Source organism: Euphorbia lathyris, chromosome 7 (assembly GCF_963576675.1).
Source record: "Euphorbia lathyris chromosome 7, ddEupLath1.1, whole genome shotgun sequence".
Classification (NCBI taxonomy): Eukaryota; Viridiplantae; Streptophyta; class Magnoliopsida; order Malpighiales; family Euphorbiaceae; genus Euphorbia; species Euphorbia lathyris.
In genome coordinates this window covers 15,705,879-15,777,967 of record NC_088916.1, presented here as the reverse complement: position 1 = coordinate 15,777,967, position 72,089 = coordinate 15,705,879, and the positions used below count along the sequence as shown (strand labels likewise).

At 36.4% G+C, this 72,089-nt stretch overlaps 3 protein-coding genes and 1 long non-coding RNA gene across 6 annotated transcripts; 2 read left to right on the top strand and 2 right to left on the bottom strand.

The window, feature by feature from the left end:
• The first annotated feature begins 23,290 nt into the window (after positions 1-23,290).
• LOC136235954 (pentatricopeptide repeat-containing protein At1g71420) lies at positions 23,291-27,578 on the top strand. Of its 3 annotated transcripts, XM_066026074.1 has the most exons (3): positions 23,291-25,840; positions 26,173-26,211; positions 26,684-27,578. In XM_066026074.1, exon 1 carries the CDS (start codon positions 23,464-23,466, stop codon positions 25,696-25,698), a length of 2,235 nt encoding a protein of 744 aa, XP_065882146.1. In that variant the 5' UTR covers positions 23,291-23,463; the 3' UTR covers positions 25,699-25,840; positions 26,173-26,211; positions 26,684-27,578. The 3 variants fall into 3 exon arrangements, with proteins under 3 accessions (XP_065882146.1, XP_065882147.1, XP_065882145.1); XM_066026075.1 differs by lacking the exon at positions 26,173-26,211; XM_066026073.1 differs by having other exon boundaries at positions 26,173-27,578.
• Positions 27,579-33,244: 5,666 nt separating this feature from the next.
• LOC136235897 (uncharacterized) lies at positions 33,245-34,454 on the top strand. Its single transcript, XR_010691973.1, has 3 exons — positions 33,245-33,503; positions 33,609-33,654; positions 33,848-34,454. It is a non-coding gene; the product is annotated as an uncharacterized lncRNA (long non-coding RNA).
• A 19,797-nt stretch (positions 34,455-54,251) lies between these two features.
• LOC136236023 (uncharacterized) lies at positions 54,252-59,587 on the bottom strand. The gene is made up of 7 exons (XM_066026141.1): positions 59,480-59,587; positions 58,082-59,239; positions 57,394-57,655; positions 56,330-56,946; positions 55,425-56,197; positions 55,144-55,271; positions 54,252-55,086 (listed from the first exon to the last, which is right to left on the bottom strand). Exons 1-7 carry the CDS (start codon positions 59,585-59,587, stop codon positions 54,794-54,796), a joined length of 3,339 nt encoding a protein of 1,112 aa, XP_065882213.1. The 3' UTR covers positions 54,252-54,793.
• A 3,555-nt stretch (positions 59,588-63,142) lies between these two features.
• Positions 63,143-67,210, bottom strand: LOC136235041 (protein NUCLEAR FUSION DEFECTIVE 4). Its single transcript, XM_066024556.1, has 2 exons — positions 66,056-67,210; positions 63,143-63,744 (listed from the first exon to the last, which is right to left on the bottom strand). Exons 1-2 carry the CDS (start codon positions 67,162-67,164, stop codon positions 63,324-63,326), a joined length of 1,530 nt encoding a protein of 509 aa, XP_065880628.1. The 5' UTR covers positions 67,165-67,210; the 3' UTR covers positions 63,143-63,323.
• Positions 67,211-72,089: the final 4,879 nt, after the last annotated feature.

Sequence of the window (72,089 nt, the reverse complement as noted above, 5' to 3'; positions counted from 1 at the left end):
GAGTGATCTTTGGCTTGTTTGACTTGGGCCTTGATTTCCATATAGGGCTTGAGCCTTATGATCTTTATGTCTTATGATAAATTATAAACTCAACATTGAACAAACACATTAGTAACACTAAATCAAAGCATTTAAACTTAGTGTGTTATAGAATATTTACTTTCACTTAATTAATTTTGTCAAATCAAAATCCTGTGGAAAGGTGTTTCAACAAACTCCCCCATTTTGATGTTGGCAAAACTAATCAGCAAGGAACTCAGTATGAGCTCCCCCATGATAGTTGACCTTTTTAATTAAGTGAACTCCCCCGTAAGGATAGAACTACTGACTTAGTTTTATTCTAAACATTCTAAGGTTTGGCTGAATAAGCCTAAGATCAGTTTTCAGTTATAGGTCAGCTTATGGGTCATATTCTATTTTACTCAGTATTCAGCGGAAGTGATGTATAGTGACAGAGCGCGCTGAGCAAATTATTGTTCAATGGTTTATATTTGACAAGTTCAAACATCTATATGCAGCATGCATTTATATAATACTTGGCATTTAAAGGATGAATAATCAACAGTTAAAATATGAATGCAAGTATTTCAAGAGTAACAGAAGTTAGGCATAAAATAAAACAACACAAAAACAAACATTACAAAACAAAACAAGAGATAAAGTTCGTCTTCCTAACTTCTAACACTTAACACTCTAGTTTCTCTAACACTCTAGAGTTCCTTCTCCTTAGTTGCCACTTTTCTCCCCCGTTTTGCCAGCATCAGCAGTAGGCAAATTAATCGGTAGGGGCAGGAGATTTGGCCTGATCCTGCAGCACACGTATTTGACCCTCCAAAGAATTCATATGACTGACCATAGCCAGCATGAGTTTAGTCATTCTGGTCATGTGAGCGTGTGTGGGTTGCTGCGTCTGGACAGAGGAGAAGTGATTGATTAATTCATGGATTTCACGCAGAATATGGTGAGTGACAGGTGGATGAGAGGACTGAGCAGGAGTCGATGGAGTAGGTGCTTGTTCTTGAAGCAGAGTGCTTGCTGAGGCGATGACACGCCGACCTGACTCAGTGGCACCAAGGTGTGCATATTTGGCAGAAGTGGGTTTGCACTGAGGGCCTTGTGTAGTGACAGGACTATGAGGCGTGTTGACCTCAGGTGCTGAATTGCTTTGAGTTTGAGGTAGGAGTGGAGCTTCCTTTGGACTTACAGGGGTCTTGGCTTGTTTCTCTACGGGAGGAACAGAGGCTTGATTTTGTGGAGACCCCTCTTGAGCAACATGGCCCTCAAGAACAGGTTCTTCAGCGGTTCGCAGCTTCTTCTCAGCTGACTCAGCTAGGTCTTGATCAGCTTTCCTCTTGTTGCTTTCTATGAGCCTTATCTTTCTCGGGACAGTATGAATATCCTTCGAGCATGCTCCCTTTTTCTTCTTCTTCTCAGCTTTAGCAACTTCAGATGGCACAGTGGACGGATTCTCAGTTGGAGGTTCATTGATTGGTTCTGTACCCTCAGCAGTGTGAGCGGCTTCAGCCATAACATCATCTATAATGGCATCCAGGTTAGCCGGATTTTCCATTTCTCCAATGGGTTGCTCATCCTCAGCCATAAGATTCTCCTCCTCAGGAGTGACATTTTCATCATATCCTCTAAGAGGTTGGCTATGTGAGAGTCCATTCAGCAGACGTGCAGTGATAGCAGTTCCCGTTGAACTTATTTCACCAACAGTCTCTATGTTCTTGTCTTGTATTATCCTGGTGATGAGAGAACCTAAACGGAGCTTCCTTCCGCTTCTTTGGAAAGCTCCGACCAAAAATACAGGCATGTTGAAAGGAGTACTGGTCAGCATATGCCAGATGAAACATTGTTCAAAATTAGAGGCAGATGAGGGAGAGCTGAGTTTAGGGAAGATAAAGTTGGTCAGCAAGAAGTGGGCCATCTTCTGATTTTTGCCCATGCAGGTGCTGGGTACTTCTCCCTTGTAGTTTCTGGGTTTACAGAATCCCTTCATCTTCTCTGCGATGGCTTTCGGTATCGGCTTCTTTGTGGTTCTGAACTGGATCCCTGTATTTGGTATCTCTAGCAATGTAGCTAGATATTCAGGGGTTATCACTATCTTTTGACCCTTGACTGTGGTCTCCAGATAGTCAGAGTAATCTGCATCAACATGCAGGTTGGAGTAGAACTCTCTTACTATTGTAGGATAGGTTTGCCCGGACAGAGAGAAGAGACCTGTCCATTTGTTGTTTTTGGTCCATTCACAGAATGGAGTCTCTGAAGAGATGAAGTCAGGGTGGAAGAATCGACTTCTCAATACCTCTTGATTCTTAGCCCAAGAGTGTACTTTAATCATTTTTCTCATTAGGCTAGTTGAAGGACCAGCCTGGTCAGAGGATTTGAGAGTTGGAGAGAAATAACTTTCGTTGTAAGACATTTTTGAAATTTTGAAGCTCTTTGGAAAATTTTGAAGCTTTCTTAGAGTTCAGTGTATATGTGACGAGGGTAGTGGGTTAGTATTTACTATTTATAGATTTTATGGTTTAGGGTTCCGTTTGAATTTTAAACCAGTTTTGCTCTGGGTTGTCCAATCGCCAGAAACCCTGACACTTATGACACTATTAAGACGTTATTCGGCGCATGCGCAGTACAGGTGTCACCTCGCGTGTAGTGACATTAAATGCTAATAAGTGCTTCTACTTAGCGTTTGTTGATATAAACGTTTCATATTCTGAGTAGTCAGTACATTCTTTAGGAATGGCTTTAAGTTAAAGTTCGAAGCTAATTTACTCAGTGTGCAAGATTACTCAGTATTGTATATTTAGTCAGTTTCAAGAGATACTCAGCAAACAATAAATCATTCAGCATGTAATTCACTCAGCATTCAATATTCATTTAGCACAGGAATTTACTGAAGAGGATTAAACATACCAATTGCTTCTCTCAGTATGCTAAATTGCTCTCGTGCTAGAGGCTTTGTAAAGATATCAGTAAGCTGCTCGTCTGTTGGTACATACGTCAGCTTGATTTCTTTCTTGAGTACATGATCTCTGATGAAGTGATGTCGTATACTGACATGTTTCATCCTGCTGTGTTGAATTGGGTTCTTTGAGAGGTCAATTGCACTTTTGTTGTCGCATTTGACTTCAATTGTCTTTGTTTGAACACCATAATCTTCAAGCTGTTGCTTAATCCAAAGGACCTGAGCAACACAACCTCCAGCAGTAATGTACTCAGCTTCAGTTATGGACAGGGCTACTGACGCCTGCTTCTTGCTGAACCAAGATACAAGACAGCTTCCTAGGAATTGGCATCCTCCAGATGTGCTTTTTCTTTCCAGCTTGTCTCGTCCATAGTCAGCGTCAGTGTATCTGATGAGTGTAAAGTCATGAGTGTTTGGATACCACAGACCTGCATTTACTGAGCTTTGCAAATATCTAAGAATCCTTTTTACGGCTATGTAATGGGATTCCTTAGGGTTAGCTTGATATCTAGCACAATAACATACTGAGAACTGAATGTCCGGTCTACTTACTGTTAAGTAAAGTAAAGAGCCAATCATACCTCAGTATAACTTGCTGTCTACTGACTTACCATTCTCATCGGCACAAAGGACAGTGTCAGTGGCCATAGGAGTGGATATTGGCTTACAATGTTCTAGTTCATATTTCTTCAATATCTCCTTGGCATATTTAGCTTGACTTATGAATATGCCATTCTTTCCTTGCTTGATTTGAAGTCCGAGGAAGAAGTTGAGTTCTCCCATCATTGACATTTCGAATTCAGTCTGCATTTGTTTGCTAAATTCCTTGCACATAGATTCATTAGTAGCACCAAATATAATATCATCTACATATATTTGAGCCAGCAGGGTATCTTTACCCTTTCTCTTAATGAATAAGGTTGTATCAGCTTGACCCCTGACGTAACCTCTAGTCAGTAAAAAGTTGGTCAGCCTCTCATACCAAGCACGTGGTGCTTGCTTGAGTCCATACAGAGCCTTTTTGAGTTTGTAAACGTGGTTTGGGAACTTAGAATCCTCAAACCTGGAGGCTGATTTACATAGACCTCCTCGTCTATTATTCCATTAAGAAAGGCACTTTTGACATCCATTTGAAACAGTTTAAAGTTCATGTAAGATGCATATGCACATAAAATCCTAATAGCTTCTAGCCTTGCCACTGGGGCAAAGGTCTCACCGTAGTCAATACCTTCTTGCTGACTGTAGCCCTGAGCTACAAGTCTTGCCTTGTTTCTGACTATGTTTCCTTGCTCATTTACTTGTTCCTGAAGACCCATCTCGTTCCAATGGTCTTTTGGCTCCTAGGATGTGGCACTAGCTCCCATACATTATTCCTCCTGAACTGATTGAGTTCCTCTTGCATGGCATTCATCCAGAATTCGTCATCCTCAGCTTCGGCAAAGTTATTCGGCTCAAGTACTGAGACAAAAGCTACATTGCCGAGATACTTCCTTAGTTGATTTCTTGTCATCAGCGTATTTCCAGCTGAGTCAAGAATTGCATTTTCTGAATGCCCTCTTGGGACTCTTATCTCCTTTGGTAGACTTGTGTCTTGTTCTATCTGTGTTTCAACATTCTCTGCAGAAGTAGATAGGTCAGTGAAAGTAATTTTAGGTTCACTCTTACTCTTGGTCAGCCGTTTTATGAAGGACTCAGTAGCTGGTTCTTGATCAGCAGATGCTGAGTTTGGTTCATCTTCTGTCAGCGGCTGGTATCTTCCTGCAGGGTTAGTTTCATCGAATTGCACATGTATAGATTCTTCTAATACTTGAGTTCTCTTATTAAAAACTCTGTATGCTTTACTGTTTGTTGAGTAGCCTAGAAAGATAGCCTCATCAGCTTTTGAATCAAATTTGGCTAAGCTATCTTTGGTATTTAAAATAAAACACCTACAGCCAAAGGCACGAAAGTATCCAATGTTGGGCTTTCGTCCTTTCCAAAGTTCATATGGGGTTTTCTTAAGTATAGGTCTAACTAAAGCCCTATTCAGAATATAGCATGCTGTGTTGACAGCTTCTCCCCAAAAATACTTTGGAAGCCTATGCTCATCCAGCATTGTCCTAGCAATCTCAACCAGAGTTCTGTTCTTCCTTTCAACAACCCCATTTTGCTGAGGCGTTCTAGGAGCAGAGAAATTGTGGTCAATGCCGCTGGCTTCACAGAATTCAACAAACTTTTGGTTCTTGAATTCTCCACCATTATCACTACGGATATGAGCTAATTTTAGGTCTTTCTCATTTTCAATTTTTCTAACCAAGTTTGAAAATGTCTCAAAAGTCTCATCCTTACTGGTCAGTAGGATAACCCATGTGTACCGAGAGAAATCATCTACAATAACCAAGGAAAACCTTCTTCCACCCAGACTCAGCGGCTGGACTGGACCAAAGAGATCCAAGTGTAGCATTTCTAACGGACGCTTAGTTGAGACAATGTTTTTACTTTGAAAAGATTGCTTGGTTTGTTTTCCAGCTTGGCAGGCATGGCATAATTGATCTTTTTGAAATTTAAGTTCAGGCAGTCCCTCAACCAATTGCTTTCTTGCTAATTTGGCCAGGAGGTCCATGCTTACATGACCAAGTCTCCTGTGCCATAGCCAGGAATTTTCTTCCTTTGTGACTAAGCATACATTTTTTGAAAACTTCTTTTCGAGGTTTAGCATAAAGACATTGTCTATCCGAGGGGCAGTTAAGATTAACTCATTAGTTTTACCCTCGTATATTTTACATCCAGTAGCATCAAATATAACTTTTCTCCCATTGTCACATAGCTGAGCTACGCTGAGTAAGTTATATTTGAGTCCGCTGACTAGGGAGACAGATTCAATAGTAGGGTTACCTCCGACGGTTCCTGAGCCTACTATCTTACCCTTCTTGTTGTCTCCAAAACTTACACTCCCTCCTCGTTTACGTTCAAACGTGATGAACTGAGTTTCATCACCCGTCATATGCCTTGAGCATGCGCTGTCAATATACCACATCTTTGACTTCTCGGCACATCTCAGGCTTACCTGCATTGTAACTAGTTGCTTTTAGTTACCCAACTCTTTTTGGGTCCTGACTTGTTAGGTGCAACAGGTATAGCATCATATTTTATTTTATGGCGGCATACATGGACAGTATGGCCATTCTTTCCACAGAAGTCACAACTGACCTTCTGTTTAGGATTTTTTACTGACTTGTCAGCACCCCAGTGCTGAGCGTGCCAGCACACTTTAGTAGTGTGTCCTAACTTCCCACAAAAATCACATTGGACTTTTCGCTGGGGATTTCTTCTCTGCTGAGTACCTTGGTACTGTGTACCTTGATACTGAGTTCTCAGCGGAAAATTGTTTTTGTTTGGAACCTTTAATTGGTTCTGAATGGTTGTGACATCCTTCCTCAGTTTCTTTGAAACTGACTGGACTTCAGAGACAGACTCATGAATGATTTTCATATTTTCATGCAAAACTGAGTTGTCTTGAAGAAGGTATCTGAGGTCACTCAGTTTGACCTCTTCTACTTCATCACAGCGCCAGCTGAGTGCTTTAATCTTCCTATTACACTTTTTAACAAGTGTATAGAGATCACTCAGAGCGTTACCCATTTCATTTCTGAGTTGAGAGAGTGAGATTACCTCATTAGATTGCTCTTCATTATCTGACTCATCAGATTGGTCAGCATGCTCAGAAATGCATGGCTCAGCAAGTTCGTCAGCCATAAAGCATATCTTCGCTGACTCGGTGGCCTCAGTTTCTGTTGATGAAGATTCATCACTGTCACTCCAAGTAGCCACCATTGCCTTCTTCCCACTTTTCTTGTCTTTCCTCAGCGTGGGGCAGTTTGACTTAATATGGCCATCTTGGTGGCACTCAAAGCATGTAATGGGCTTTAAGCTGTCCTTTCTGTATTTGCTGTCGCTTGAGTCAGCCTTATACTTATCAAACTTTTTGTAAGGCTTTTTGGAATATTTGTCGTTCTTCCTGAACAGCCTCTTCATCTTTCTTGTAAACATAGCCATCTCCTCATCATCAGTTGAACTCCCGTCAGTGGAGTCAGCCTTCATGACAAGTGACTTCTGCTTCTTGTCATCAGATTTTTCCTTCACCTCAAAGTTCTTCATTGATATCTCATGGGTCAGCAATGAACCGATGAGTTCGTCATATTTGTAGGTGGTTAAATCCTGAGCTTCCTCAACTGCTGTCTTCTTTGCTTGCCAGTCTTTTGGAAGACTCCTGAGTATCTTTTTGACTTGTTCTTCCTCAGTGAAGATTTTCCCAAGTCTCTTGAGCTCATTAATGATGTTGGTGAACCTTGCGTTCATGTCTGAAATGCCCTCATCATTGTTCATCTCGAACAGCTCGTACAGTCTCATCTGCTGATTCACCTTGGATTCTTTTACTTTGTTTGTTCCCTCGTAGGTGACTTCCAGCTTTTTCCAGATCTCTTGTGCCGACTCACAACCTGAGATTTTGTTATATTCTGCAGCATCGAGCGCACAGTGAAGCATATTGATAGCCGAAGCATGGTTTTGAAGCTTCTTTAGATCATCCTCTGTCCATTCAACCTCAGCTTTAACAACTGACTGGCCAGCAACAACTTTCACAGGTACAAACGGGCCTTGGACTATAGACAGCCAGGCACTCATGTTTGTAGCTTGAATGAAGTTTTTCATCCTATTCTTCCAAAAGGTATAGTTTGACCCGAAGAATAGGGGAGGCCTGGTAATGGACAGTCCCTCAGGTAATATCTGAGTTGTCTGGTTTCCAGGGAGAAACCGAGTGCTGTTTTCGCCCATGGTATGGATCAACTCAAGGTTGTTAGACCTTTAGTAGTGAGCTTTTAGGCTCTGATACCACTTGTTAGTCCCTTGTAAGGTTGCAAATATAGTTCCAAGGGGGGGGGGGGGGGTAGGAACTACTTTACCTTTTTTTTAAGATAAGTTGGGCAGATTTCTTTTCTTCAAGAAAAGTTTATCTAACAGCGGCGCTTACCACTCAGCAAGACACTGGCTTAGTCAACTAGTGACTAGGACAGCTTCGTTGCTTAGTTCAGGAAATAGCACTTAGAGTCTATTCCTGAACCTTCTCGTTGGTAGCGCACAACTCAGCTTGACCTCTTTTACTTGCTCAGTTTTAGTTTGTTTTAAGCAAGCAATATGAATAAGGAGTTAAGGTTTAGAAATACTTCACTCAGCAGATTTATCCAGGTTCGGCTTCTTCTAAGCCTACGTCCTGTCCCCGGAACACCTCCGAGATTTCAAATCCTCTACTGAGCTCTTTAAAGGTAGACCCTCAAACCTTTTACAATATCAGCAATTGAGTATGACAAGAGTACCTTTCTCTATACTTCTACTCAATCCTAATCTCTCCGCTGAGTACTTAAAACCGAGTACCCATCCTCTCCTTTCTACTTCTAGAAATGATAAAGATTTTGTCCTAAACAACAATTGCTAGAACACCTTAGATGATTGAAAAACAATCACTCTAGACTTTTACACAAATGAATAGACTTTGTAGTGTAAGAACTTTGCTTTGCTTTTGATGGAGAACTTTTGTATACGTTTGGTCAGCGTAGCGGCTCTTGCTCAAAGTTCTCTGCAGAATGTGGATTCTGAATGGACTATTTATAGAGAGCTGTGAGAGCTTCTGGTTATTTCGAATTTCGAAATAACCGTTGGAGAGAAACGGCTACAGGTCGCTTTCACTGAGTCTGCCAGCAGTTCTCGTTAGCCAATCAGATTCCAGCGTCTTCTGTTCTTCGGTCAATGAGTCAGTATGTTCCACCATTTTGGGTAATGTCAACCAGACAGCTTGTTGTGTCTTCTGACCTTTACCTAATGAGGAAATACTTTATCTGGAAGCTGTCTTATGGTCAGTAGCTGTCCTGCACGTTTTGTCGAGACAGCTCAGCAGCTTCATACCGAAGTTGTCTACGTGGATCTTCTCGATCCTTCTTTACTCAGCATGCGTTTCATCACTTTAACGGCAACGTTTTGGAGATACGCGGGCTGAGTGATCTTTGGCTTGTTTGACTTGGGCCTTGATTTCCATATAGGGCTTGAGCCTTATGATCTTTATGTCTTCTGATAAATTATAAACTCAACATTGAACAAACACATTAGTAACACTAAATCAAAGCATTTAAACTTAGTGTGTTATAGAATATTTACTTTCACTTAATTAATTTTGTCAAATCAAAATCCTGTGGAAAGGTGTTTCAACATCCCTCTCCTCTCTCTTATGTTCTCCCTCCTCCTCACTCTTCAATTCTATCTATCTCCTTCCATACTTCCAATTTAGGCCATTCTGCACCTTCCTTTTTTCGTAGCTTAAATCGTAAATCCCCTTCTCTATATCTCCGCTCCCGGTTGTCTGATTGCCACCGATTAGATTCCACTTTGTTTGTTTTCAATTTTCAGAATTTTTTTCCTTTTTTTCAACTCAATTTCTTTTTTATCGGACAAATAAATTAAGGGCGGAGAGGGTGGAGCTGCTTCTTTACCGTTGAATCGGGCATGTCCTGTATTTATATGCATTTCCGATGATATATGCATGTCCTCTTCTTCGCCCTCATTTTTCAATGGAAAAATTAATTTGACTGTTGTTGAAGATCTTTTTGATCCAAGAAATAGATGAGATATAGATGAGAAAGAGAGAAAAAGAATGGAAGAGAGAGAAAGAGAGAGATTCAAAGGGCAGAAATACCCATGGCAATCAAAGAAGAACTGAATTTGTGTTTGAAGCCAAGCAATCACTGAGATCAGATCTATCAGCTTGGGTTTCTCTCTTTCTTTTTAGATCTCATCTTTAAAAATGGGTAATGATATTGTAGCAGGCCAGAGACGTTAAAAAAATTGCAGCAGGCCAGAGATAAAAATAAACCAGAGGGTAATGAGTCGCCGACCGTAATGCTAGTTCTCCGACCGTAACGAGTCACCGGGTCTACAGAAAAGGAAAGTGAGACAACGGTCATGGCTTCCAAAATTTCAATCTCTAAAAATCGAAAGGAAAAGGAAGACGAAGGATGAAGATGGAGGAAGTTAATTGAAAAGGATGAACTACCCACAACAATTAAATCCATTAAGCATCTCAGAGAATATAAATTTGAGATTATATTAATAAGATAAAACACCAAATTATTAAATCCATTCAGAAGGTATGTGGTTAGGGTTTATTATTTTTTAGCATTAGTATTTGAAATTCTGAACGAAATTGGAGAGAAGTTTTTTCTTTTTTATAAAAGATGTTGTAGAGAATTAATAGATAGAGATAGAGAGAGTAGGGTGGGTCCAAATCATTATAAAAATGGTTAAATTCGCGTTGACTAGTAAGTGACTTGCTAAACGTATTAAATTGTTCGGTCACCCTTACTTAGGGTATATTTTTGTGACAAAATGTAATTTAGGTACCAAAGTGTGAATTAGAGTATAATTCAGGTACCTTTGATGTAATTTACTCTTAATATATATATATATTGCTTGCTTAAACAAAACTGACCAAGTAAAGAGGTCAAGATGAGTTGTGCGCATTGAATATCTGAGCTTAGGAATAGACCCTAAGTGCTATCTCCTGACTCAAGTAAAGAAACTGACCTAGTCACCAGTTGACTAAGCCAGTGTCTTGCTATTCACTCAGCGCCGCTGTTAAAACCTTTTTCCTGAAGAAAAAGAAGTCTGCCCTAAAGAAAAATTTTAAATAGTTCTTAACCCCCCCTTGGAACTATACTTGTAACGTTATAAGGGACCAACAAGTGGTATCAGAGCCTGAAAGCTCACTGTAAAAGGTTTAACCACCTTGAGCTGATCCCCACTATGGGCGAAAACAGCACTCGGTTTCTCCCAGGAAACCAAACACTCAGATCTTACCTGAGGGGCTGTCCATTACTCGACCTCCCCTATTCTTCGGGTCTAACTATACCTTCTGGAAGAATAAGATGAAAAATTTCATTCAGGTTACAAATATGAGTGCCTGGCTGTCCATAGTCCAAGGCCCATTTGTACCTGTCGAAGTTGTGGCTGGCCAAACAGTTGTTAAAGCTGAGGCCAAATGGACAAAGGATGATCTTAAGAAGCTACAAAATCACGCTTCGGCTATAAACATGCTTCACTGTGCGCTCGATGCTGCAGAATATAATAAAATTTCAGGTTGTGAGTCAGCGCAAGAGATCTGGAAGAAGCTGGAGGTCACCTACGAAGGAACCAATAAAGTAAAGGAGTCCAAGGTGAACCAGCAGATGAGACTGTACGAGCTGTTCGAAATGAACGATGATGAGGGAATATCTGACATGAATGCAAGGTTTACAAACATCATCAATGAGCTCAAGAGACTTGGGAAGATCTTCACTGAGGATGAACAAGTCAAGAAGATTCTCAGGAGCCTTCCCAAAGACTGGCAAGCAAAGAAGACCGTTGTTGAGGAAGCTCAGGACTTAAACACCTACAAATATGATGAGCTCATCGGGTCGCTGCTGACCCATGAGATATCAATGAAAAACTTCGAGGTGAAGGAAAAGTCTGAAGACAAGAAGCAAAAATCTCTTGTCAAGAAAGCTGACTCCACTGATAGGAGCTCAACAGATGATGAAGAGATGGCTATGTTCACAAGAAAGATGAAAAGGCTGTTCAGAAAGAATGATAAATATTCTAAGAAGCCCTACAAAAAGTTTGATAAGTATAAAGCTGAGTCCAGCGACAGCAAATACAAGAAGGACAACTCAAAGCCCATTACATGCTTTGAATGTCATCAAACTGGCCATATCAAGTCAAGCTGCCCCACGCTGAGGAAAGAAAGGAAGAACGGCAAAAAGGCAATGGTGGCAACATGGAGCGACAGTGATGAGTCTTCATCATCAGAAGCTGATGCCACTGAGTCAGCAAAGATCTGTTTTATGGCTGACGAACTTGCTGAGCCGTGCGTCTCTGAGCATACTGACCCTTCCATTACATCTGACGATGAGGAGCAATCAAATGAGGTAATATCACTTCCCCAGCTCAGAAATGAAATGGTAAATGCCCTGAGTGACCTCTACACACTTGTCAAAAAGTGTAATAAGAAAGTTAGAGCACTCAGCAAGCGTTGTGACGAGGTTGAAGAGGTCAAGCTGAGTGACCTCAGATTCCTTCTTCAGGACAACTCAATTTTGCATGATAACATGGAGATCATACATAAGTCTGTCTCTGAAGTCCAATCAGATTCTAAGAAACTGAGAAAGGACGTCACAACTATCCAGAACCAACTAAAGGTTCCAAACAAAAGAAATATTCCTCTGAATACTCAGTACCGAGGTACTGGTCAGCAGAGATGGAATCCTCAGCGGAATGTCCAGTGTGACTTCTGTGGGAAGAAAGGACACACCACAAAGGTGTGCTGGCATGCTCAGCACTGGGGTGCTGACCAGTCAGTGAGAAATCCTAAACGGAAGGTCAGCTGTGACTTCTGTGGAAAGAATGGCCATACTGTCCAAGTATGCCGCCATAAAATTAAATATGATGCTTTATCTGTTGAACCTAACAAGCAAGGACCCAAAAAGAATTGGGTACCTAAGAGTAACTAGTTACATTGCAGGTAAGCCTGAGATGTGCTGAGAAGTCAAAGATGTGGTATATTGACAGCGCATGCTCGAGGCATATGACTGGTGATGAAACTCAGTTCATCACATTTGAGCGTAAGTTTTGGAGACAACAAAAAGGGTAAGATAGTAGGGTCAGGAACCGTTGGAGGTAATCCTACTATTGAGTCAGTCTCCCTAGTCAGCGGACTCAAATATAACTTACTCAGCATAGCTCAGCTATGTGATAATGGGAGAAAAGTTATATTTGATGACACTGGATGTAAAATATACGAGGGTAAAACTAATGAGTTAATTTTAACTGCCCCTCGCATTGATAATGTCTTCATGCTGAACTTGGAGAAAAAGTTTTCAAAAACTGTATGCTTAGTTTCAAAGGAAGAAAATTCCTGGCTATGGCACAGGAGACTTGGTCATGTAAGCATGGACCTCCTGGCCAAATTAGCAAGAAAGCAATTGGTTGAGGGACTGCCAGAACTTAAATTTGAAAAAGATCAACTATGCCACGCTTGCCAAGCTGGAAAACAAACCAAACAATCTTTTCATAGTAAAAATATTGTGTCAACTAAGCGTCCGTTAGAATTACTACACTTGGATCTCTTTGGTCCAGTCCAGCCGCTGAGTCTGGGTGGAAGAAGATTTTCCTTGGTCATTGTAGATGACTTCTCTCGGTACACTTGGGTCATCTTGCTGAGTAGCAAGGATGAGACCTTTGAGACATTTTCAAATTTGGTTAGAAAACTTGAAAATGATAAAGACCTAAAATTGGCTCACATCCGAAGTGATAATGGTGGAGAATTCAAAAACCAATAGTTTGTTGAATTCTGTGAAGCCAGCGGCATTGACCATAATTTCTCTGCTCCTAGGACGCGTCAATAAAATGGGGTTGTTGAAAGGAAGAACAGAACCTTGGTTGAAATAGCCAGGACAATGCTAAGTGAGCATAGGCTTCCAAAGTACTTTTGGGGAGAAGCTGTTGACACAGCGTGCTATATTCTTAATATGGCTCTTGTTAGACCTATACTAAAGAAAAACCCCTACGAACTTTGGAAATGACGAAATCCCAACATTGGATACTTTCGTGCCTTTGGCTGTAAATGTTTTATTTTAAACACCAAAGATAGCCTAGCTAAGTTTGACTCAAAAGCTGATGAAGCTATCTTTTTAGGCAACTCAACAAACAGCAAAGCATACAGAGTTTTCAATAAACGAACTCAAGTTTTAGAAGAGTCAGTACATGTTGAGTTCGACGAAACTAACCCTGCAGGTAGATACCAGCCGCTGACCGAGGATGATCCACACTCAGCATCCGCTGATCAAGATACAGCCGCCGAGTCATTCCCTCAAGGGCTGACCAAAGGTAAAAGTGAACCTAAGATTGTTTTCACTGACCAGTCTACTCCTGCAGAGATTGTTGAAACACAGACAGCACAAGACATAAATCTCCCAAAGGAGATAAGAATACCAAGAGGACACTCAGAGAGTGCTATTCTTGATGCCGCTGAGAATACCCTGATGACAAGAAACCAACTCAAGAGATACCTCAGCAACGTAGCCTTCATCTCAGTTCAGGAACCTAAGAACTTCGCTGATGCAGAGGAAGATGAATTCTGGATGAGCGTAATGCAAGAGGAACTTGACCAATTCAGAAGAAACAATGTATGGGAGCTAGTGCCACATCCAAGGAGTCAGAAGACCATTGGAACAAGATGGGTCTTCCGCAACAAGATGGATGAGCAAGGAAACATAGTCAGGAACAAAGCAAGGCTTGTAGCCCAGGGCTACAGTCAGCAAGAAGGTATTGACTACGGTGAGACCTTTGCCCCAGTGGCAAGGCTAGAGGCTATTAGAATTTTATGCGCGTATGCAAGCTATATGAACTTTAAACTATTTCAAATGGATGTTAAGAGTGCATTCCTTAATGGAGTTATAAACGAGGAAGTTTATGTTAATCAACCTCTAGGGTTTGAGGATCCTAAATTCCCAAACCACGTTTATAAACTCAAAAAGGCTCTGTACGGCCTCAAGCAAGCACCACGTGCTTGGTATGAGAGGCTGACCAGTTTCCTGCTGACTAGAAACTATGTCAGGGGCAAAGCTGATACAACCTTATTCATTAAGAGAAAGGGTAAAGATACCCTGCTGGCTCAAATATATGTTGATGATATTATTTTCGGTGCTACTAATGAGTCAATGTGCAAGGAATTTAGCAAGCAAATGCAAACTGAGTTTGAAATGTCAATGATGGGAGAACTCAACTTCTTCCTTGGACTTCAAATCAAACAAGGAAAAAATGGCATCTTCATCAGTCAAGCTAAATATGCCAAGGAGATATTGAAGAAATATGATCTTGAAAATTGCAAGCCAATATCCACTCCTATGGGCACTGACACTGTCCTCTGTGCTGACGAGAATGGTAAGTCGGTAGACAGCAAATTGTATCGAGGTATGACAGGCTCTCTACTTTACTTAACAGCAAGTAGACCGGACATTCAGTTCTCAGTATGCTACTGTGCTAGATATCAATCTAACCCTAAGGAATCTCATTACATAGCTGTAAAAGAATCCTTAGATATTTGCAAAGCTCAGTGAACGCAGGTTTATGGTATCCCAACACTCATGGTTTTACACTCGTTGGATACACTGACGCTGACTATGGACGAGACAAGCTAGAATGGAAAAGCACCTCTGGAGGATGTCATTTCTTAGGAAGCTGTCTGGTATCCTGGTTAAGCAAGAAGCAGGCATCAGTAGCCTTGTCTACCACTGAAGCTGAGTACATTGCTGCTGGACACTGTGTTGCTCAAGTCCTATGGATTAAGCAACAGCTTGAAGACTATGGTGTTCAAACAAAGACAATTGAGGTCAAATGTGACAACAAAAGTGCAATTGATCTGTCCAAGAACCCAATTCAACACAGCAGGATGAAGCATGTCAGCATAAGACATCACTTCATTAGAGACCATGTACTCAAGGGTGAGATAAAGTTGACCTACGTCCCAATGGATGAGCAGCTTGCGGATATCTTCACAAAGCCACTGGCTCGTGAATAGTTCAACATACTGAGAGAAGCCATTGGTATGTTTAATCCTCTTCAGTAAATTCCAGCTCTTAATATAGAATCATGCTGAGTGAATTAACATGCTGAATGATCCATTGTTTGCTGAGTGAATAAATGTATGCTGAGTGTTTAATGCTAAATGAATAAATATCACATACTGAGCAAACATTGACACCGAGTAGTATAAAACTGAGAAATCATCCGTATATATAAAACTGACCACTCAGAATATAAAACGCTTACTATTCTAAACGCTGAGTATAAGATCCGTTGCGTTTAATGCTAGAGCACGCGAATAGCCACCTAGGATGACGTATGCGCCGAATGTGTCATAAAAGCCAGGATTATTGTCGGTTCACAATCCCAAGGCAAAACTGACACATGGATACGATAAGATCCACTTTTCACCGCTATAAATAATAGGCAAATCCCCATTGTTATCTCTTTACACTTACCGAACTCTCTGGCAAAGCATTCTCTCTCTAAAAACTCTCAAAGCTTCCCAATCTTTTTCTGAAACTATGACTAAGGTTTCCGTTAACATCTCCGGTGTCGGTCATCCTAAGACCAGTTCTGACGAACCTTCCAGGCAAACTACTTCGCCTGAAGCTACAAAGGTCACTACGCCGAGCAAAGGCAAAGCTGGCCAAGCCACCTCATCTAAGGGAAAGCCGACCAAGGTCAGAACCTACACCAAAGTTTTCACGGACGTTAGAGAGTGGAAAATAGACTTCTCACGATGGTTCTCTGAGGCCTTCGTAACAACCGAGCAACCATTCTATGAATGGATATCGAAGAATGGCTGGACCGAGCTGTTCTCCATTAGACATCCCACTTACCCTGACCTAGTAAGGGAGTTTTACCACAATCTCCGAGTTGCTGATGATAACCAGGACTATCTGGTAACTGTGGTAAAGGAAAAGACCATTTTTATAAACCCTACCTATCGTGCTAACTTGCTGAAGTTAAAGAATGAGGGAACAAAACTGAGGCGGTCCGGGGATCATGAAGGAACTGGGTACGATGCCACCTTCTGCAAGCCCGCTGGCCATTCTGGAGAAATCTCAAGTTCATCAATGGGCCAGCACCAAAAGATGGCACACTATCTGCTGACCAATTACATCTACCCCAAGATCAACTGTACCAGCTCAGCGACAAATTTCGAGCAATGCTTCATATGGCATATGCTGACCTACAAGCCCATCAACATGCCAGTTTTCTTAATAGCCGGCTTCCAGAGGAGCACTGGAACTTTAAGGCTGGGCTCACTCATAACCAGAATTCTCAAAGATCATCAAATTGATCTCTTCGAGGAAACTGAGGCCCAAGGCTCTGAGATCACATCGGCTTCGCTGCGTGCCTTGAAGTATGACCAGCCAATTAAGAAAGGCAAAAATACTGATGAAGCTGATGAGGAGATAAATGTCCCAAAGAAAGGGAAAAGGACAAAGGTTCCAGCTGCCTGAAAGAGGAAAGCTGTTGGGACTCCTTCAAAGAAGGCTGAGCCTCAAGCCAAGAAGCCTAAGTCAGCTGCTCAAAAAGGTCAGGAGAGACCTAAGACAGCTGAGAAGAGAAGTAGGCAAGATGAGCCTGATACAGAGGAAAGACTGGGTGCTGAGCAACCTCTGAAGAAGAAAAAGTCTTCAGAGTTGATCCCAATTGATGCTATCCCCACTGACATCATCGTTCCTGGTGATTCTCACTACACTCAGTGTCAAGGAACTGAAGCTGAGCATCAAGAAGATGATGTGGAACTGGATGATCACTTCATCACTCAGGTGGAAGAAGAATTAGATAACTCAGATAAGGATGATAAGGAAGAAGAAGAAGAAGAAAGCGGTCAGGATGATGCTAAGGAGACAGCTAGTGAAGAGGAAACTGTTGACCCAACTAACACTGAGTTGGCTGCAGATAAAGAACAAGTACAAGCTAATCAGCTTAATGCTGATCAAGAAGAGACTTCTCCTTCTCACTCAGGAGAATCTATCCAAGCTGATCCCACTCCTCCTCGAAGAAGAAGATTGATAAAGGCAAGTCAGCAAACAATCATCGATCTCCCTGTTCCAAAGCCGACCAAAGATCCCTCTTCTTTGAAGCTGAAGTTTTTCAGTAAGCAAACCCCTTCTTCTCAACAAGCTTCTCTTGAAAAGCAAACCTCTGTTTCTTCACCAAAGGAACAAGCCGACTTGAATGCTTCCGCAAACTCAATGAGCCAAATCGAGCAAGTTCTCATCAATGCTGTTGCTCCAAGCACTGTGCTGACTCAAAATATTCCTGCCCCAGTCAGCACTGACAGCATTAGAATTGCTACTTCACCAACCATCACTACTGCTGATCAATCAACTCTTCCAGAACATCAAGTGCAGATTGACACCACACTTCCAGTCACTGACCCTATCATTACTCTGACTCCTCTACAAACTGGTCATACTGAAGAAACTAGGCAACATGATGATGAAGCTCTCAACTATCTCCATGCCACCGAGTCTGGTAGAAAACTCATCAACTCGGTGCAGTCATTAATTCAGGACATTCATCAATCTGCTCAACCTACTGCTGGGTCAAGTAACAATGCATCAACTCAGCTGTCCCAGGTCACTCAACTCTTAAATGAGGTTAAAGGACTGAAGGATCTGTTAAGTGATATGATCTCAATTCAATCACATCAGCCCAAGCAGGACTCAATCACTAAGCTAGCTGAGCTCCAACTAACAACTGTTCAACATCTTAACACTCTTCAAGGCCAAGTCCAGACCTTGTCAGCTGCGAATACTCAGTATGCCACTTCTGATGAAGTTAAGATGCTTTTTTCCCAGCTTCACACTGAGCAAATCAAGACCAACAATCAGCTGGCCTCTTACTCTCAATGCTCGGTGGAGCAAATAAGTGAAGCAGTTCATCTGCTTAACTTAAATAAACAAGAGATGGACACTGACCAGATGAAGCAGAATGAGATTCTGGTCACTACCCAAAGGACCTTTACACATGTGCGACATAGTAATATCCAGCGCCAATACTATGACTCAGCTCTGCTGAAGACCTTTCATCAAGTCTTTGCTGCCCTGACAGAGTCAATTACTTGGGTAGGTAAGTCTCAAGCTTACATACTGAGCTTACTCAGCGCTGCTGAAATCGGCATTCCAAAAGAGCTCTTGAATGAAGGCGTTATTGTCTTTGACGGCATTAACGAAAGTGCCGACAAACTTAAGGAGCTGTCCGCTGTGCTAACCGTCGCTGTCTTAATCGACTCTTTTAGAATTCCTGCTCCTCCCGATGCTGACAAAACGGGGGAGAAAGAACAAGCTAGAACTCAGCACGAGGCTCCTAGAAGCAGTCAGTCTAAGCAAAAGAAAAAGAAGTAGAAATAGGCTAGCTCAGCTTGGTTTAACTTAGTCTCTAGTCTATATGTTCTTTTATGCTCATCTTTTGCTATGTATGCTGACTACTTCACTTAAATACAATACTTGCATCTTTTATCCTAACTTGAGTTATTTCATATGATGCTGAGTATTATGTTATTATGTATCTTCAATTACATCAACTATGTTTACTGTCTAAATATTTGTTGATTGTATCCCATGCTGATCAAATGTTTGACATTAGCTTGTATGCTTACGAAACACTGTCTCATAAAAACCATTGAACAAAATGATTACTCAGCGCTCTCTGAATGATAAACCTTCCACTTAATACTGAGTAAAATAGAATATGTTCAATGAGCTGACCTATATCTGAAAAATAACCTTAGACCTACTCGAGTAAACCTTAGAATGTTTAGAGTTAAAACTAAGTCAGTAGCTCAACCCTGACGGGGGAGTTTGCTAAGCAATAATAGGTCAACTATCATGGGGGAGCTCAACACTGAGTTCCTCGCTGAATAGTTTTGCCAACATCAAAATGGGGGAGTTTGTTGAAACACCTTTCCACATAATTTTGATTTGACAAAATTGTTTAAGTGTAATTAAAAATATTCTAAACACACTAAGTTTAAATGCTTTGATTTATTCTACTAATGTGTTTGTTCAATGTTGAGTTAAATTGTTTATAAGACATAAAGATTAAAAGGCCCAAAGCCCAATACGGAAGTCAAAGCCCAAGTCAAACAGTTCAATGCAACTCGGCCCGCGTATGTCAAAACGCTATCGTTATGTACAAAACGCAGCTCAGCGGAAGAAGGATCTAGAAGACCTTCGTTGAACAACTTCGAGACGAAGCTGCTGAGTTGAATCGACAAAGAGTACAAGACAGCAGCTGAGCAAGAACAACTTCCAGACAAAGTATTTCCACTTTGGGTAAAGTTCAGAAGACACATAACGCTGTCTAGTTGACCTTACCATAAATGGAGAGACAATCTGCCGAGCTGACTAAAAGCTGCTCAACACTGACCGAGGACAGAAGATACTCAAATCTGATTGGCCGAGAGCTCTGAGCAAGACTGAGTGACAACGACAGGAAGCCGTTTCCCTCCAACGGTTATTTCGAAATTCGAAATGACCGATGTCTCAGACGTCTCTATAAATAGAGCCATTCAATTGCTTCATTCCACACAGAACTTGAACAAGCCATTACGCTGACCAAAATTCTACTCAAAGTTCTGCAAGAAAAAGCAAAGCAATCTTACACCAAATTTCATATCTTTCGTGTAAAAGTCTAGAGTGATTATTCAATCATCTAAGGTGTCTTAGCAATTGTTGTTTAGGACAAACACTTATCATTTCTAGAGATTAGAAAGGAGAAGCTGAGTACTCGGTTATAGTACTCAGCGAGAGATTAGGAGTGAGTAGAGGTATAGAGGAAGGTACTCTTGTTATACTCAGCTTCTAAGTTGTAAAAGGTTTGATGCTCTACCGTTAAAGAGCTCAGTAGAGAATTCGAAATCTCGGAACGTGTTCCGGGGACAGGACGTAGGCTTGGAGGCCGAACCTGGATAAATCTGCTGAGTAATATCTTTCTAACCTTAAACTCCTTAATATATATATATTGTTTGCTTAAATAAAACTGACCAAGTAAAGAGGTCAAGCTGAGTTGTGCGCATTGAATATCTGAGCTTAGGAATAGACCCTAAGTGCTATCTCCTGACTCAAGTAAAGAAACTGACCTAGTCACCAGTTGACTAAGCCAGTGTCTTGCTATTCACTCAGCGCCGCTGTTAAAACCTTTTTCCTGAAGAAAAAGAAGTCTGCCCTAAAGAAAAATTTTAAATAGTTCCTAACCCCCCCTTGGAACTATACTTGTAACGTTATAAGGGACCAACAATCAGTACCACGCCCTCTGTCCCAAGTGAAATTGCTGCCTTTTAGGGGGATCTCATGTAGAGAGTTTTGCAAAAGGACATCAGCAAACACTCTAATAAGAAAAGTAGGGAAAATTAAGCCACCTCTCTTCTCAGATTAGTCCAGAATGCAGTTGAAATCTCCCAGAATGACCCAAGGAAGAATAGAGGAAGACGCAATAGCATTAAGCAAACTCCATGATTTCCTATGTTCATTCCTGTTAGCAAAACCATAGAAGCCTACACACCTCTAATCCCCATGTACTAAGTCCTGAATCGTTACCTCAATATGATGATCGGAATACCCTGAAATACTGACATCCAGACTATTCCTCCAGAGCACAGCCAAGCCGCCGCTATGCCCATTACAATCAACAACAAACTTTCCATCAAAATTAAATTTTCTTCGTAACATTTCAATCTTCGAACCAAGAACCAGAGTTTCAATGAGAAAAACTAAATTGAGGTTGTGAGATTTGATTAAATCTCCAAGACATCGAACTGCCCGGGGATTCCCCAGACCCCGACAGTTCCAACTGATACAATTCATAATCCTTGGCGAGCCTGCTCCCCAAGCTGCGTCATTTCAGTTGTCAACAGAGCTACCTTATCCGCATCAGACTTGGAAAGGGTAGTACTGATAAAATTTTCCGAGGTATTTGCAGCATCAGTATTTAGGCCATGGTTCGCTGCAGTATTTTCCATGCCATCCCTCCTTTTTTTTTCTGTTCAATCAGGTCCAGGGACTTATCTTCCCCCATCTCCATGTCTGCTGGACTATCACTAGCCATAACATTTGTCACTCTCTGTGTTACATCAGCCAGGGGTCTATCTTTAAACTTTGGGAGTTGCGTAGGTTGGGTTAAGATCGACTTTCCTCGTTTATCAGCACTAACTTGAGGAGTTTTCAGAGGCTGAAGAGCTGTTACAACTTTCTTCGGGTTTCCAAAACTGCATTTCGTCTGCCCGCTTGAGCCCCCAGCCCCTCCTGCTTTCCGGAGCCACTTCGAACTTGGCTTATCCCCTCCTCTTCTTACCGGAGCTTTGATCCATTCCCCCCACTCTCTCGTGATATTGCTCGGATCAGAATTAAACGGCCTCCCACAGAAGCGCTCCGAGTGGCCGATCAGCCCACAAAAGTAGCAAAAAATAGCTAGCCGCTCGTATTTGAAGTGGATGTAGGCCTCTTCATTTTTAGACTTCTGAATAAGCTTCCATCGTTTCAATGGTTTGCGAATATCAACTAACACACGTATCCGCATATACAGACGTTTGTTCCCTGCATTATTCCCATCATATTCAATGAATTCACCAATAAAGTTGCCGATTTGCTTTCCGGCTATTTCGGACATGAGGCCTGTAGGCAGTTCGTAACCTGGATCCATAACGGAACATGGAAAAGAGGGATTTCTGCCGCTGCCGCATCAGCCGGCCATTCATCCCAAACCAACAAGTGATTGTCAAAAGACCAAGGCCCTCCGGCCACTACTCGATCTCTGTCAATTTTATGGAAGAACTCAAAGCTATATAGATTGGAATCAATTACCGTAATTGCGACTCCTTCCCTGGGTTGCCACACATCGGCCATTGTTTTCTGCATTGTACCCACGTTGATATTCTTTTCCGTGACAAAACGCCCAATCATACAGAGATTGCTGCGTTGGGTCTCCGTCGGCGGTAGATCTCCGAGGAAGTTTAGCACATCATCTTCTCCGGCTTCGATCGACATGTTCTCCATCCCACTCTCCATTGCACCCAGCCAAAGCGGAAATGAGAAGGAAATGAGGATCAGTGACCAAGGATCAGTTCAGGTCGTGGCTCTTACAAGGAAGAGAGAAAACCCTTACAGAGAAGGGGGCGACGAACTCTTATGGAGAAGAGAGACTATAATTCCTCTATCTAGTAAACCAAAAAATAATTATAATAAATAATAATAATAAATTATTAAATTAAAATTAATTGAAGTGAACTGAATTAAAAGCAATTAAACTTAAATTTACTATCAGTGTACTACTGAAACTAAGGTGTTGTTTGATAAAACTGAAAATTAAGTGCTGAAAAAATAAGTACTGAATTTTAAGTACTGAATATTATAAGTGCTGAAAATATTGAATGATTTAATTTTTAAAAAAGTATAAGTTGATAATGTTTAACTTAAAATGATAAGTTAAATATTTTGACTTATCAAAATAAGTGGTTTTTAACTTAATTAACTAATTTAAGTGGTGGAAAAACAACTGTTATCAAACGCACTTAAATTAAATAAGTGCTTAACATTTTAATTTAAGCAATTAAGTGCTTTATCAAGGCGTAGTAAAAAAAAAAAAAAAAAACAAGGAAATTCATTGATAAATTACAATACTCTCGCAGTTACTCTGAATTCTTTTCATAGTTTAGGAGACAAAACTCTTTGGCGATCGAGCGAAAATGAAAGCATCATGTATCAATTACTGTACGAATCTCCTTCTCCGAAAATGTAAATCAGACACTCTCAAAGCTTTAAACTTTCGTTCATGGCGCATCACAATATATAATACAATTTCTTTCTTCTTATAAAAACTGTAACGAGTTGAACATGCGCGTGTGCCATTTCTTTCTCCGAACCTTCGGCTCTAGCAATGCTATACGATCTCCCATATCAGCCCCAACCGCTAACCAGATTCTCAACGACGTACGCGTTCTTGCCAAGCGCGGCCGCATTAACGAAGCACTGTCCCTGTTCTACAATTTATCACCGCCGCCTCCTCTTCCCTACTCCGAGCAAACCTACGCTACACTCTTTCATGCTTGCGCCCGCCATGGGTGCCTTGGAGAAGGAATTTACATACACCAACATATGCTATTCCATAACTCCGGTAACCTAGCAGGCGTATTTGTTATGAACCATCTCATTAACATGTATGCGAAATGCGGGGAATTGGAAAATGCGCGGAAGCTGTTTGATGAAATGCCAGAGAGAAATGTTGTTTCGTGGACTGCTCTTATTTCTGGTTACTCGCAGCACGGGCAAGTCTATGAAAGCTCTTGTTTGTTTTCTGATATGTTAATTCATTGCCGCCCGAATGAGTTTGCGTTTTCAAGCATTCTTACTTCTTGTGACTATGAGTGCGGCGTGCAGCTTCATGGACTTGCTTTGAAAATGGGTTTAGATGATAGTGTTTATGTGGGAAATGTTCTTATTTCCATGTATAGCAAGTATAATGATTGCGGTCGTGGAGATGAAGCGTGGATTGTTTTTGAGAATATAAAAAGTCGTAATCTTGTTTCTTGGAATTCCATGATTGCAGGTTTTCAGATGCAGAAATTTGGGGGAAAAGCTGTTAGTCTTTTTAAGCAAATGCACAGTGATGGGATTGGATTTGATCGTGCAACGCTGCTTAGTGTCTTATCTTCCTTGAGTGAAATCTATATTGATAATCCTGATTTGGGTCTTAAGTTTTGTTTTCAATTGCACTGTCTTAGCATAAAAAGTGCATTGCTATTGCAAATCGAAGTTGCAACTGCATTGGTGAAAGCCTATTCGAATTTCGGTGAAGTTACTGATTGTTACAAGCTCTTCTCTGAGATGGGTTGTTCGCGTGATATAGTTTCATGGACTGGCATGATAACAGCATTTGCTGAAACTCAACCGGAAGAAGCTTTGTTCCTTTTCCGTCTGTTGAATAGGGAAGACTTGGCTCCGGATTTGTATACATTTTCGATTGTCTTCAAAGCTTGTGCAGGTATTGGGACTGAGAGACATGCCTTGGCTGTTCATTCACAAGCAATTAAATCTGGGTTTGATAATGATGTAGTTCTGGCGAACGCCTTGATCCATGCCTATGCAAGGTGTGGCTCCGTTTCCTTGCCCAAGCAAGTTTTTGATGAAATGAGCTTCACTGATTTAGTTTCTTGGAACTCCATGCTTAAGGCTTATGCTGTTCATGGCCAAGCTAAGGAGGCATTGCATCTCTTCTCTCAAATGAATGTCGATCCTGATTCCGCTACTATGGTTGCTCTTCTTTCGGCTTGCAGCCATGCTGGAATGGTGGAAGAAGGGATCAAAATCTTTGACTCGATGCTTGATAGTTACTGTATTTCTCCGAAACTGGATCACTATGCTTGCATGGTTGATATGCTTGGTCGAGCTGGGCGTGTTGTTGAAGCAAAGCAGCTTATAAGCAGAATGCCAATGGAGCCTGATTCTGTGATATGGAGTGCACTTCTTAGCTCATGTAGGAAGCATGGGGTTATACACTTAGCAAAGTTCGCAGCAGATAAGCTGAAGGAGTTGGAGCCCGGAAATTCCTTGGGCTATGTACAAATGTCAAACATTTATTGTTCGGGAGGTAGTTACAACGAAGCAGGCACAATTAGGAAAGAAATGACAGGCTCTAAAGTAAGAAAAGAACCTGGTTTGAGCTGGATTGAGATTGGGAATACGGTGCATGAGTTTGCCTCTGGAGGTAAGCGCCATCCTCAAAGAAAGGACATATGCACGAGGCTTGATGCACTGGTTCGACAATTAAAGGAAATAGGCTATGTTCCAGAGACAAGCTTGGCTTTGCATGACATAGAAGAGGAGCATAAAGAGGAGCAGTTGTACCATCACAGTGAGAAGCTAGCTCTGGCTTTCGCTATTATGAATGAAACTAGCCCGAATAGCGGAACAAGTGTCATAAAAATCATGAAGAATATAAGAATATGTGTGGATTGTCACAACTTCATGAAATTAGCATCACATCTTCTCCACAAAGAGATAGTTGTGAGAGATTCAAACCGCTTCCACCAATTTAAAAATGGATTATGCTCTTGCAATGACTATTGGTAAATTGAAAAGTAAGAGAAAGTGAATGTCAGATTTGGCTTAAAAAGCATTGTTCTGAATTTTGGCAGAAGAAGGCTATATATATCTCAGAAATATCTGCACAAGTGACAATATGCAGCTCATTTGCCTTTGGAGATCGAACCAGGTATGCATAGTTTTCTGTTTTATAGCACAAGATTACGAGTTTAATGTTTCCTATATGTCGTATATATGTTCCATATGGTTATATATGATATAAATGCTAGAAAAATGATTTTCGTGTCAATCGAATTATCTCTGTAAATCTTGTTTTTGTGTTAGAAATTGCCACCCCTAGATGCACACGTAACTGAGAAATGCTCGAAAAGGCACCACTGTTACTTTTAAAAAGAATACAAAAATCTTAAGCCTGTAAAAATTCAGTTTGTTCCTCTGCAAGTATATGATATTCTTCACAGTTTACACAATCAGTTAACTGGCTGATTTCATCAATCTCAGGAAACAGACACGAAACTCAACTGAAGAAGAGTTTCCGAGGTAGATGCAGCATGATCAGCTTCCTCTTTTAAACCAGCAATGGGTGGATTCGATTGAATTTTGTTGTTCGTCTCATCTCCTGAGATGCATTTCCATTTTCCTCGTTGCTTCTATGTTCTGAATATGCCACTCCATCTTCCTAATTTTACTTCAGCAAATCTATTTCTACATCAAATCCGAAAATGGATATCAACAATTGAGAAACTTATCACTAATCAATTGTATCATATAAAGTTAAGAAAATGGATCGGAAGATTTCGATAGAAACATGGTTTCTTCTTAAATTGATGATTTGAGTTTGGACTATAAATAGGAGGTAGAAAGTTCATTATGGGGAAAGCGGAAGGAGTTTCATGTGAGGGAAGATAACGGGGTTTTGAGGCTTGATATCAACAATCAAGAAAACTGAAGAATCTTGTGCCTATTCTTTTTCTTCTGTCAAATTCTGACTATCAACCTACCAATTTTGCAGATTTGGCTAATCCAGAAGTTATGGATTGTGGCTCGTCCTAAGGGTGACATGCCTTATGATCCTAAGAATTGGAGTGCCAACGCGATTGGCTTCTCGGACATCTTCTACGGTTGGATCTTTGACTGATGCTTCCACCGTCTCACTGCTGGTGGACATTCCCTTGGTGGCATATTACTTCATATTCATACACTGATATGCTCGCTCATGCCTGGCTGCGTACCCGTCTGTGCGCTGTAGGAGAGTTCCTTTTACATGTTGAGGAATCAGTAAACAAGATTTGCCCCACAATAGCTACCCTACTTTCCATTGTGCTTTATTCGATTCTCGGCTGGTTGACCATATTACTGCCCTGTGGCCTCACCATCACGTTCATTGGTTGTCCCCTCAGTCTATTTCTGATGCATAACAAGGATGACTTATCATGTTTCAGACTACCGATTCATATCATGACCGTGTGATGCGGACTCTCGAGATCTGTGATGAGCTTACTTGGCAGGCGCTACTATGGCGCAAATATTTTACGAGCACATCCCCTACTTTCAATGGCCTTCCGTGAGTCGAACCTTCTGATTGTAGACATCTGCTAGCCGTTGTTGACGACGCATATGGAGCTAGTCCAATTCCATCAACCTATATTCAAATGTTCAAACTTGTCCCTCCTCGCCCATTCTACTTCGGGTATATATTGACTTCAAGTACCTTTGTAGTAAATCTTTGACTTATGTGCACTTATCCTCTTTTTGGAAAACTTTGTATCTTACCCCATGTTCTTTTTTTATGAACATGATTTCTGTTGATTCATAGTGGCAGGATCATCCTACATATTGATCTATCTGAGGATTTTATTATGGGACACCCCCACAGTTCTTTTTATCCTATACAGTCCAATTCACCATGTAAACTACACTAAGGCCCTGTTCTTTATCACTTAATTTCAGTAACAATCAGTTCAATTCAGTTCAGTTCAGCATTCAGTTTCAGCATCCAGTTTCAGCATTCAGTTTCAGTATTCAGTAATTTATCATTATTTATTATATTATCATTATTTATATATAATTTATTATAATAATAATTATTATTTATCTATAATTTATCATTATTTATTATTATTATTATTATTTATAGTTTATCATTATCGATAAATTAGATAAAAGTCAAGAAATGATAGTTTATTAAAGTATACATGGTTTAATAAAAAAAAAATAAAACTAAAGTATGCATCCATATTTAAAAATTAGGAATTGCATTCATATTATGAATTATTTCTCAAATCTATCCAATTTATCAATGTTAGGGATAAAATTCTACCATTTTAGACGTTAGAGGTAAAATTACTTCTGACCCAAAACGTTATTTTTGCACTTTAACCCTTAATTAAAATAAAAAGTTAAGAGTTTGTATTCATACGAAGATTTGTATTTAATTTCATAGGCTTTAAATTATATATAAATTTGTGTTTGTATGTAATTTGTATTTTTAATTTAAATTAGACTTATTTTTATTTAATTTCATAGGCTTTTATCGAGCCAAGATTTTATCATCCCGGGCTTTTATTTGATATTCAATTTAGTTTTATCTTTAATAATATATTTATTTATTATTGATATTATTAAATTTATTAGGTCCTGTTCTTTATTACTTAATTTCAGTAACAATCAGTTTAGTTCAGTTCAGTAGTAATCAGTTCAGTTCAGTTCAGTATTTAGTTTCAGTATTCAGTTTCAGTATTCAATAATTTATCATTATTTATTATAATTATTATATATTATTATTATTTATATATAATTTATTATTATTATCATTATTTATTTATAATTTCAGCAATTTATTATAATTATTATAATTTATTATATATTAATTTATCTATTTTCATTATAATTATATTTATATATAATTTATGCTTTGTCATTATATATATTATCATTATTTATTATAATTATAATTATTTGGTGCAACTTATTTGCAAATTTTGCGAAAAGTAAATAAATATTATATTAATACGTTTACATTATAATGCTCTAAAAAATTAACTGGCTCAACTACCTTAATATCTCAAATAGTGCAATTTTATCTCTAATATTAGAAGCCAATAGCAATTTTACCCTTAACATTGATAAATTGAGTCAAGATTTTGTATTCATATGAAAATTCATATTTAGACGTTAGGAGTAAAATAACCCCGGACCCAAAACGTTAAAGGTATTTTTGTACCTTAATACTTAATTGTAATAAAAAGTTAAGAGTGTATATTCATATAAAAATTTGTATTTAATTTCATAGGCTTTAAATTATATATAAATTTGTGTTTGTATGTAATTTATATTTTTAATTTAAATTAGACTCGTTTTTATTTAATGTCATAGGATTTTATCGAGCCTAGATTTTATTTGATATTTAATTTAGTTTAATCTTTAATAATATGTTTATTTATTATTGATATTATTTTTTTTGGTAGAAATATTATTATTATTATTATTATTATTATTATTATAAGCTTATTAATGTCCAATATTATCATTAAATTATTTTAAAGTCTAATATCATCATTATTGTTACGTTCGATTAAATTCGGTTAAGTTCGGTATCATTCAGTTAAGTTCAGTAGCATTCAGTTAAATTCAGTTCAGTTCAGTATTCAGTATCATTCAGTTCAGTTCAGTTCAGTTCAGTTCAATTCAGTAGCATTCAGTTCAGTTCAGTTCAGTTCAGTTCAGTTCAGTTTTTTTCAGTAATAAAGAACAGAGCCTTAGAACCATTATTATTATTATAAGTTCATTAATGTCCAATATTATCATGAAAATTATTTTAAAGTCTAATATCATCATTATTGTTAAGTTCGGTTAAGTTCGGTAGTATTCAGTTAAGTTCAGTAGCATTCAGTTAAGTTCAGTATTCAGTAGTATTCAGTTAAATTCAGTTCAGTATTCAGCAGTATTCAGTTCAGTTCAATTCAATTCAATTCAGTTCAGTTCAGTTCAATTCAGTTCAGTTCAGTTTTTTTCAGCGATAAAGAACAGAGCCTAAGTACTTATTTGTAACATCTTTACCACTATGTAAACTATGGCCATCTAATAAATATAAAAATTGTCCCTTAATATTTTTGAAAAATATACACAATTTTAATACTTTTCGTATAACAATTATATTTTTTTTTTGCAAAATAAAGAGCAAAAAAATTTCAAAATACTTTAGTTTACCAATCTATGATTATAATTGAAAAGTGAGAGTGGATTCTATTAAAATTAAATTAAGACACTCCCAATTTGGACGTGGCAATCAATTGTCTAGTCAATACTGCAACAAGTTCATGTATATATATATATAGATTGTGAGTTTCTTAGGGACAAAACTATTGAATAGAATAAAGGGAAAAGTACAAAAATAAATCTGTGGTTACATCCATTTTCGAACAACACCCATGTGGTTTAAAAGTTTATAAAGTGGTGTCATGTACTTTATTCCGTTAATAAACACATACCAAATTGACTAACGGTGTTAAAAGTCAAAGGGAAAAGAGTTAATTTGGTCCTTATATTTATTTATTTTATCAATTAATTTCCCTTATTATCTAATTATCACAAACTAATCCCAAAATAAAAAATAAATATCGAATACACCATCTTTTTCATCTCTTTTTAATTTTTTATTTTTCTTTCTTGTTTCTCTCTAGAAAATCAATTGAATTTCTATCACTTTCTGCATAATTTTGAGTTATGTCTTCTGTGTTTACAACCACTACTAAAGTCTTTGGGTTCATTGTGTCCTTAGCCAAATTGATAGAGATCAGCCTGGCACTGCATCCCATTCCATTACACGATATTGAAAACAATAACAGTTGGCGTAACAAACACCGAGAAAATCTAATGAATTGGTATAACATTCCAATTCCTGGGAATACTTAAATCTTAAGGATACAGAAAAGAAAATCTTGCTGCAAAAATTAAAAACTAATAGAAACTTAACGATAAGAAAAACTAACCATAATACCAAACAAAAACTCCCTATTTCTCAAACTTGCCAATTACATCCCACATGCTACCAGTAGAATAGGATAAGAGGCTCAACCTGTTTGCATAATCCAAGATAAGTAAAGATAAAGAACAGCAATATTTCAGTTGATCCAGAGTACATCAACCTAGCATCTGACCCAGCAGCAAAAACATGCAATTAATCGATTTCTTCTTCTTAGAAATCACCGGTTTCACGCTATGTTCTTGCTCGCAGAATTTGCAGGTAGGCAAAACTGGACTCATCCAAACACTGGGTCAGATACGTTTTATCGCCTAAACCGGAACGAGTTGACACTCTCTTCTGGAAATTCACAGTTTCATAATCGAAGAACCGTTATATTCTGTCATTTTAAGGAACGACTCCATCGACTTTTTCCGTTCATCCTCCGGTTTATAACACGCGAAATCCATCAGATAAATCGGGGTAGACCGCTTAGTAAAGTAGAATCCAACCACGATGAGGAAAAGAGCAGTACCAGCGACTTTTGCAGTCTCGTCGACTTCATAAAAGGGAAAAGATCGGGTCTTTTTTAACCCGTAGAAGAAGGGCAAGAAGATGATGAAGAAGGCGTAGCAGGAGATTTAGATTTAGGTTTACCTTGAATTGATTCTAGAGGGAGAGGAGAGAAAGAAGAAAAAAGAATAAAAAATCGAGTCGGAGAAGATGGTATATTTGATTTTTATTTTTTATTTTGTGGTTTATTTATGATAATTAGATAATAAGTGTATCAATTTTTAAAAATAAATAAATATAGGGACCAAATTAACTCTTTTCCCTTTGACTTTTAACACCGTTAGTCAATTTGGTATGCGTTTGCTAACGGAATGAAGTACATGACACCACTTTGCAAACTTTTAAACCACATAGGTGTTGTTCGAAAATGGGTGTAACCACAAGGTTTATTTTTGTATTTTTCCCAAGAATAAAAAATAGAGATAAGGTGCAAAAATACTCTTAACGTTTATAGCTAGGAGCAATTTTACACCTAACATTGGCGGCCAATAGCAATTTTACTCCTTAATGTTGACAAGTTGGATCAATTTCAGACATTATTGTAAAACACAGATATTTATATTTTGTTCCTTATTCTACACTAATTACATATCAGTAATTAGAGGTTAATATTTATTAATTCGGTAAAATATTTTGAATTTTTTTGTTCAACTCGTAAAATAGACGGTATATATTTTTAATTTTTTTTTTGTAAAAAATTTCATGTCTAATCATATGTTTATGATCTCTCACTAATGAGTGATAAAATGACTCAGACGTGAAGTCTAAATTACAAGATTCACGACTGAGAAGATAATTTGATGAATTATTTCTAAAATTGATCCAACTTGACAACGTTAGGGTAAAGTAGCTCTTGGTTGCCAATGTTAGAACTAAAATATGGTGTAAAATTGTTTATTGATGCAAATGTTAGGAGCATTTTTGCACCTTATCCCTAAAAAATACTAAACTGTTTAATAATTTAAATATTTGAAGGACAACATTACCAAATAAAATAAAATAAAAATTTAAGTACTAAACAGTATACATTTAAATTATAAATACAAAATAGTATGTTAAATAAAAATAGGGTAAATTCTAAAAAAAACCCATGTGGTTTCACCGATTTCCAAATAAACCCATGTGGTTTGTTTTTACCAAAAAAAAGGAGCGTGGTTACGCCGTTACCCGAAAAACGAAAAATAGGTTAACAGTGTTAAAAATGCTGACGTGGCGAAGGGTAAATTTGGAAAAAAAGATTTTTTTTTTTTATTTTTTCTTTCTTCTTCTTCCTCCTCCTCTTCTTCCTCTCTCTCTCTCTCTTCTCTTCTTCTTCCTCCTCCTCCTCCTCCTCCTCTTCCCCTCTCTCTCTCTCTCTTCTCTTTTTCTTCCTCTCTCTTCCCTTCTTCTTTTTTTTTGTTTTTTTGAATCGATTTCAGATTTCCAAAATCGGAAATCTGAAATTTCCAGATTCCTGAAAATTTCCAGGAATCTGGAAATTCCCAGATTTCCGAAATTCCAGATTTCCAAAATCGGAAATCTGGAAATTCCCAGAATTTCCAGATTTCTGGAATTCCAGAAATCTGGAAATTCCAGATTTCCGAAATCGGAATTCTGGGGATTTCCGATTAAAAAAGAAGAAAGAGAAGAAGAAGAAGAAGAAGAAGAAGAAGAAGAAGAAGAAGAAGAAGAAGAAGAAGAAGAAGAAGAAGAAGAAGAAGAAGAAGAAGAAGAAGAAGAAAGAAAAAATAAAAAATAAAAAAAATAAAAAAAAAAATCTTTTTTCCAAATTTACCCTTTGCCACGTCAGTATTTTTAACATTGTTAACCCATTTTCCGTTTTTCGGGTAACGGCGTAACCACGCTCCTTTTTTTTTGGTAAAAACAAACCATAGGGGTTTATTTGGAAATCGGTGAAACCACATGGGTTTTTTTTGGAATTTACCCATAAAAATATAGGGAATTCTAAAATTATTTATCTAATAAAATATAATATTATATAAAATCCAAATAAAAGATTCCCTCTCCAGCTATATAAATACCTCCCTTCTCATCTTCTTCATCCCACAGCAAATAAAATCACCAATCCTAAACCCTTATTCCCTGTTCTTTGAAAAAAATTGAAATCTCTCTTAAAGTTTAATTTGATTTGAGCCTGAATCCTATTCCCCTCAACCCTGAGCCTGAATCAATGTAGCTGTTTAGAGTTACTCTTGATCCTTGGAGCCAGAATTTCCCAATCAAAATATTTTTCTTAATTCAAGAGTGGAGCCATGGGATGCTGAGATGAACAGATCTGTAAATAAATCTAGCCATGGTACTAAAACCATTTTCTCAATTCTTCATTTTAATTTCATTGATTGATGTGTGTTTTTGTTTTTGTTCTTGTCAACTTGTTTGATGTTTGGGTGAATGATTACAGGATGGAAGAAACTCTATATCACTTCATTGATCTTCCCGAATCACAGGTATGAAAATCCTTATTCTGAAAGAACACAGAGGAATCTGAAAATTCGAATTCTAATTCTAGATCTGGTTTTGAAACAAACGTAACTTCAACTTATTCAAAAATTCATTTGAATAGATCTGATTTTTTTCTTTTACAGATTGTTGATTCGGTAATGGAATCTAACGCTAAACAAATTGTTCATCCGTTTACAGATTATACAGTTCTGAATAATCGAACTGACAAGTCGAAATTACAGACGCTTGGAAATGAGTTTCTTCTGGCATCAGAAACGGAATGAAACAGGTACAAATAGCGGTTACACTGGAGAAACTCTGTACAATGGAATGAAACAAATTGAGTTTTTCTGGAAAGCCAATGCTTGATTTATGAACTTACTTGGCCTGAATTGACTAGAAGATACCTTCTAATTATCTCATCCATGACGTACAGTAATTTTTGATTCTCCCGATATCGCCATCGCAAGCCGCCGTGAAAGTTGCAAAGTGTTTCATTGTATATAAGGAGATACTCATGTTTTGTTTCCTTGATTGTGTTTCATGATTTTCTTTCATTTTCTAGCCTATCATATAGTGATGTTTTGATTCTCCAGAAATTGCAAACCGCTGTGAAAGTTGCAAAGTGTTTCATTGTTTACAAATCATTTATGATGTTTGATTACAAACATAGTAAAAGGACTCAAATTATTATTTGATAAGGAGTGAATTGTAATTTATGAGGATTAGTTATGTAATTTGAAGGACTATTAATTTATGGAGTAAAAAAATGGCAAAAAAACAAAAGCTGTTATTATTCTCACAACTACAACAAGTTGCATAAATTACAATTTTGGATTCTAGCTTTTTTTCCTTAATTTTGCGGATTTTGCCCCAAAGTGGGGCTTATAATAACAAATTAACCATATAAAGGGCCCGATTAAACTTTATGCCCACTATGGAGCTAGTTTAATCGTGAGCGAAACCGGAAACCAGCCTTCCGGTTTTGTTTTGCAAGGAAACCGGAAGGCTAGCTTCCGGTTTCTCATTTTTAATTATTTTTTATTTTTTTTTAAATGCAAAAGTTAGCTTCCGTTTCCATTAATATATATATATATATATTTTAAACCTTTCCTATCCACTTCCGCTTTTCAAAAAATTTTAAAGGTAAATTTTAAAAAAGTCCCTCTATTTTATTTAAACTTTTAATTTATCTTCAATCTTTAACTATTTATTTTTAAATCCATTAATTAAATATTTCCTTGTCAAATTAGTTAGTAGTAAATATCTAATTCGGTTAAAAACATTTATTCTTTTAAATGTGAGTTTGAAATTATATTTTTGACAGTTTAAATTACGATTTTTACAGTTTCTTTATAATTTCAAACGTCACCGAAAAGTTACGGTTTAAAGTGACACTTAAATAACAGTTAAACAATTTCAAACTGTAATTTAAACTGTAAATTCATTAATTAAATATTTCCTTAACAAATTAGTTAGTAGTAAAATCTAATTCAGTTAAAAAATGTTTATTCTTTTAAATGTGAGTTTGAAATTATATTTTTGACAGTTTAAATTACGGTTTTTACAGTTTCTTTATAATTTCAAACTGTAAAAACGGTAATTTAAACTATCACTTCGAACCGTAACGTTATGGTTAAGTTTATAATTTCAAACGTCACCGAAAAGTTACGGTTCGAAGTGACAGTTAAACCATTTCAAACTGTAATTTAAACTGTTCGAAGTGACAGTTAAATGTTGGCCAAATTTAACTATTATTTCGAACAATTTAAATTACAGTTTGAAATGATTTAACTGTTATTTAAGTGTCACGTCGAACCGTAACTTTTCGGTGACGTTTGAAATTATAAAGAAACTGTAAAAACCGTAATTTAAACTGTCAAAAATATTATTTCAAACTCATATTTAAAAGAATAAACATTTTTAACCGAATTAGATATTTACTACTAACTAATTTGGTAAGGAAATGTTTAATTAATAAATTTAAAAATAAATAGTTAAAGATTGAAGTTAAATTAAAAATTTAAATAAAATAGAGGGATTTTTATGAAATTTAACTTTAAAAAATTTTGAAAAGCGGAAGTGGATATACAAGCTTTAAAAAAAAAAATATATATATATATTAATAGAAAACGGAAGCAAAGCTTCCAGTTTCTAATTTTTTTGTATTTAAAAAAAATAAAAAAATAAATCAAAAGAGAAACCGGAAGGCTGGCTTCCAGTTTCTTTGCAAAATGAAACCGGAAGCTAGCCTTCCGGTTTCGTGTCCAGTTAAACAAGCCCTACAACGGGCAAAATGTTTAACTGGACCCCTAATAGGATAAAAAAATCATTATAAGCCTCAAAGTGGGGCAAAATCCTAATTTTGCTATAATTTTGTGTTGACTTATTTTTTAAAAATTGAGAATTCTTCTGAAACCTTAAATGGCCAGAGCAGTGTGGGGGCGTTTTCGATGTAAGAGATTCTGTTGCAAATTATGAAATTTTGAAAGGGTTGATTTCAAAATATCAAAACAGACTGGGTTCAATGAGTAATTCGGCTGAAGACGTTCATAATACATGTTTCAGAGAGACTATGTGTGGAAATCAATCAATCGCTATTGCATCTCCTGATGAGGATATATAGACAATTCTTTCGAATAAGACGCCTAGACCCTAGGGTGGCTAGGTAGAGTAATTCACTTTTTATTATTGATATAATTTTTTGACTTTTTATTATTTATACAAATGATTTTATTGGGTAAATAATTTATTAACCTCCTAATTTTCACTTAACACATTGTTTAGTCTTTCAATTTTAACAAACACATTATAAAATTCTATCTTTTGTCAATATTAACCATTTGGTAATTCTATCTATTTATTTTTTAGATTTTTAATTGTTATATTTGGCATAAACAGATAGACAGAAAATAACATAGTAACATGAACATTTTATATCTACTATGACTGTCTTGAAAGTTAAGATATGTTCGGTTATTGTGTTTTTTAAAATAGGAGATTAAAACAGTGTGTTAGGTAAAAAAATAGAGACTAATAAATTATTTACCCTAAATAATTATTAATTGAATAATATATATAAAATAGTGTGATAAGTAGTGATGTGATATCAAAAGCACAAGAGCATGGAACAAAGGAGCTTGGAGTTAAGGAGCCCAATAGAAGCATGAGGGATCCATTGGAGCTGTCAATTGGACCTATGACGAAGAATCGTGCAAATAAAGACCAACAAATGCTTAATGGACTCATCTTGAGCTTCTTTAAGCAAGGAATGAATTCTAGCAAAGTCATTAAAGATGGTGTGCTTTTGTGTTGTATCCAAGCCCAAGCCCATAATAGTGATATGTAAAAAGGTTGATCATGTTTTAAGAGAAGCTTTGGACTTGCATGTGTTTGGCATGTGCAAAACCCATTGGGACTCATTAAAATTAATGCTATAACCTTATAGGTTTGATTGGGCTTATTTCTAGCTAATTAAAAGGCCCAAATAATGTTAATTAGTGGGCTGAAATTGGGCTCTAAAGGATAAAAACGAATTTAATGTTTTTCCTTATCTAATTAGGATTTCTTTTACCTTGATGCACTAGGATTCAACTTCCTTTTTAGTTTAGGTTTAGGTTTATTTTGTAGCCTATATAAAGGCTTGTATTCTTCATTATTTTGATCAATCAGACATCAATATTTTTATGAACAAAAGTTCTTCTTTTCCTTTGGGAATTATTTTCAATCCGGGATTGAATTCTTTATTGTGAGCTTGAGAGACTGGGTCATCATTCTTGCAATATTATCTTGATCGTGAACAAGTATTTTGGTAAGGTACTTGTGAATCGCCAAACACTCAGGTTCCAATTTAATTATTCGAAGGTGTAAGGTTAGATCTCCTTTCATTGTCTTTAATTCTTTGGGATTGGTTTGTTATCACCAATTTATGTTTGTTATTTGATTCTATTAATTCCTTAAGATAGATCGGGAAAACTTGTTGATTTGGTTATTATCTCTCTTTCATAACCAATATCACATCAATTGGTATCAGAGCTTTGGCTCTTAAGGAATTTGTTGTTTTTATTTTGTTTGTCGAAATAAAAAAAAACCCAATCTAGAGTCTTTAATTATTGATCGAGTTCCTCATACCTTTGCATCTAGTTATTTAGGTTCTTAGTTGTAGCGAATTGATTTTTGGATTCTATTCTTACTAGCCAAACCTATTTATGTGTGTGAATTTATTCAAATTTTTGCATGCTAAATCATTAGTACAAGTTTAATTTGTTAATCAATTTCAGCCTAGTTAAAAAAAAAAATGGGCTCATTGTTTGTACTAAAGTTACAAGTTTTCTAGAATTTGCATGCTAAACACACATTCTTAAAATTTCTTTCAAACCTTTGTCTCTTTTTCGAAAATCGTCTTTTATTCTATTCTTAGTATGCTAAACTTTGGTTATCGTTACAATATTAGTCTTCTTTGCTTCTAGTTTCTGCCCTACTTTATTTTGTCATTCTTTTGCTTCATTGGCATTTATATTACCCGAGATAATCCTTGTGATCTATCAAGATAATATAAAAGAGTGATTGAACCGATTGTGAGGTACTTCTTTTACTTTCTTTTTTTCTTTTCTTGCTTTAGACTAGATTTCACTTCTCTTTCATTCTTTATATATTTTGTTATGTCTAACGGACCTAAAGAGGACAATGTTAACGATTTTGATTCTAAAGAATGGCAACAAGCTATTGTAGGTGAGATGAAAAGGTTAGGGGCTATTATGGCTGATTTGGTTTCAAACCAAAAGAAATCAAGCCAAAAGAAAGGAGGACGGGGGAGATTGAATTTTGATGATGAACTATCAGAGTCTGAAGAGGAGGAGCAGTTTGGATACTGAAAAAGGGGTAATAATCCAAAATATAGTAATCCCAATGCTATCAAACTTAAAATGCCTACTTTTCGAGGAGCTAGTGACCCGGAGGCGTATCTTGATTGGGTACGAAAGATTGAAACAATCTTTGACATACATGGGTATTCCGAGGAGAAGAAGGTGAAACTTGTAGTATCTGAACTAACTGAATATACGGCTGTTTGGTGGGACCAATTAAAGCGCACAAGAAAAAGAGATGGTGAATATAATAAAAAATACTAAACTGTTTAATAATTTAAATATTCGAAGCACAAAATTGTTAAACAGAATAAAATTTAAGTACTAAACAATATATTATTAAAATATAAATACTAAATAGTATGTTAAACAAAAATATAGGAATTAATAAATTATATATCCAATAAACAATAATAATGTAAAATCTCTCGCCGGGAACTTTTGTGAAAGAGATGAACGAAGAGTCCCTGTCCTTGTCCTTATGTAGAGGCTTCTAATCTAAGGTACCGGAAACTCCTCCACATGGAAGCAAGAATATTATGTAGGAAGGGTCTAATCCCCGTGCACATATCAAAATCTAAAATTAGTAGGCCAAGCTTAGGAGCTCTGAAAAGAAAGTCTCTCTTTCGAAGGCCTAGCATGCCAGAGAAAGCTTCCTCCCTGAGATAGGATATGCTTGCTGTCAACGAAAGAAAGAATTGAATCTACCATCACTAACGAAAGTCATGAAAAATGTGGTCTTGGCATTGGTGCTTCTCGCTAATGTAAGTTGCGTTAGAAAGTTCGAAGGATCTAAAAAATTGTCATTCTAAAACATCATCCGCGGCGCACACTTCGGTCACTGCCAGTATCCCATGCTATCACTCTTTTGATCGGAAACTATGGGAATGAGCAAAAGCTTCTAAGTCCTCCTAGTGGCCATTGCTCCTAGTATGAGTAGTTTATAGCCCCAAGATAAGTCATTTAAGTGTCCCCCCGCTCTACTAAAAGAAAGCTAGCATTCGGAATAGCCGGAAACTAGGGCTTAGTATGAGAGTACTCACCTAACTGCTAGAGAAACCAAAAGACGGGGCTGCACTGGAATAGGACAGGTAAGCTCGGTAGTCACAGTTGGGAAAGATCTTAGCTTTTGAGTACTGGGTCTACGTCTAAGTAGACCGAAACCAATCAGAAGTGCAAGGGATTCATTGGTTAGCTGCTTTAGAACCTCAGTTTTGAGGAACTCCAGTCGTGTTGATTTCCCCTATCTGAATCTCTTTTTGAAAGGTTACTTCAAGCGATGTTACCTTTCAAAAAGAGGGTCAAAGGCGGGTAAGAGTCAATCCTACTTGGTAGTTCCGGACGTGCCCACAGCTGATCAATGCACGAGGATCCATAGCACCTGGAGATGGGGAAGATGACTACAAGCGGCTGGGACCTAGCCCAACGGTGAAGGAAGCATAAGCAGTTGAAGCATCCGGGTAGCCCGAAATCGATTCATAGAAAGATTTCTTTGCCTTTACGAGTTGAGTAAATCGTATGGATAATACAATGAACAACAATGATTACGATTACTTAGGAGCGGGGAAGGATGAGCCAGCCCTCTACACTATGGATTGTTGGTCCCCCCGCCCTATAGAATGAATAAGGTCTAACCAAAGATTCCTTCTTCACCTATATAAACACCCTTTACTTCTCTTCTACTTTTTCATCTCACGACAAATAAACATCACTAATCCTATTTCCTTCTCTTAGAAAAAAAAAATTAAAATCTCTCTTTTCTTTAGTTTAATTTCATTTGAGCCTGAATCCTATTCCCCCCTTGCAACACTGAGCTTGTATCAATGTAGTGGTTTAGAGTTACTGTTGATTCTTGGAGCCAGAATTTCCCAATCACAACATTTTTCTTAATTTAAGTGTGGAGCCATAGGATGAGGTGAACAGATCTGTAACAAAATGTAGCCATGGTATTAAGTCCATCTAGGTTTTCACTGCTTCTGTTATGTCACTTAGTGCTTCAAGGGGAGCGTGAGATGGCATCAGACAACAAGATTTTGGGAGAGTTTGACCTTGTTGGTATTCCACCATCACCACAAGGTCTGCCTCAGATCGAAGTGACATTCGACATTGATGCCAATGGTATTGTCATCAGGTGGTCTATCAGAAAGACGAGATTGAAAAGATGGTTAGGGAGGCTGAGCAATTCTCTCAGAAAGAACAAGAAAGAAAAGCTTTGATAGACATAAAAAAACACTGTCGACACCACTATCTATAGACATAAAATATAGCTAATATAACTAGATATACCTAATATAGACATATTCCTAAAAGGATATCTAATGTTACTAAATATATGAAATAGAATCATAACTAAGAAATGTGTTAAGTATAAATATAACTGCAACATATATCTAAGAGAAATTATATAGTGTATCAGGAATACCACATCAGAATCTAATGTGATATGCCTTGGCCAATGAAAACAAAACATATGGAATTTACTTTAAAAAATTTTAATAATTAAAAATATTAATTCACTTTTCTTATATATCTGTTGTTCTCCTTCCCGTCGTCCCCTTCATCTGTTAAAACCAGATCCGATCAACCTTCTTTGTCCATTTTCTACACTTGAGTTCCACTTATCCAAAAACACATAAAGGATGATAAAAGAATATGTTTAATTTTATTAAAGCACATTGGTTATATGAACTTCAATTCAAATTAAGGTTTTTCAATTTCTATTAAAATATACTGGTGGTTAATTAATTTTGGGTTTCTGGAATTAAATTTTGTTTTAAAATTTTAGATCCAAATTCAATTTTTTAGTTGCTGTTCTACAATAAATCTTCCCCAAATAGAATATAGCTATATAAATAAACTCTCTCTCTCTTAGAAGACTGATTGTTCCTTCCGTTTTCTTCCGTCGGCTACCACTTTGTTCTGTCCGCCCTCCTCCTATCATCTCCGACCGTCCTTCTCCTTTCTTTTTCTCTACCACTGCCGGTGGAAAAGTAAGAACTGTATATATTGTCCACAAGATCTAAGGAGACAAACTTTGGTAGATGAGGGATTTCTGGCATTCAACAATTGAAGTTTCAAATTAGATCTAAAGAGACAAACTTGGGTAGATGAGAGAATTCAGACGGAACCTAACCGGAAAACCAAGTAGTTCACAGTTCGTGATAAATTAATCCTGAAATTCCAGCAAACTCACACTAAAATAATTGAAACCAAAGTATATGTTGTTGAGATTTGAAAGGTGGAAGAGGGAGCTTTTGAATTTGCCGCTAATTGCAACTGAGGTCCAGATCAATTACATGAATTGAGCAGTGGTAATCGTCAGCAGTGGAAAACAAAGTGAGAAGTGGTGGCCGTCGGCAATATGTATATATTTGTTTTAGACAGATTATTTCGAGAATCATTATTCTAATCAACCTAGAATATATTGTTCAATTTTTTTACAGTTGTCTTAATCACATTGGTCAAGGCATACACATCAGATTCTGATGTGGTATGCCTGTATCTAATATAACTAAGATCTATATATATATATATATATATATATATAATAAGATATATAAAATATACATATAACATAATACATGTTCAATATATGTATATCAAAATAGAAAAACCATAAATGTATATATTATTTTATATTATATATATATCCAAATGAAAGAAGGAAAAACATATAATATTGTACATAGAAATATAAAAGGTATATAACTATATATGTATAATAATAATGAAATTAGTAACACTATAAGATATAATTATATATAACGATAATGAAATGAATAAAAAGTATATAACTATACATAATAATAATGAAATTAAAATACTATTTAATATAAATATAATATATAACTATAATAAAATTAATAATATACAAACTATATAATATAATTATTATAAACTATATAATAAAACTATTTCAAATATGAAAATATTCTACCATATAACATAACTATATACATATAATTTGGAAAATATATAAACTTATATATATATATATGAGAGGACTCTTGTGAGAACCCTTTTTCAGATGAGGACACTTTGTTATATGAGAACACTCAAAACTATGCCCTTTTGAGTATAAAAATTAAATAAAACAAGGAATGCGGGCAAATTTCATCAATGGTATACAACCTTTGTTCCATTTCACACTTTGGTGTACAACCTTTAATTTATCTCACTAATGTATACGACCTTATAGGTGATCGCACACTATGATGTACAGCAGGTAAAAGTGACCGGTCAACGCGTAGTCAACGTGCCACCTCAGCGACTTGACCGGTTAAAAAGTCAAAAATTAATAAACTACCTATATATAGGGATGTAAACGGGGCGGGGCGGGCATTTGGTTTCCCATCCCCGTCCCCGTCCCCGCCAGCTAAATGGGGACAAAAACTATCCCCGTCCCCGCCCCACGGGAATCCCCGCGGGTACGGGGAATCCCCGTTTACCCATGATCCGAGCTAATTGGTTATTTAATTACATGATCTGAGCTAATTGGTTTTTTTCAAATATATATCTTTTATTATTTTTTTAATTTGGAGTAGCAGCTGCAAGCCTTACCCTTAGGTCTTTTCTCAGGATTTTCACGGATGGAGCTTTATGATTTGAAATGTTGTCTTCCATATTAATGGCATAATGCATTTAGAAGGGAATCTATCATTTCCATATATGCTTGGACCTTTATTCATATGCCTTGCCTACTATTATATTGAAATTGAAATACAGTACCTAAATTCATATCATTTCCATTTTCTTTTCATTTTTTCTCATTTACATATTAATGGCAGTGGAGAAGCAGAGAATAGGTAAAGAGCAGGAGATACGAATGAGTAAAAAGAGTAGGAGATATTCTATTTTATCAATTGTATAAAAATTCTAATATTTAAAAATTCTAATATTTCTCACTTAATTAGTAAATAATTAAGTAAATGTTTTTGCATTTCATTTATAAACGGGGATTAATCGAGGATCCCCGGTCGGGCTTCACGGGTACGGGTACGGGGATCCCCGCGGGGCGGGGATACCATTTCCCGGCCCCGCCCCGTACCTGCCTACGGGGACCATATTGGTCCCCATCCCCGTCCCCATTAACAAACGGGGCGGGGAATCCCCGCCCCGTCGGGGCGGGCCCCCGACGGGTACGGGTATTCCCCGCCCCAGTTGCATCCCTACCTATATACCCTTGTTTCCTTCTTTCTTTCTTTCTCTATTCCTTCTCTCTAGTAATACTAACGCCTGAAACTCAATTTCTGAACATCAATGGCAGAAATAAGTTCAGTTTGAGTAAGTTCCTTCTCTCTCTAGTATTATTTTGAACCATCTTTGTTCTTCACAATGAATTTATTATCTCTTCTTCTATCATTGAAGGAATGTTTTCAATTTTTTCTTCGATTTAATATTCCACCTTTTACTTTCTTTGTGGAAAGCCTCGACTCTCTTTTATTCGATTTAACATTCAATTCTTCACAGTCCAGAACTCGACCAACTATAAATTCAATGGGTATATTGTCGATCTCAATTTTGCTTCACAGTTTGAAGTTGCGAGGCGGCCGCTACGAGGTTGTTGAAGATCTCGAATCTCCAGTCCTTCCGTTGCTCGAGCTTGTACATAGCGAATTGCAAGGCTTTGGAGGAAAAAATTCAATCTTTTCTATTCTTTGCAATTTGAAGAACAATTCCCACAATACTGTCCACATCATTATTGTTCACCTTGGAAAGATTATAAACCTCCATTGAAAGTCACTGACATTTCTTGCAGTTTGTTGATCTCTAAATCTCAATTGAAAATCACCGGCGTTTCTTGTGGTTTGTTGTGGAGAGTATGAGACGAGTTCTGATTCCGCACAAGAAAGATTCAGCAGCGGTGAACATCGTTCGAATCCATGGCTGGAAAATCTAGTAAGGGAGAGAAGAAACTCCTTGTGTGAAAAGGAGAAGAAGTGAGAAAATTGAGGGTTTTAGTAGAGGACGAAATGAAAGAGATCCAGATTTTGGTTTTGGTTTTTGTAATTTAGGAGATTGAGATTGAGATTGAGATTTAGCATTTAGGGGATCTGAGAAAATGGAAGAAAAAGAAAAGGGGAAAGGCAAATTCGGTCCTTGGGAGAGGGAGGAAAATGAAAGGGTAGTGGATGATGGGAGTTAGAAATTTTAAGGGTATAAATGTCTTTTTATCTTTAATATATACAATATTTTAACTTAAAAAATGATTAAATGTATACGTGGCATGATTAACCTGCTATAGTAGGTCATATACACCATAGTGGGAGGTCACCACTAAGTTCAGTTATATTTTTGTGACAAATTGAAGGTTGTATACCAAAGTGTGAAATGGTGCAAAGGTTGTACACTACATATGTAATTTACCCAAGGAATGCTGCTAGTGGGATTCAAACTCAGACACTTCCACCTACACTCCACACTACTTACCATTAAATAATTACTTTTCTTGTACATTATGTCACGCGCTGCTTAATATACAACTGTCCTTGTATCTTCTATTGTTTAATATTTGACGCATACACTTATTAATATTGAATAAATGTGCATAATAATGAATTATTAATAGAAAAATAAATCCAAGAACATGCTCTAATTTTTTATTTATTTAATTCCTCTCTATTTTTTTTTCTGGAACACTTGCTTTAATTTGTTCATTATACAATTCTTTTATTTATATATTATCAAGTGCATATGATGCTAAAAAAATCCAATACTATATTTTTTAAATAAAAATACGCTTCCTTTAGTTTGTTTATTATACAATTCTTTTATAGTTCGAAAAAGCATAACGCATGTTCTAAAAAACATAATGTATGTTCTAAAAAATATATCGTACGTTCTAAACTTCATAGTTCTAAAAAACATAACGCATGTTCTAAAAAAATATCGTACGTTCTAAACTTCATATTTCGTGTTTTAAAAGTTAAAATATATGTTCTAACGTATGTTTTAAAAAATATATTTTTATTTAAAAAATATAGTATTGGATTTTTTTTAGCATCAGATGCACTTAATAATATATAAATAAAAGAATTGTATAATGGACAAACTAAAGCAAGTGTATTTTTATTTAAAAAATACAGTATTAGATTTTTTTTAGCATCAAAGGCACTTAATAATATATAAATAAAAGAATTGTATAATGAACAAACTAAATTAAGTGTATTTTTATTTAAAAAATATAGTATTGGATTTTTTTTAGCATCAGAGGCACTTAATAATATATAAATGAAAAAATTGTATAATGAACAAAATAAAGCAAGTGTCCCAACGGTAGATAGCGTGCACATCACTTTTTCTATGCCACAGTCTCAGGTAAAAAAAAATTCTGGTGAACGGAATCTGGCGATTAGGTGGTCGTTTTCCGGCAAGAAAAAAAAGTACCCAAAAAATTCCAGAAAATGTAAAACATTATTCTGAGAAACTTTAATTCTTGAGTCAAAGCATGATTTTTTATGCTTTAGTCCCAATAAAAGGGCAAATTACATACGTGGTGTACAACCTTTACCCCAAATCACACTTTGGTGTACAACCAAAATTTTGTCACATTAAACCGTACGAACTTCAGGTGACCTCCCACTAAAGTGTACAACTGGTAAAAATGATCGGTCAATGTCTGGTCAACGCGCCACCTCAGCATTTTGACCACTTTAAAAGTAAAAAATTCACACCCCTAATATGGAATTACTAAAATACCCTTGTCCACTTTAAAAGCTTTTACTGGTAATCTTTCTCTCTTTCATGAAATTTAAATTTGTTCTATCATTTAATCTTAATTTGTAATTCTCTTAACTTACCTTGTAGTCTATTAAAGGCTTGAATTCCAGGAGAATAATAGATCAGAGAGTAGAAGATCATATAGATCCATCAGTAAATGTATTTTTCACAATAAATGATCTAAAAATAGGAAAACAAATCCCAATATATTTCCCAAACAAACACACCCCATTTACTAACCAGGCAACAAACAAAATCAATCCCTTTTTCATCAAAAAAGCTCCCATACCTCCTGAAACTATTCTCTTTGCCCAAAAACTCCCCTCAAGCCAAAGCCATAGAATACACTCTAAACCAATGCGAAACAGATCCCAAAATTGAAAAAGAGACAAAGCTATGTGTAACCAATTTAGAATCCATGCTTAACTACGTACGTGTAACGACTCGGTCCGGAGTGGGTGGCGCCGGGGTAAGAAGGCCTGAGCAAGGAGCGGCCCTAAGGGATGGCAATGGGGGCAGGAATGAACTGAATCCCACATCGGAAATGGAAAGGGAGTGATTGGGGCTTATTAGTAAGATGTGAATCTAATATATGCAGACGTGTTTTAAAGCCGTGAGGCTCAATGTGTTGGAATTGGGCCAGAGCGGACAATATCTACATGGTATTGGACCAGGGTGTTACAATTGGTATCAGAGCCGACTCTCCACGTACGATGTGTGGTTCAGGGACGAACCAGGCGGAAGCTGGTGGGCCTGTAACGACCCGGTCCGGAGTGGGTGACGCCGGGGTAAGAAGGCCTGAGCAAGGAGCGGCCCTAAAGGATGGCGATGGGGGCAGGAATGAACTGAATCCCACATCAGAAATGGAGAGGGAGTGATTGGGGCTTATTAGTAAGATGTGAATCCAATATATGCAGACGCGTTTTAAAGCCGTGAGGCCCAATGTGTTGGAATTGGGCCAGAGCGGACAATATCTACATGGTATTGGACCAGGGTGTTACAATTAGTATCAGAGCCGACTCTCCACGTACGATGTGTGGTTCGGGGACGAACTAGGCGGAAGCTGGTGGGCCTGTAACGACCCGGTCCGGAGTGGGTGGCGCCGGGGTAAGAAGGCCTGAGCAAGGAGCGGCCCTAAGGGATGGCGATGGGGGCAGGAATGAACTGAATCCTACATCGGAAATGGAGAGAGAGTGATTGGGGCTTATTAGTAAGATGTGAATCCAATATATGCAGACGCGTTTTAAAGCCGTGAGGCCCAATGTGTTGGAATTGGGCCAGAGCGGACAATATCTACATGGTATTGGACCAGGGTGTTACAGTACGTGTCACTTTCGGATTGGAAGATGAATCCTTACCTCCATTGTCATCATTTTCTTTCCTAATGTCTTCAGTTCCTTGAAAGTCTATGGTTCTGCTGTTTCGTCTCTTCCTTGGCGAAATTGTTCGATGATAGCGCTGTGACCAAAAGAAATTAGGCAAGGCCATTAAAAACCATAAGAAATTCCAAAATCTTTCATCAGTTATTCTTTCATCAAAATCTTTCTGTCTCTGAAAAAAAAAACCAAATTAAAACATATACATTAAAATTAAACCATAAAGATAATCAAAGATGCCTCCTTTATAAAGAAATACGATCTGGTTCGAGAAAAGTAGGTAGTGGGAAAGAGGTCGGAGATGAAGGAAATGAAGTCGGAGAAGACGGTGGTTTCTCTTTTTTGGGTTTGTTGAAATTGCCAGAGAAATAAATAGAAGGAAGAAATGGTGCAAAGAAGAAAGATTAGGAGTAGCAGCAAGGACGATTTGGAAAAGTTAGAGAGAGAGTGTAACATCCGTAATTTTATAGAGGGTTTTTTTTTTTTTTGTAAAAATAAGGCATAATATATATTATAATTATAACATTACAAAATAAAATTTATTAAATTTTTTATTATATGAACCCCATTAATTAATTTATTATTATTATTATTATTATTTATAAGTGGATCCATTTTTAATTGAATTTAATTATTATTATTATTATTAATATCATTATGATTAAAGTTAGAAGGGGGCGGATGAAGAAAAATAGGTTTTGGCAGAACAAAACCTTTTCTCTTGCTCAGTCTACGCCGCTTCAACTTTCTTCCATTTTTAATCTAATTTTATTGATAACTTTTTATTCCGGTCACTTCTTAGAACAAAAATTATACCATTAAATTTCTTGTTTCGTGAGGAACATTTTGAGACTACTATTGATGTTTTTCTGATCGAAAAATATGGTGACCGGAGCGGGTATTTTGCATCGTGAAAGTATTAGATCCCGACCTTTTAGGTGATTTTAAAAGTGAATGGGGTGCAATTTTGGACTCCTCTAGTCGTTAGCTATCTCGTGATAGTCTCGGCTCGCGATTCCGGCATCTCCGGCGAACTTCCGGCGACTGACCACCGCGCTCCAGCGAAACTCCGGGAGCCAGTAATGAGCCAGTTAAAGCCCGAATAATTAATTAGCGTTTTGGGATGAGAGGTAAACTTAATTGTTTATGTTTATATATATATATATATATACACACATTTATGTGAGTGTCTATTAATGTGTTGTGATATGATAATTAAATGTATGTTGAATGATGAATGTTGAGTATATGATTATCATTGGGTACTTTATTTATATAAATGGTGATTTGATATTGGAGTTTCAAATGTTATCTCTATGGTTGGATTTATCAATATAATGTTTTGTTTCTTTTGAAATCGTGTTACTCATGTATTTACCTAGTGAGGTAATTAGCCGTGAAATGATACCATGGTAGAACGGGAATGAAAATGCGTTCAGAAGATTAAGAATTATGGAATTGTGTTGGTTTATATCTGAGTTAGTAGAAAACATAAATAGTTAGCTTGAGTGAGTATATTCAATGGTCTGGAGGTTTGTTGATAACTGTGATCACAGGCACCTGGGTAGGGTGTTATTGAGCTTGTACTGTGTCCTGAAACTGGGGGCGATAGCAGTACCGTATTATTAAGATAATTATTATGAGGTTGAAAGGGTACGTAAAACGTACGCCTACGTTGGAATATTGTTAACCATGAGACCATTGAGTATATTTCACTTAGGTCTAGCTGGGCCCTTGAAAATAAAGATGATAAATATAATTTTGTTGTTTCAGATAAATCGAGTCACATACGAGATGATACGTTTTATATCTTATTCTCGATTGATTGATGGTTGATTATTTGATTTACTAAATGTTAAGTTAAGATGCATGAAATTAATTAATTAATAATATATATATATATATATATTTATATAAATATAGATAATTATGTTTATTGAGTAGGCAGCTCACCCCTTGCCACGTTGAAATTTTCAGGCTAGGTTCAGAGGTTCTTCTATTTGCTAGATTTTCAGGTTTACCCAGCATTCAGGCTGGCAAGCACAAGCGTCTCATTCTCATTAGAAATTTTATGGACATTTATTAGGATTTAATGTATTGTTGAAGTGGATTACTTTGTTTAGATTAAGTGAATTTTTATTGATCGATTACATTGTTTTATTGGTTATTGAACCTTTTGAATATTGATTTTTGATAGACAATAATAAATAAGGAGGCTTTATTTGATTATGTTGTTGTTTGCATGCAATTATAATAATTCCATAGATTTCTGTGTGTTTTCAATGTGACCCGGGACGGGGGTTACAGAGAGGAAGGGAAAGACAAGATTGAAATCATTTAGAGAGAGAAGAGTTAGAGAGAGAAATAGAGTGAGTTCTATTTTTTTTTCAATTTGGAAGGAATAAGGGTATTTTAGTAATTCCATATTAGGGGTGTAAATTTTGACTTTTAAAGTGGTCAAAATGCCGAGATGGCGCGTTGACCAGGCGTTGACCGGTCATTTTCACCGGCTGTACACTTTAGTGGGAGGTCACCTGAAGTTCGTACGATTTAGTGTGACAAAATTTTGGTTGTACACCAAAGTGTGATTTGGGGTAAAGGTTGTATACCACGTATGTAATTTACTCCCTAATAAAACGTTTTCTTGAATTTTTCCAATTTTACATGCTTCAACAATTTATTGGGTCAAAATCGTAAGAAATCTCGATTTGAGCCAAAAATTAAAGTTTCTTAAAATGATGTTTTACATGTTTTTGAATTTTTGATAATTTTCTGGGCACGTTTTTGGTCATACCTTTCAGCACTATGTGTTGGAAAAACTAGCACATACTGCTGGACGCTAGCATGTTGTTTTAAATCAGTGTACAAATTGTTCTAATTAGTGAACCAATTGTTTCAAATCACTGTATCAATTGTTCCAACAAAATAATTATATTGTTCCAACAGAATTCTTAAATTATTCCAACAGAATACTTATATTGTTCTGACAGTGTACGAAATTCTTTCAAATTAGTGTACTATTTATTCCAACATAATACTTATATTGTTTCAATAGAATAAATCAGTGTACCAATCATTTCAAATCAGTGTACCAATTGCTCCAACTCAGTATACCAATTTTTCCAACATAATTAACTCTTATATTCTTCCAACAGAATAAATTTGTGTACCAATTGTTTCAAATCAATGTACTAATTTTCTAACAGAATAGTTATATTGTTTCAACAAAATACTTGTATTGTTCCAACAAAATTGTTATATTGTTCTAATAAAATACTTATATTGTTGGGTCGTAGCGAGATTCTTACAGTTTAGTCCTAATAAATCATTTTCCTTAATTTTATCCATTTTACATACTTCAACAATTTATTGGGACTAAGCCTTAAGGAATCTCACTTTGAATCAAGAATTAAAGTTTCTTAGAATGATGTTTTACATTTTCTGAAATTTTTTGAAAATTTTCTGGACATTTTTTTCTCATAGAAAAACAGCCACATGATTGCCGGATTCTGTTAACCGGAATTTTTTTTACTTGAACCACTGGGATCTTAAAATGACCATCTAATTAAGATGAGTCCAACGGTATAAAATTTTTCGAAAAACGAGATTGGGAAAGTAAAAAAAATACATTTTAAAGAAAAAATAAAACAATTTTCTATCTCATGCGATGACATCAGCATTGACATCATCCTCCTACCCCATTCGCTTAGGCCTTGTTTGGATGGAGGTATTTTAAAGTAAAGTAAAGTAAAGTAAGATAAGATAAGTGAAGTGTTTGGTTTGATGGTAAGGTAAGATAGGGTTATATGCAAAATTACTTTTATATCCAAACAATGCTTTATTTTAAAATAAACATAGAGGGTAATTTTGAAAAAGAAAGATTTGTCACCTGTTTACCCTCCAATTTGGAGTGTAAAGAAAATTAGCCAAATTTCACCTCACCAACCCTCACTTACTATTGCATTCAATTACTATTTGTGTGACTTTCCCATAATACCCCTAACCTTTTCTCTTCCCCCTTCTCCTTGGTTACGCGAACGGTTGGTTGCTCTCCCATTAATGATTCCCAGACTTTTGATCTTCCTATCTTCCTTTAAATTGTATAAAATCTGCACCATTTCTCCAAATCACCATGTATTTCTCTTCTTCCTCTCTTCATCTATTGATTCTTCATCTTCCTAATCCTAGAAAACGAAGCCATGGTTCTTCATCTTCCTGTTCCTACTCGTTCCTTGGTTTCTTTCTTCTTGTTACCATCAAAGAAATGGTTATTTTACGTTATTTCCATCGTTTTTTCCAGTTTATCATCTTATTGTCGCTTTTAAGGGTGAAAGGCGTGAAAAATATAAGTATCTAGTGTTTTTTTTTTGCGTTTTTCCATAAAATCACTTCGTGTATAGTCAATGATTTCGCGAAGATCTGTGATGAGAAAGAGCCTGAAACATGACGATCTACTTAGCGAATTAATTATTTCGCGAAGTCTGCGAGTAGAAAAGTTCATGATTTCACTTGCAGACTTCGCGAAATTATCGATATGCGACGTAGATTGTCACGTTTCAGACCTTGCAGACGTCGTGAAAACATCGATTCACTAAGTAAAAAAATAATCCTCTTCCCTGCACATTTACATTCGCATGCTTCGCTAATCCTCATTTCATGAAGCCAAATTGTCATTTTTCCTGCCTAACATGATTAATTTTTCCTGAAGGTGTTTGAATACATAACATCCCTTTCTAGAAGGCGACGTATTGGGGTGCAGAGGAGATGACTTTCCTTCCTGTATAGGGATTAACTTCCCTCAAGATTGACACATTCACTTTAAAATGATTCGTTAGGAGAGACTGTGCCAATCTTGGTGTGCACCATGGGAAACGTCCATCCCAAAAAGTCTGGACTTCCTGTAAAGAGAAAAATTTCCATCTAGATTCGTCACGTTCACTTTGAAGAGATTTGTTAGGAGTTTATTGTGGCAATCTTGTTGTAAATTTTGATAATGTTATGATTTTAATGTTAGAATTCGTTATTGTTTGACATTTTTTTGTTATATACCACTTAGCAAATTTTGTTAAAACACACAACGAGACTTCGCATATGCTAATTAAAATCATCAACTAAACCAAATATTAGCTTCGCAGGCTTCGCATATGCTAGAATCTGCGAAGTCAGACGGGAGAGAGACAGCCGCGCTGTAAAATTACAAACATATTGAGGGTATTATAGGAAAGTCACAAAAAACAGTCTACATATGTAGTAGGTTGAGTAAATGAGTTAAATATGTAAATGGGTCTCCCATTTGACCCAAATTTGTAATTTTTCCATATACTTAAATAACATACTACAATTATACCTATACAATAAAACCCAGATAATAAATTAATAACCTCAAACATACCCAATGTCCAAAGAGGTCCCTGGTTTTATTTTAAAATTCAGAAAATGCACTAATTTAACTAATTCGACGTTTTAATCCTGAACTACCCCAAATCGGATCACGGTTCGTATAAACGGATTATAAAAAACGAAGTTTTTATTAGAAAACCAATCAAAATATTTTAATAAAAATCAGAAAAGTATGAAAAAACAATAAACGAATTTAATTGGGTCTAGTTCATCGGATTAATACCTGTTAGAGGTACCGTTGATCCAAATCAGTCGTTTAGAACGTGTTTTCACTCGGTTTTCGTCGTGTATCGATATCACTGTGATTTCGGATGTAAAAAAATTTCGGCCGAGGTTCGGGGCTAAATGGGTTTGGTCCAAGTGTGAATTTTTGATAATTCTATGTAGATTAAGGAAATGAAGACCGCGGGCCTAGATAGCATGAGTTGAATCCATAGGGGATATGTCTGATCTTACATTTAAAATTGACATGCTTTTCAATGAGGGGGTGGATTTCAATGAAGATTGAAGGAATCATAGTATTATAAATATGTTTCAGCCCTGTTGAATAACCAATCAAGATAAAAGTTGTTTGTAAAAGGAAAATCAGTGACAAATAAAAAGTTCTTGTCTTTTTTAAGAGACAAGTTAAGAAAGGGTGAAGTGGTAAGTTCAACAGCCTTGACCATTAATTTTTTGGCCGTATACACTCCAGCCAGTGTGATGTCATCACTAAATTGGACATATTTGTACGAAAAATGAAGTTGTACACCAATGTGAGAACCACGATAAAGTCTATACGCCTCATATGTAATTTACCAGTGAAATTGGGTCTCCTTCAACAAGGCTTCTATATTGTTGTTGATAATCTCAGTCCAAAACATTTAACTCCTACACCCGTTTTTCAGAATCACAACAAGAATTTAGAAATTATTATTATCTTTTATTTTTTTGTCGTGACAAAGTTCGGTCTAAGATCCTATAGTTGTTTGTTACATTTCTATAATCGATCAAACACCAGCCCTGTCCCTGGGTCTGGGCAGGAGGGGCGCCTACCCAGGGACCAAGGAAATGAGAGCCCTAAAAAATACTCTTTCATATAGCCATATTTTAGCCCCAAAAAAAAAAATTACTCATGTGATATTGGTTATGAAAAAGAGATAATAACCAAATCAACAAGTTTTCCCGATCTATCTTAAGGAATTAATAGAATCAAATAACAAACATAAATTGGTGATAACAAACCAATCCCAAAGAATTAAAGACAATGAAAGGAGATCTGACCTTACACCTTCGAATAATTAAATTGGAACCTGAGTGTTTGGCGATTCACAAGTACCTTACCAAAATACTTGTTCACGATCAAGATAATATTGCAAGAATGATGACCCGGTCTCTCAAGCTCACAATAAAGAATTCAATCCCGGATTGAAAATAATTCCCAAAGGAAAAGAAGAACTTTTGTTCATAAAAATATTGATTCTGATTGATGAAAATAATGAAGAATACAAGCCTTTATATAGGCTACAAAATAAACCTAAACCTAAACTAAAAAGAAAGTTGAATCCTAGTGCATCAAGGTAAAAGAAATCCTAATTAGACAAGGAAAAACATTAAATTCGTTTTTGTCCTTTAGAGCCCAATTTCAGCCCATTAATTAACATTATTTGGGCCTTTTAATTAGCTAGAAATAAGCCCAATCAAACCTATAAGGTTATAGCATTAATTTTAATGAGTCCCAATGGGTTTTGCACATGCCAAACACATGCAAGTCCAAAACTTCTCTTAAAATATGATCAACCTTTTTACATATCACTATTATGGGCTTGGGCTTGGATACAACACAAAAACACACCATCTTTAATGACTTCGCTAGAATTCATTCCTTGTTTAAAGAAGCTCAAGATGAGTCCATTAAGCATTTGTTGGTCTTTCTTTGCACGATTCTTCGTCATAGGTCCAATTGACAGCTCCAATGGATCCCTCATGCTTCTACTAGGCTCCTTAACTCCAAGCTCCTTTGTTCCATGCTCTTGTGCTTTTGATATCACATCATTCCCTCTCTCTTGAAAAGGATTTGTCCTCAAATCTTCATCTCCTACATCAAACAAAGATAAATCAGCCACATTAAAAGTTGCATGCACACTATACTCACCTGGCAAGTCGAGCTTGTAGGCATTATCCCCAATTCGTGCGACTACTTGAAATGGACCATCGCCTCTAGGATGTAGCTTTGATTTTCTCTGAGCGGGGAACCTTTCCTTGCGCATATGCAACCACACCCAATCACCGGGTTCAAATAGAACACATTGTCGACCCTTGTTAGCTTGCTTTGCATAATGCTCATTCTTCTTCTCCAGTTGTTGTTTCACTTGTTCATGTAACTTAAGCACCATTTCTGCCTTTTTCTTTCCATCTAAACTTTTCCTTTCATCAACAGGCAAAGGGATCAAGTCTAATGGTGTCAAAGGATTAAAACCATAAACAATTTCAAATGGTGAGAAGTTAGTAGATGAATGTATAGCCCTATTATAAGCGAACTCAATAAATGGTAGGCATTCTTCCCATGACTTAAGATTCTTTTGAATAACTGCCCTAAGAAGTTGTCCTAAAGTTCTATTTACTACTTCGGTTTGACCATCAGTTTGAGGGTGACAAGAAGTAGAAAACAACAGTTTAGTCCCCAATTTATTCCACAAAGTCTTCCAAAAATAGCTTAAAAACTTAGGATCTCTATCACTAACTATACTCTTTGGCATCCCATGCAGACGAACAACCTCTCTAAAGAACAAGTTAGCAATATTAATAGCATCATCAGTTTTATGGCATGGTATGAAATGTGCCATCTTAGAAAAGCGATCTACAACCACAAATATGGAATCATTACCTCTCTTAGACCTAGGTAAAGCCATCACAAAATCCATGGATATAGCAGTCCAAGGTTCATTCGGCACAGGTAATGGAGTGTATAAACCATGAGGCATAACTCTAGACTTAGCTTTCTTACAATTAATACAACTAGCACATATTCTTTCCACATCACGTTTCATATGAGGCCAAAAGAAATGTTCAGAAATCATGTCCAAAGTCTTAGCAACCCCAAAATGCCCCATCAAGCCTCCACCGTGGGCTTCCCTCACAAGAAATTCTCTATGTGAACATTTAGGCATGCATAATCGATTATCTCTAAATAAGTAGCCCTCATGTCTATAAAATTTTCCAAAAGCAGTAAGTTCACAAGCTTTATAAATAGATGCAAAGTCTAGATCATCAACATATAATTCTTTGATATACTCAAATCCTAAACACTTAGCATGCATCACATTCAATAAGCTAACTCTCCTACTTAATGCATCAGCAACTACGTTTTCCTTCCCTTGCTTATACTTAATCACATAAGGAAACGTCTCTATAAATTCCACCCACTTGGCATGTCTTCGGTTCAATTTTTGTTGACCCTTAAGATGTTTCAAGGATTCATGATCGGTGTGGATCACAAACTCTTTAGGCCATAAATAATGTTGCCACATTTGCAAAGCCCTAACTAATGCATAGAGTTCTTTATCATAAGTGGGATAGTTTAAGGTTGCACCACTAAGTTTTTCACTAAAGAAGGCTATAGGTCGACCCTCTTGCATTAAAACAGCACCAATCCCTACTCCCGACGCATCACACTCAATTTCAAACGATTTATCAAAGTTTGGAAGTGCTAAAACGGGGGCAGAAGTTAGTCTTGCCTTAAGCATCTCAAAAGCATCCTCTTGTGCTTTGCCCCACTTAAAGCCAACATTCTTTTTTATTACCTCGGTTAGTGGTGCGGCAATGGTACTGAAGTTCTTCACAAACCTCCTATAGAAACTCGCCAAGCCATGAAAGCTCCTCACCTCGGTAACTGAATTTGGCGTTGGCCACTCTTGAATGGCTTTCACCTTTTCAATATCAACAGAAACTCCTTGTGCTGAAACAATAAAACCCAAAAACACAACTTTCTCCATGCAAAATGAGCACTTAGAAAGGTTAGCGTATAATTTCTGTTCTCTCAAAACATCTAATACAACCTTAACATGTTCTATGTGTTCTGCCTCAGATTTAGAATAGATAAGAATGTCATCAAAATAAACAACAACAAATTTACCTATAAACTCTCTCAAAACATGATTCATTAATCTCATGAAAGTACTAGGTGCATTTGTTAAACCGAAAGGCATAACTAACCACTCATATAAACCATGCTTAGTCTTAAAAGCCGTTTTCCATTCATCTCCTAATGACATGCGAATCTGATGGTACCCACTCTTAAGATCTATTTTAGTGAAAATAACAGCCCCATTTAATTCATCCAACATATCATCTAACCTAGGGATAGGATGACGATACTTTACCGTGATTTTATTGACGGCTCTACAATCGATGCACATCCGCCAAGTTCCATCTTTCTTTGGTACTAGGATGACTGGTACAGCACACGGACTCATAGATTCACGAATCAACCCTTTTGCCATTAGTTCCTCGACTTGCCTTTGTAGTTCTTTTGTCTCCTCAGGGTTACTTCTATAGGCTGGTCGATTTGGAATTTGTGCTCCGGGAACAAAGTCAATTTGATGCTCAATTCCTCGAATCGGGGGTAACTTATTAGGCATCTCTTCGGGGAATAAATCCTTGAATTCCTGCAAAAGAGGGGAAATACTAGAAGGAAGGTTAGACTGACTTACAGAAGATAAACAAAAACTCTTACAATAAAATAATAATAAATTTTTGTTTTCAAAATCAGCTTGCTTTACATCCCTCAATTTAGCATATAAAGATAGATTTTGGCTTTTGTTAATGCTCCTCTCTTTTTCTCTCCTCTCACCCTCATTTCTCGACCTCACTAATGCCTTTTCACTCACCTCTTCTCTCTTCACACCCTCACTGATTTTATCACTCTTATTTTCTCTCGCCTTAACCTTTTCCCTTCTCACAGATTGTTCTTGTAACATTCTTTGCATGTAGAGCTGATCTTCAAACACTTCAGCAGGTGATAAAGGTGGCAAAATATACTTCTTCCCATCCTTAGCAATAGTAAATTTATTTGTTCGACCATGATGTAGTGCTGATCGATCGAATTGCCAAGGCCTCCCCAATAACACATGACATGCTTGCATAGGTACTACATCACATAATACCTCATCAGAAAAAGAACCAATAGAAAAGTTCAGAAGCACCTGTTTAGTAACTTTGAGTTCGTTACTATCATTCAACCATTGTAACCGATAAGGATTGGGATGTGGAATTGTTGATATCCCTAATCGGCTTGCTAACACATTGCTTACCACGTTGCAACAACTTCCTCCATCAATAATTAGTAAGCATGTTTTTCCAAGTATGTTGCAATGAGCATGAAAGATGTGCTCTCGTTGCTCAATGTCACCACTCACTCCCATCTTCAATGTTCTACGAGTGACTAAGTTAACTCCATGTCCTCCTTTACTATCCACCTCTTCTATATCACTACAATCTTCTAAGGTGGGCATATCATCTGATTCATGTTCGGACTCACTTTCGGATATTAACTCACCATGCTTCATAACCATCGCCTTTTGATTCGAACACTCTCTTGCATAGTGCCCTCTCCCTTGGCACTTAAAACACACAATTTCACGAGTTCTTGTGGGTTTTTCAGTAGTTTTGTATTTTGGAGTAGTTCCACCAATTTGCAACTTCCCAAATGCTTTTGAATCAACCTGAGGCGTTTGGTCACTTTTAGAGCTAAATTCAGATTTAGTTTTGAAATTACCTCTTGGATCTGACTTCCATGGAGTGGAAGTAGTGCCTTTGAACTTTGATCTCCCTTTCTCAACCTCTTGAAGTTGTCTCTCAATTTTTATCGCTTTATGGAGCATCTCGTCCATGTGGAAATAAGTTTGTAGCTCAAGAGGGTTGCGAATCTCCCTCTTCATTCCCATGAGAAATCTAACCATGGTAGCTTCCTCATCTTCTTGTATATCAGCTCGGATTAGTGCCATCTCCAATTGTTTGTGATAATCTTCAACAGATTGGTTACCTTGAGACATGGATTGGAGTTCTTTCAACAACTCCTTATAATAGTGAGCCGGCACAAATCTCTTTTTCATGACCTTCTTCAATTCACCCCATGTTCTTATGGGTTCATCACCATCTCTTTTTCTTGTGCGCTTTAATTGGTCCCACCAAACAGCCGCATATTCAGTTAGTTCGGATACTACAAGTTTCACCTTCTTCTCCTCGGAATACTCATGTATGTCAAAGATTGTTTCAACCTTTCGTACCCAATCAAGATACGCCTCTGGGTCACTAGCTCCTCGAAAAGTAGGCATTTTAAGTTTGATAGCATTAAGATTACTATCTTTTCGATCGTTACCCCTTTTTCGGTATCCAAACTGCTCCTCCTCTTCAGACTCGGATAGTTCATCATCAAAATTCAATCTCCCGCGTCCTCCTTTCTTTTGGCTTGATTTCTTTTGGTTTGAAACCAAATCAGCCACAATAGCCCCTAACCTCTTCATCTCACCTACAATAGCTTGTTGCCATTCTTTAGAATCAACATCGTTAACGTTGTCCTTTTTAGGTTCGTTAGACATGACAAAATATATAAAGAATGAAAGAAAAGTGAAATCTAGTCTAAAGCAAGAAAAGAAGAAAAAGAAAGTAAAAGAAGTACCTCACAACCGGTTCAATCACTCTTTTATATTATCTTGATAGATCACAAGGATTATCTCGGGTAATATAAATGCCAATGAAGCAAAAGAATGACAAAATAAAGTAGAGCAGAAACTAGAAGCAAAGAAGACTAATATTGTAACGATAACCAAAGTTTAGCACACTAAGAATAGAATAAAAGACGATTTTCGAAGAAGAGACAAATGTTTGAAAGAAATTTTAAGAATGTGTGTTTAGCATGCAAATTCTAGAAAACTTGTAACTTTAGTACAAACAATGAGCCGATTTTTTTTTTTTTTTTTTTTCCTTTTTTTTTTCCTTTTTTTTTTCCTTTTTTTTTCTTTTTTTTTTCCCTTTTTTTTTTAAACTAGATTGGAATTGATTAACAAATTAAACTTGCACTAATGATTTAGCATGCAAAAAAAAATTGAAGAAATTCACACACATAAATGGGTTTGGCTAGTAAGAATAGAATCCAAAAATAATCAGTTCGCTACAACTAAGAACCTAAATAACTAGATGCAAAGATATGAGGAACTCGATCAATAATTAAAGACTCTAGATTGGGGTAATTTTTTTTTTTTTTTTTTTAATTTCGACAAACAAAACAAAAACAACAAATTCCTTAAGAGCCAAAGCTCTGATACCAATTGATGTGATATTGGTTATGAAAAAGAGATAATAACCAAATCAACAAGTTTTCCCGATCTATCTTAAGGAATTAATAGAATCAAATAACAAACATAAATTGGTGATAACAAACCAATCCCAAAGAATTAAAGACAATGAAAGGAGATCTGACCTTACACCTTCGAATAATTAAATTGGAACCTGAGTGTTTGGCGATTCACAAGTACCTTACCAAAATACTTGTTCACGATCAAGATAATATTGCAAGAATGATGACCCGGTCTCTCAAGCTCACAATAAAGAATTCAATCCCGGATTGAAAATAATTCCCAAAGGAAAAGAAGAACTTTTGTTCATAAAAATATTGATTCTGATTGATGAAAATAATGAAGAATACAAGCCTTTATATAGGCTACAAAATAAACCTAAACCTAAACTAAAAAGAAAGTTGAATCCTAGTGCATCAAGGTAAAAGAAATCCTAATTAGACAAGGAAAAACATTAAATTCGTTTTTGTCCTTTAGAGCCCAATTTCAGCCCATTAATTAACATTATTTGGGCCTTTTAATTAGCTAGAAATAAGCCCAATCAAACCTATAAGGTTATAGCATTAATTTTAATGAGTCCCAATGGGTTTTGCACATGCCAAACACATGCAAGTCCAAAACTTCTCTTAAAATATGATCAACCTTTTTACATATCACTATTATGGGCTTGGGCTTGGATACAACACAAAAACACACCATCTTTAATGACTTCGCTAGAATTCATTCCTTGTTTAAAGAAGCTCAAGATGAGTCCATTAAGCATTTGTTGGTCTTTCTTTGCACGATTCTTCGTCATAGGTCCAATTGACAGCTCCAATGGATCCCTCATGCTTCTACTAGGCTCCTTAACTCCAAGCTCCTTTGTTCCATGCTCTTGTGCTTTTGATATCACATCACTTTTCTATATCACTTTAGCCCTTACTTTTTTTTTTATAAAAAAAATAAGAAGCATCCGCGGATCGAACCTGATTCACTTTAGCCCTTTACTGATATAAAAAAATAATACCTATTCAAACGTAAATAATTAGTCCAATTCATTATGCATCAGCCCTTATTCCAACCCTTTCCTTTTTGGTAAGGCTGCACAAAACTAACCGAAAAACCGATTTCCGAAACCGAAATCAAACCGAAAAATAGGTTAACCGTAACCGATGGACTAGTTTATGGTTTTTATTTTAAAAACCGATGGTTAACCGAAACCGAAAAATAAACCGATTACGTATTAGTACACACAAAACTAGTATAAATATATGTAGAAATTTAATTATCAATCTATAAATATACATATTTGTATTTAATTTTTAAGTTAAAAATATCAAAATAACTTAAAACTTATTTATTTTGGCAATTTTGTTAATTAAATTTGAAGTTACATATTTTTATTTAATATTTAAATAATTATATATTTATTTTAAAGTGAATAATTATAGATGTAAAGTGATATTTGCTACGAAAAGTCACTAATGGTTAACCGACCGAAATATAGGTTAACCGACCGAAATTTATATTAACCGAAATATGGTTAACCGAATTAAATGGACTGGTTAATGGTTTTTGTTAATGGACTGGTTAACCGACCATGTGCACCCCTACTTTTTGGTATAGCCCTTTGATATATGGTTAGTGATTGAATTTATACATTTTACAATCACTAATATAACCTAAATAGATGGATTTTTTTGGGGTCTAAAATAGATGGAATTTTAATAACTAAAATATGCATGTAGTCCGTTAAAAATTACATTTAACAAAAATTATAATAAATCAACGATTAATCAAAAAACTTAAAACACCATTTTGTCAATATATTTCCAATTCTCAATTACTCAACATCTTCTTTAATTAAATCCCGATAATTTCTAATTTATGTTAATGTTACAAATGACTGTCAAATAAGTTGATATCAACATTTGAAATTCTTGATTTTGTGAAAACATCATATTGTTATTCAAATATTTCAATTACTTTTCGAATTCTCTTAACTATAATGACCATTGCATCGGCTAAAAGAAATTTTTCGAAATTAAAATTATTCAAAAACTATATGATGAGATCATCAATGTCACAAGAAATGTTAAATGGTCTAGCCATTGTATGTATTAAGAGAAATATATTATACTATATAGATATAGACACTATTATTAATGATTTTTCATCTAAAAATACTCATAGACATCATTTTGTATAACAAATGTGGTACTTAAAGTAATTTTTTATGCAATTGGCTTGTTACTTTATTTTTTACTTGCACTTATTTATTAGGGCTCTTTTTGGTACTTCGCCCTTAGGCCTCCAAAATCTCAGGATCCACCTGTCAAACACATGATGTTTTTACAAATCCCTTAGCACGTCATCAACTCCAATTACTGCACAACAAGTTTAGAGTTCATCCACAACCCTTACAACTTTTAAGGAAGTGATGAGGATTAGTGACTTGTACATGAAGTAATATAAATTATAAACCTTGTTGTATTAGACTACTATACGACTAGGATTCCAAACCCGATTAGGACTTTGAAGGTTTCGGTCCAAACCTCTTAGTATTTATATATACATGTACGCTATGATTGTGAAATACAAGTTGAGGAATTACCCAGTTAATTAATTGTAATTGTTATATCACTAATGCTCATCGGCTGCGTCACCAAACATATCCCCTTTTCCAATAGTTACAAATTTCCATTTCATTCATCGCAATCAAATGGATGCCCTCATCAAGTATTCATAACCCCTCTTAGCCATAATATTGAAATCACATAAAGACCCCAAGCAAATGAAAAGACAAATACAAAAAGGAGCGCTAAAAACGTAAATTACACTAAAAAAACAAGGAGTTAAACCGTAATTTGTATTGTGCCGTTGTAACTCATACAATATATATACAAAAAGGTTGTACACTTTTTTCCCTAATACCTCCATATATTGTGTATAAGTACAATAATATTCACCTTGATCCTAAATGATAAAATCACCGTTAGATCTATGATTTTTGTGAGCAGGGGTTTCTCATACGAGAGTGTAGAATTAGGGCTAAGAAAGTTCCAAGAAAACAAAGAGAACCCCATAAAATGAAAGTGTTTTGGTAACATTTGATGCCAAAACATTTGCCATCTTGAGTACCTTCTTTGTGATAAATAAGAGCAGCTAAATATCCAAAAATGAAAGAGCCAATTGGAATATTAGCAACCACAAGATTATGATTAATGCTGAAATTCTTGGTCCCAAATAATTGAGTAGTTGTGGATACTGAAATTGAAGTAATTGCACCTGTACATACACCTATTATTGCTGTGCTTATGTAAAGTGATGTGTTGGAGCTTTCTATAAGTAAGAAGAAAGCTCCTGCCATTGGTGCCATTAAAGCAGCTATAGTGCCTGGTCTTGATATCATCTGTCTACTCCTGAAATATTTATAACAATTCAAATTAATTTAACAATTTAAATTATGGGCTTAAAGATCAATTAAGTGGCTAATAATCAATTAAATATTCAGTCTCTAAAATAATTAATTAGTTCCCTAACCTTCTAAATTCAATAATGATTTTAATTAATAGTATTTCAACCTATTCGAACTCACAACCTCATACTTATGAATTCAGAAATGTAACAATTGAGGTATGCTTGGTTAAAATATGTTAAAATCAATTACACATAATAATAATAATAATAAAATATGACAATTCTTGTTAAAAAAAATAATAAGATGGCAATTTTAATTTGGAATGTATATAATTAATTGCATGCATATAAGTCAACAATATGGATAGGGTCTTGAAATATTTCAACCTAAAATTTAATGAGACATTATGGTGAAATAACCATTACCAAGAAAACCAACTTAATCCCAACAATTTATCACATTTCATAATTATTTTTCTCCATCATATAATATTGAAGCTCATATATATATTCCATACTATCACATATTAATGAGCATGTAATTTATTTCTATTCACAATGTTTATGCTTTATAAGTTTTTTTTTTTTTGAAGCTGTAAGTTTTTTTTTAAAGAATGTTTTATAATGGTTTTAGTATCTAATCTCATATAATAAGTCTAATATAAAATTTATAAAACTTTTAGGTTCTATATATAATAATATAATAATATAATAATATTGATATATACCACGGATAAATAAATAATAATAAAAGCGTTATTAGTTTTAAAAAAATAATAATATATAAAAGCGTTATTAGTTAAAGTTTTAATTCAATTGGATCATTAATATAGTATTAGAGCTTAGTAGATCAAATAGTTAAATTTCAAATGATGGCATTCTCATTTATTGATTAAATTTGAACACATGGTAAGGGAACATATATTGTACATGCTTCAAATCTAAATAACATTTAAGTAAGATAGATCAGAGATAGACTTTACGCTTTTTAACACCAGTGGCCACTCAACACCTCAAAACAACGGTTGACGGACTCAAAATAAAAAAATTCGAAGAGTTAATGATATTTTAAGAAACTTTAATTCTTGAAAATTTTCGTTTTGAGGACATCTAGGTGTTGTTTGGTTAGGAGAGAGAAAATATATTTTTAGAGAGAGAAAGCTCCAAAAAATAAGGTTTCATGGTAAATGTCGTTCTGAACAACTTTAATTCTTCAAATATTTTCATTTCGAGGCCGTTAACGGTCATTTTGGGGAGTTAGTTAAAATTGAATGATAACCGATGTTAAAAAGTGTAAAATTCAGTAACTATACTGTTAAGAATTAAAGTTCAGTAGCCATAATGTTAAAATGGGTAAACTTCAGTGACCATAGGTGTAATTTACCCATTGAGTAAATACAGAGACCCAATCTGGATAAGAATTTATAGTGAGTTTCTAGGTAAACTGAGATTCCCAAGAAATATAAATAGTTATAACAGAGCAAATGTACAACAACCCAAGAAAATAAATAAAGGGTTAATAAATACACTAATACTTCTTCCAAAAAAAAAAAACATTAATACATTAGCAATTTCTAAATTAGAAAAAATAAAATTTACACCTAAAACTTATAGATTATATGATTAGATTTTCAATTCGTTTAAAATGACTTATTTACCACCCTGTATTTATTTAAAATAATATATTAAACACCTAAATTTGATTATATTAATATATTAAACTTATACGTATTAATTTGTTCAAACCATCTCTTGCTAATGATATTAGTTTAAATAAGTTGAGAATGCTAACGAAATTCAATTGGTTTTTTTGGGCCATGTTCAATAAGCTATTGATATATTAAATTTGAATAAAGTAAAATAGAAACCTATTGATTCTAAGAAGTTTTACCATACTTTATCCAACCAATCAAAATAACTTCAAAATTTGTGGGAAAAAATGTCCATTGGTCAACGTACAAAATAATATCATTTTAATCTTAACGTTTGTGAAAAGTATCAATTTAGCATACAGAACTTAATGCATGAATGTTTGTGAAATGATACTAATTTAGCTCTAAATTCGGTTAATTATCGCTAAAATGGTATCATTTTATAAACATTGAGACTAAAAAATGATACTATTTTATACGTTATTGAATTGACACTTTCTTATAAATCTTGATATCATTTTATTATCTTATCTCTCAAATTAACGCGCACAAATAACCTCAATTTATTGACTAAATGTATTGTTTCGAGAGCACGAAAGTCTTGTAGAATTTCTGTGTCAACAAAAGAAGAAGAAAGAGTTTCAAAGAGAAAGAAGAATACCTTAAAAAAAAGAAGTCCAAAAGTGAAGGAATGAGACGACCAAAGAAACCAAAAGAAGAAGACAAAGAAACCAAAGAAGAAGTTGTTAAACATCCACGAGATTCCGCAATCTGCCCCAAATTATTCAAATAAACCAACCCAACCGTTGCACCACTTAAATAAACACTAAAATACAACCAAAAATTCACCCTCAACAACATTTTTTTCCCCCCAATTTCTTCCTCCACACACTCAATTTCCTCAACCCCCCCTTTCACCCCATTCTCCATCCCCCCTTCCTCTTCACTAAAGTTATAAACTTTTGCCTCCCCATTCTTTGGAACCACTAAATCTCTCATTTTTACTGCAATTGGTACCAAAATTGGACACAGTAAAAACACTAAAATCCCAATTGCTTTCACAACTGGCATCCCATTTCCCCCAAAAGTACTTATAACAGCATAAATCCCAGTAGCTACTGTGATCACAAACATCACCAAAAACCCAGTTTTCACCTTTCTTCCATGGGTACCAAAATCAGTACTTCTAGTAAGTGGTGCAGCAATTACAGAAGCTAAAAACGGCAGCGTAGAGTTAAGGAGAAGATAAGCTTTAGCTCTTTTAGCAGGAAAAGAAGATGAGAACAAAGCATCAACAATAACAGTGTAGATTTTAGCACTTAATCCTTGATAACTCGTCGTTATACCGACGGAAACCTGACTTTCCGTCGGGAAATTTCTGATACTGACCAAATAACAAACTGTGTTGATCCAGCAAATGCTGTTTCCTGCTATGATTGTGAGGAGGAAGATATGAACATATGAAAGGGAGGAAATATAGCTTGTTAAGAAGAGATATTGAACTCCATAGCCAATTAAACCGAGTGTAGCTCCGATTAAAAGAACGAGCCATAGGGGAAGATAAGAAGAAGCAATGCCGGAGATGAAGCCGAAAAGCTTGCCGGCGTCGGAGGCGAAAGCTAGATTGTTGAGCTGAATTTGAGTCATGGAGAGGAGGTGTTTGAGTTGAGATGAGTATGCAGGGAAGTTTGTGTTTGTACCGTTTACTGATTGAACCCATATGATACCTACTAGGCTTAACCATTGATAAGCACTAGTAGAAGAACTCATGGTGAATTTGTGTTTACTAGATTTTTTTTTTTTTTTCTTGGAAGTGGATGGGTATCAAGTTTATATATTAAGGAAAGTGAAACATGTAGATATAAGGGTTTGAATTTTGAAACCAAGCTTAGGTGTCTTTTTTGTTTCATAGTGATGACGTAGGTGGAAATCTATTAATAGACATTCAGATGGCTTTAAGCTGTGATATCTTTGCTTCCGAGTAATTTTCTTGACGTCGGAACAACCGACGGTTAGAGAGAGGGCGGCGTCCGACGAATCCGCTCTGATGCGTAAGTTAATGCAAGTCATAGAAGGGTTATAGATATTTACAATATTGATACTATATTGTGTAATTCTCGTTCCTTATCTAGGTCATATACCTGCTCTAATATAGTGTTTGCCAACAGTATTCATTGTCATTCTGAGGACAAGGATGTACTGTCTAGGTCACGTGATATGTGTCAGCCTTTGGTTGTTTCTGTCGTGCTTGGTCTGTGAAGTTGTCAAGTAGTGCACTATCTCATGTTGCACATGCCCTGCCACGTGGCAGAGTCTCATTAGGCCTGCGACCTTCAACCCCTGGTGTGTCAGACGACGAACACTGCTCTTTGTCACATATCCTTTGCATAACTGTTTTTCTTGATCCGACGGTTGCTCTTCTAGGACCGTACGACTGCATGGATGGATGGTAGGGATCTCCCCACGTGGCTGAACGGTTCCATTCGCATCACAGGAGAATATTCCCTTCTTGGATCGAACGGTTGTTGTATGTTCTCTGGATCTAGAGGTGGATTTTCCCCACGTATCCAAAGTGTCTCCAAAGAATATTTCCTAGGGTATAACATTGTTTCGATGTTTCTGCATAATCAACAGTAACATAATTGTCTGTTATAAAATCAAAAATTGTTCAATAGGTGACACCACCTCTCCTATTACACTTTCTTCATGCTCCCTTGCCTCCTTCTTTGCGTAACCGTCTCCGCACATCTATCTTTTGCTCAAAAGCTTTTCCATTTTTTGTCGATCTACATTTAATTATCAATGGGTCTGACCAAATAAAATTAACGCAACAAGCCCAATTATCTTAGTTCAATTGTTATAAAATGTCAATCCGTACGGTCTGTTTCGATACTATTTCCAGCTCAAATTAACTTATATCAATATTTATTTCACGTTCTAAATGATTTGAGCATGAGGTAGAAAATGAGGATGAAGAACCCAATATGTGTTTGAAAGGAGGGTAGTATGCAATTGAAATTTCGAATAAATTAAATGGCTCTATGTGTGAAAATGTGGTATTTCGTGTACCACAACTCCATTACTATTAAAGGCGGTTAGGGTATAGTTGTAAGCATTTAAATGCAAATAATGCAATGTAGTTACTAATTCCTAAAATAAAAACAAGGAGATGATGTGAGTTTGACTTGTGGGCTCTCCTAACTTAATTATGCCACAAAAGGGTTGCATTTCTTTCAAAGTTTACAAATTTATGGACTCTTTGTCTCACATTTATACTTAGTAATTCTCATTGGATCTTCCTCAAAATGTGGAACCAGAAAATTATGTCAGACCATTTAGATTTTTTGTGTTTGTTTTGGTGCTATGTATTTAGTATGTGGATAGACTTTGTGTTGTATTTATCTCGCATGTTTTTATCAAAACAATTGGACTAATTTTTATAAAATTTAATGCAAGAAAAACATATTTAGTTTGAGATACTTTTCGGAATTTTCGCAACGATAAAGGAATTCACCAAAATGCTAGAAAGCGATACTTTTATTCCAATATTCTAAATATACGGTGATATCCAAGTATCTAAACCTTGATTAATTGTCTGAACGTTTTTCTGTGCATTTCGTGTAATAACCTATTGTTAAGGATATAGTCAAACAGTCCTAATCTATTCCAATTCCGTTCCTATTATATAGCTAACCTCTTGTATTTTGAATTAGTTCTAGATACTCAATATTTCATGTATCTTCAGTTACAACAATACGTGTAAAACTTCTATTTAAACAAACCTATCAATACTAGAAAACTCAGTTGAGACCTATTTGTTTCATGGTATCAAGAGCTTGGTAGAGGTCTAACAACCCTGTACAACCTTGATCCTCCTGCTCTTTTTTTTCCCTTTCCTATTGCGGCACTATGACTACGCCCAATGGAACTGTCTCGGCTGGAACATCCACAAACGTTAACACCATTCCGCTCACCAGCGTCACCAATCAAATCTCCCACAAACTCACTTCCTCCAATTACATTCTGTGGAAAACTCAAATTATGCCGATCTTAAAAGGTCTCGGGTTGGAACATCATATCGATGCAACCATTCCTGCTCCAACGAAGGAGTTGCCCACCGGAATTCTAAATTCGGAGTTTAAGGTCTGGGAACGTTAGGACCAGCAGGTTCTGGGCTGTATCATTAATTCACTGTCGATCAGTGTGTTACCTCAAGTCGTTGGTGCTGAAACGGCTCTTGCTACTTGGACGTCGCTTCTCAAAGCATACTCCACTGGGTCCAAATCGCAGATTCGCGACCTCAAACAGAGGCTCAATAACCTCAAACGTGGTGATACCTCTATCCGCTAAACTAATAAGCGATCAATTGGTCGCACTTCAAAGCCATGTGTCTTCTGATGATCTTGTTGAATCCATACTGGATGGGCTAGGACCGGAGTACCGTCCCTTTACTAGGGCTTTGTTTGCTCGACTGGAGTCTGTATCTTTTGATGAATTGATGGGTTTTTTATTGAGTGAGGAAAGACAGATTGCAAGAGAAACTGATGTCTCATCCTTCACTCCGTCTGTGCACTTTACTGCTCGAAATAATCACAGTAATAGAGGACGTGAGCGTGGCCGAGGGAATTATTCCGGCCAGCAGTTCTATCGCTCTAACTCATCTACATCAGCGCCATTGGATGTAACCACTCTCACTTGTCACAATTGCAAAGGCCAAGGGCATATTGCAAGACAATGTCCATCTCCGAAATTGAATCGGAATCCTCGGAACAATTTTAGGCCATCATCAAATATGGCAGTAGCATCTCAATCAAGTTCAACTGATTAGCTCATGGATTCGGGAGCGACTCATCATTTAACTGCAGATTTAGGGAATCTCAATGTGCATTCAGAATATGACGGAACAGAAGAAGTTATAGTAGGTAATGGAAACAAAATCCCCATCTCTCATATTGGGCATTCTACATATAATTTTTCTAATTCTCCTATCCAATTTCATGAAATTCTACATGTGCCAAAAACAGTTAATAATCTTTTATCTGTTTCGTCTCTGACTCGCACTAATCAAATTTCCGTCGAATTCTTTGCTAACCATTTTGTTTTGAAGGATTTGACAACCAAGCAGGAAATATATCGAAGGAGCAATAAGAATGGACTCTACACTTTGTCTCTTCCCAAGTCTTTGCCTCATCAAATTCAAGCTTATAATGTTTCGTTTCCTTTGTGGCATGCTAGATTAGGACATGCTAATTCTCATATTGTTCGCAAAACCTTGTGTTTGAATAATATTTCTTTCAATGAAAATAAAAAGCTTGAATTATGTGACTCATGTTGTGTTAGTAAATCTCACCGTCTTCCATTTTCAAAATCTGATTATGTTGCTTCCGGTCCTTTGGATTTAATTTGCAGTGATGTTTGGGGACCTTCGCCTGTGGTTTCTCATGATAATTTCAGATTCTATGTTTTATTTTATGACCATTATTCAAAATTTTCATGGTTATATTTTGTGAAATACAAGTCAGACGTTATGAGTGTATTCATTAAATTCCGAACACTTGTTGAAAAACACTTTGGGAGACCAATTAAAACTTTTCAATCTGATTGGGGGGTGAGTTTCAGGCTCTTTCTAACTACTTGTCACTAAATGGGATAACTCATAGAGTCTCGTGTCCGTACACGCTCGAACAAAATGGTTGTGCGGAACGAAAGAACGTCATATTGTTGAAACCGGTTTGTCATTGTTACATCATGCCAAGTTACCAAATAATTTTTGGACTTATGCCTTTGACACTGCTATGTATGTAATTAATCGTTTACCCGTTCCAACACTTGGTTACTGTACACCGTTTGAAAAATTATTTGCTACTACTCCTGATTATACCTTGTTCCGACCATTTGGTTGTTTGTGTTATCCATGGCTTAGACCATACAATTCGAATAAACTTATTCCTCGTTCTCGTAAATCCATATTTCTTGGTTACAGCAAAATTCACAAGGGATATAAATGTTATGATTTACTTACTGATAAAATTTTTATCTCACGCCATGTTGTGTTCAATGAACAGGAGTTTCCCTTCCCGGAGTTAAATGATGAGGCTCGCACTAAATCCATGTTCGATCAGTCAGACCCGGTTGTTATTCATATTGTTCCTTCATTACGGGAACCATTCACAGTAATTCCACCATTATCCAATGTTCCTACTACTTCAGCTCCAACTGTACCTCCAAGTGCAACATTACAAAATGTTCCTGCCTCCACTCAAAATCAACAATCTGTAGCCATTATACCCTATCAACCTCCATCACATTTCCTACGCCATGTTCCCACTTCACCCACACCAGCCTCTCCCCCTTCCCAACTACACACTAACACCATACCTGCTGCCCCTGCACCAGACCCGCCAGAAACAGCCCCACACCCCGAAATTACCAACCCAATCACGAGCCAAACAAGCGCTCGTCCACCCAAAACAGTCCCAGCTCCACTAAAAACCCATAACATGGTCACTAGAGCTCAAACTAGCTCCCTGAAACCAAAGACTCACCTTGCTGATGTGTTACCTGAAACCCCAACTTGTTATTCCAAGGCAATTCGTCACCCCGAGTGGAGGAAGGAAATGATAGATGAATACAATGCATTGATCCATAATGGCACATGGGAACTTGTACAAGTATCTGACAATACAAACAGAGTT

What these genes read in the sequence shown, in the direction of transcription:
- LOC136235954 (XM_066026075.1), top strand. Translation starts at nt 23,464, where the DNA reads ATGCGCGTGTGCCATTTCTTTCTCCGAACCTTCGGCTCTAGCAATGCT.
- LOC136236023 (XM_066026141.1), bottom strand. Translation starts at nt 59,587, where the DNA reads ATGTCTAACGAACCTAAAAAGGACAACGTTAACGATGTTGATTCTAAA. An exon ending in TTGGCGGATGTGCATCGATT is followed by an intron (nt 56,947 to 57,393) that starts GTAGAGCCGTCA and finishes TTATTGTTTCAG; the next exon opens with CACAAGGAGTTTCTGTTGAT. An exon ending in GACTTGATCCCTTTGCCTGT is followed by an intron (nt 55,272 to 55,424) that starts TGATGAAAGGAA and finishes ACCCGGTGATTG; the next exon opens with GGTGTGGTTGCATATGCGCA.
- LOC136235041 (XM_066024556.1), bottom strand. Translation starts at nt 67,164, where the DNA reads ATGAGTTCTTCTACTAGTGCTTATCAATGGTTAAGCCTAGTAGGTATC. An exon ending in TTGGACTTCTTTTTTTTAAG is followed by an intron (nt 63,745 to 66,055) that starts GTATTCTTCTTT and finishes TAAATATTTCAG; the next exon opens with GAGTAGACAGATGATATCAA.